The 69,618-nt window shown below is 37.9% G+C and overlaps 8 protein-coding genes and 1 long non-coding RNA gene across 18 annotated transcripts; 4 read left to right on the forward strand and 5 right to left on the reverse strand.

The window, feature by feature from the left end:
• The first annotated feature begins 5,817 nt into the window (after positions 1–5,817).
• LOC126596930 (uncharacterized) lies at positions 5,818–9,732 on the forward strand. Its single transcript, XM_050263639.1, has 9 exons — positions 5,818–6,244; positions 6,710–6,894; positions 7,432–7,610; positions 7,770–8,054; positions 8,150–8,208; positions 8,319–8,355; positions 8,468–8,539; positions 8,643–8,970; positions 9,114–9,732. Exons 1-9 carry the CDS (start codon positions 6,100–6,102, stop codon positions 9,549–9,551), a joined length of 1,728 nt encoding a protein of 575 aa, XP_050119596.1. The 5' UTR covers positions 5,818–6,099; the 3' UTR covers positions 9,552–9,732.
• A 473-nt stretch (positions 9,733–10,205) lies between these two features.
• LOC126596732 (putative fasciclin-like arabinogalactan protein 20) lies at positions 10,206–11,237 on the reverse strand. Its single transcript, XM_050263405.1, has one exon. The coding sequence runs from the start codon at positions 11,235–11,237 to the stop codon at positions 10,206–10,208; it is 1,032 nt and encodes a 343-aa protein (XP_050119362.1).
• A 4,834-nt stretch (positions 11,238–16,071) lies between these two features.
• Positions 16,072–18,517, forward strand: LOC126594754 (uncharacterized). 3 transcript variants are annotated; one of them, XM_050261011.1, is made up of 7 exons: positions 16,072–16,360; positions 16,711–17,021; positions 17,226–17,365; positions 17,448–17,592; positions 17,700–17,780; positions 17,899–17,988; positions 18,108–18,517. In XM_050261011.1, the coding sequence occupies exons 2-7, from the start codon at positions 16,764–16,766 to the stop codon at positions 18,207–18,209; spliced, it is 816 nt and encodes a 271-aa protein (XP_050116968.1). In that variant the 5' UTR covers positions 16,072–16,360; positions 16,711–16,763; the 3' UTR covers positions 18,210–18,517. The 3 variants fall into 3 exon arrangements, with proteins under 3 accessions (XP_050116968.1, XP_050116969.1, XP_050116970.1); XM_050261012.1 differs by having other exon boundaries at positions 16,072–16,320; XM_050261013.1 differs by lacking the exon at positions 16,072–16,360 and having other exon boundaries at positions 16,486–17,021.
• LOC126594753 (uncharacterized) lies at positions 18,468–19,781 on the reverse strand. The gene is made up of 2 exons (XM_050261010.1): positions 19,589–19,781; positions 18,468–19,410 (listed from the first exon to the last, which is right to left on the reverse strand). The coding sequence occupies exon 2, from the start codon at positions 19,408–19,410 to the stop codon at positions 18,526–18,528; it is 885 nt and encodes a 294-aa protein (XP_050116967.1). The 5' UTR covers positions 19,589–19,781; the 3' UTR covers positions 18,468–18,525.
• A 1,172-nt stretch (positions 19,782–20,953) lies between these two features.
• LOC126596880 (sulfhydryl oxidase 2-like) lies at positions 20,954–25,440 on the reverse strand. Of its 5 annotated transcripts, none has more exons than XM_050263561.1 (12): positions 24,935–25,440; positions 24,697–24,721; positions 24,520–24,612; positions 23,838–24,019; positions 23,365–23,434; positions 23,194–23,262; positions 23,029–23,102; positions 22,792–22,945; positions 22,641–22,681; positions 21,926–22,072; positions 21,375–21,851; positions 20,954–21,279 (listed from the first exon to the last, which is right to left on the reverse strand). In XM_050263561.1, the coding sequence occupies exons 1-11, from the start codon at positions 25,159–25,161 to the stop codon at positions 21,386–21,388; spliced, it is 1,548 nt and encodes a 515-aa protein (XP_050119518.1). In that variant the 5' UTR covers positions 25,162–25,440; the 3' UTR covers positions 20,954–21,279; positions 21,375–21,385. The 5 variants fall into 5 exon arrangements, with proteins under 5 accessions (XP_050119518.1, XP_050119520.1, XP_050119521.1 ...); XM_050263563.1 differs by having other exon boundaries at positions 21,417–21,851; positions 24,935–25,439; XM_050263564.1 differs by having other exon boundaries at positions 21,417–21,851; positions 22,792–22,942; positions 24,935–25,438.
• An 871-nt stretch (positions 25,441–26,311) lies between these two features.
• LOC126597525 (uncharacterized) lies at positions 26,312–29,407 on the forward strand. Its single transcript, XM_050264322.1, has 11 exons — positions 26,312–26,474; positions 26,708–26,786; positions 26,883–26,953; positions 27,055–27,104; positions 27,345–27,418; positions 27,505–27,567; positions 27,943–28,030; positions 28,601–28,663; positions 28,736–28,815; positions 28,929–29,000; positions 29,100–29,407. Exons 2-11 carry the CDS (start codon positions 26,755–26,757, stop codon positions 29,179–29,181), a joined length of 675 nt encoding a protein of 224 aa, XP_050120279.1. The 5' UTR covers positions 26,312–26,474; positions 26,708–26,754; the 3' UTR covers positions 29,182–29,407.
• A 2,857-nt stretch (positions 29,408–32,264) lies between these two features.
• LOC126597734 (uncharacterized) lies at positions 32,265–33,149 on the reverse strand. Its single transcript, XM_050264544.1, has one exon. The coding sequence runs from the start codon at positions 33,001–33,003 to the stop codon at positions 32,434–32,436; it is 570 nt and encodes a 189-aa protein (XP_050120501.1). The 5' UTR covers positions 33,004–33,149; the 3' UTR covers positions 32,265–32,433.
• A 10,450-nt stretch (positions 33,150–43,599) lies between these two features.
• Positions 43,600–46,970, forward strand: LOC126595895 (uncharacterized). Of its 4 annotated transcripts, none has more exons than XR_007613749.1 (8): positions 43,600–43,644; positions 43,985–44,094; positions 44,251–44,387; positions 44,855–45,413; positions 45,862–45,919; positions 46,045–46,164; positions 46,412–46,473; positions 46,660–46,970. It is a non-coding gene; the product is annotated as an uncharacterized LOC126595895 (long non-coding RNA). The 4 variants fall into 4 exon arrangements; XR_007613748.1 differs by having other exon boundaries at positions 43,610–43,644; positions 43,768–44,094; XR_007613747.1 differs by lacking the exon at positions 43,600–43,644 and having other exon boundaries at positions 43,671–44,094; positions 46,412–46,483.
• A 7,311-nt stretch (positions 46,971–54,281) lies between these two features.
• On the reverse strand, positions 54,282–56,269 carry LOC126595747 (beta-amyrin 28-monooxygenase-like). Its single transcript, XM_050262050.1, has 3 exons — positions 55,297–56,269; positions 55,019–55,206; positions 54,282–54,918 (listed from the first exon to the last, which is right to left on the reverse strand). The coding sequence occupies exons 1-3, from the start codon at positions 56,222–56,224 to the stop codon at positions 54,610–54,612; spliced, it is 1,425 nt and encodes a 474-aa protein (XP_050118007.1). The 5' UTR covers positions 56,225–56,269; the 3' UTR covers positions 54,282–54,609.
• Positions 56,270–69,618: the final 13,349 nt, after the last annotated feature.

Below are 69,618 nucleotides of genomic sequence, written 5' to 3' on the forward strand. Positions count from 1 at the left end.
TTAAGAGGAGAGAGAATCATAATTCTCTAATGGATGAGATTGCCTCCTCTCTTCTCACAGTTTTTTTTCTTCTTTCTCTCTCTACAAGATGAAATCATAAGTGTTCAAACAAGAGGGAAGAAAATGGGAGGGAAAAAAAGAGAGAAAAGAATCAGGAAAACTAATGAAAAGAGCTTGAAAACTTTGAGTTTTAATGATAAGGACAAAATAAAGGGTAAAGTGAATAGTACCAGGATTGACTTTTTAGTGTAAAAGTGTGGTTTTTCGTTAAAGTGAACAGTACCGGGTGCTTTTCGTTAAAGTTCCCAAAAGAATCTTTGTCCTGCTCCAATGAAGTATGGAGTATTACTATTAGGCCTCGTTTGACAGCTCAGACTGTACTGACTATTTTTATTGGTTAAGATAAATAGCTACCGGATAGTACTGACTAAATTAATCGAGCGTTTGGTGCAATATTGGACTAATGATCGTATTATTTATACTGTGTTTGGTATTGAACCAGATAAGAAAATGGAAGGAAAAAAATTGACAAATCTTTGTTTCTTTGTTTGTTAAGATCCGAAACGGAGCGCCAAAGAGTATGCGGTGGAGGAAGCTGAGAGAGATGCAGCGGCGGAGAAGAGGGAGGGAGATCATGCAGTAGCCATAATAAGATGCAGGGAGAGAACCGAAGAGTTTGCAGTGGAGGAAGCAGAGAGAGATGCAGCTGCAGAGAAGAGGGAGGGAGATCTTGCGGTAGCCAGAAGAAGATGCAAGGAGAGAAGAGTCTTGTTTTGGGTGGTTGGATGGAACCTGGTGGTGGTGGTGGTTCATGGTGGCCGGCAGAGGAATTGGATTTTGGGATTTGCGGGATTCTTCGGTTTCTTGGAAGTTGCTTGGAAATTTGGAGAGTTTTGATTGGGAAAATGGAGGGAGTGTGGTTGGTTTTGTAAACAGAGAAAGCGGCTGGGAAGAAGAAGAGAGGGAGGGAAACAAAGAAGAAGAACATAGGGAGGGGAACAACAGAGGGAGGGAGAGAGCGCCGACTAAATTGTCCCGTGCTTTTAGAGAGTATAAGGAAGCGGGCATCCACCGAATAAAATAGGTGGGCCGGATTATTTAATACAAACGGATACTAAACACCGTACTTCATATTATTAGTATTATCCTGTGCTTTATACGGTATGTCAAACGATGCCTTAGTATGTGCCTAGTTAGTTATTAAAAGATTCTCATTAATCATTAGTGAGCCATTATTACTTTTTGGTATGAATTATGATAATGGAGTAGAGTGGATTGATTACTAATTTGCTAGGCGGATGGTAAAAAGAAATAATAATTACACATTTTTATCCTTCTCTCGTACGCACTTCTTTATTTAAAGTCATTGAACAAATGAAACAAAAACGATCAGCAAAATTACGTAAAGATGTAGGGCAGAAAAAAGTGTGGGATTCTCATCTCACCAGAAAGTAAATGGCCAACAATGTAAGAAAATCCACCCAAGCCTTCCACTAACAAAACTAAAGCCAACAGCTGACCACATAAAATAAAACCATTGATAGGTTCACATTCTCGGAGTTGTCCTTTCCATCCCACAAACACCAAGATGCACATTATGCTAGTGTCGGTGACTGATTCTAGCAAACCATCTTTACTTGTTTAGCCTTCTTTTAGTGCTCAAAACAAATGTCAGAATCTCGATTCTCATGTCACTGATCAATTGAGCGTTTGATTTTTTTTTATTATAGATGTATATGAGACTTACATTTATTAATGGTTAAAATTATTTTTTCATTTTACGGTGTGAATGTCATACATCAACATTTACAAATGATTCACACTCAGACTGGCCCTAGCATTGTCCAATGCTACTATTACACCAATGGACAATAGTGCCCATAATCAAACGGCAGATACGATAACATTAGAAGTCTACACATATTTCGTGTCACAAGTGTATACAAAAACATAAGAAATGTTAGGTGTCGCTTGGGTTAGATCTAAAGACAAATTATAAAGAACCACCTCCACCACCTTGGAGCTTGACCTAAAGGCATCCAATCAGTGATCACATGCATGCACACCTTTTCAACTTCCCCTGGTCCCCCGTGTCATCTCTTTTTTCCACAGCTAGCTTGCAGATACAATAATGTGTAGAGATCATTTTATATATACTAGCATATGGGCACACACAAAGTGTGCGAGAATTTTTTATTTTTTTTTTGTTTTTGAAATAGAAGGAGAGAGGAAGAGAATGAGAGAATGTGGGAGTGAAAAGTTTTTTTATTATTTTTATTTTTATTTAATTAGAGATATGTTATGATTACATGTAGGTGAGGCTTTGAAAAAAAACAGCAAAATTTGATTGTGTGAAATTACATTTATGCCCCATATTTTTTTATTCATGTTCTGTTTTAATTAGAGGGCTAAACTAGTAATTTCATAAGGTTTTGATTGACAATGAGTTTTATTAATTAGTAGAGATATATGAATGGGTATAATGTTAGCGTCTCGAGCTAATAATTTAAGAAAATTGACAATTCATTAAATATGTTATTTCGTGAGAATTTATAACCTAGCGCCATACCTGTCAGTCATTACGTCCCTTTGTAGGCCTTTGTTCCCTCGTCTAGCTGCCACGTCGCTCAGAGTTGATGTTTGAATAGGTCTGCTCTTAATATTCGTGGAACCTTGTCTCTTAAAGATGTCATTGACCAGCTTGCCATCTAGTGCTCAGGAAGCACTAGATGAGGAATTGTTTGGCGTTGATAAGACCCAACGTTAATAGGTACTCATATCATTAATTTGTTCGATGTATTTGAATACTTAAATATTCTTCGATTTGACTGATTATTTTTGTAAGAATAATATGCATGGTGTGAGTGTGAGTGGGAGAGTGATATATATAGTCACTTTCCAGAATTGAAGATAGAATTTGACCCCGGCGTTACGTACCAGTTATGCCATTTTTCTCATATACGACATTGGAGTACGTTTATAGATGAAAGAGTGTTTCATATGTCTTTTATTAGGGTCATAATCCGATTGCCTTGAGAAATAATTAACATGATTGGGACTATGATGAGACTAAAACTGTATGAAGTTGAATGATAAAGTAATTTAGACGTGCATCGGCGTATGTGTTAGTTAGCAATGTCCCCATCTCCCTCTCCTTGATTTAGACCTCAAACAACTCAATGTAAAACGGCTAAGCCAAGTTAAGTTAACCTACATTATCCTAACCAACTACAAAGAATAACAAATCTTCGTTTTGCTTTGATTCGAACTTTAGACAATTTCTAATATTGAAATAATATTACTAAATTAAAAGTTAGAAGTTGAACTAGGTCATCGTTTATGAATGCAAGGTCAATCACACCTTTAAATTTTGATATCAAATCTCAAAATTTAATCTCATATATTGAGCAAAACAGTGAACGTTATCGCTCCTTAAAGTGGAGAACAAAAACACACTCATATCCTTGCTCATTGAGTAACTGAAAACAAATGTGACTGTTCAAAATAGAAAAACAGGGATGACGCAAGGATTGAAGATCCACAATGTTATTTTATATGGTCTAATTTATTTATAAATTTAAGAAGCGTTAACCCATTATGCAATTTTTTTAATTAAAAATCCCCATTAGCAATATGTTTAGCGCAATAAACACACTGCTTTAATTAAAAATCCCCATTAGCAATGATGTTTGTTTGGGGCCGCCTAATTCCGTCCCTTAAGCTTAGCTTAGTCCTCCTAATCCACAAGCATACACGCTGATTTTAAAAGTTGTTCACGTTACTCATATTTCATGCCCCAGTAAGAGATTTTAAGTTGTATTTTGACGAACTGGATATCTAAGTTATAGTAATAGTTAATTATTGCATGATTTTTTTTTTCTCAAAAAATTATTGCATGATTTAACTCAAGTTTTTTACAATTTACAATTTAATATGTGTGTAAAGACTTATTATTTTTGTATTTACTTTTTATAAGTTACTTTGCGTATATGTCAAATTGTAATTTGCAAAATAAATAGCCCCAACCCAAAAAAAAAGGCAATATTCATTTTACGTACAAAATCTTTGGCGTTGAGAAGATGCGTTTTTTATCTGCCATGAATTAGCATATTAGAAAAGTTGTCGCTGTCTTTGACTGATATCATCCATCCCTCTCTAGTCTCTAGTGATAAATATAACACAAGACTATGACGTTATATGATCAAAATAACAAAAAAAAAAAAAAAGGGTTAGCAAATGAAAATTGAGAGATAAGCATGGAAAGCAACATTGTCAATTGTCAAGGGCATATTTGTTGATTTATCATCTTAACTTGTATAAAACTGTCAATTTCTTATCTGGACTTTAATTTTAGCTGATTACCTATTTGAATTTTTATAATTAGCTAATTTTCCCCTTGAACTTTAATTTTAGCCGATTAACCCTCTGAACTTTTATAAATAGCCAATTTCCCCATGCCTTAGATTTTAAAAGTTCACATCCAATTTCCCATCCATCTTGATCACGGAAACAACATATGACAACTATATGAGAGCAAAAAGGATGAAAAATTGGATGGATGAAAAATTGAATTAAAGTTTTTAAAATCTATTGCCAAAGGGAGAATTGGCTATTTATAAAAGTTCAATGGGGTAATTGGCTAAAATAAAAGTTCAAGGGAAAAATTGGCTAATTAAAAAAGTTTAAGGAGGTAATCGGTTAAAATTAAAATTCAGGAAGAAAATTAACAGCTGCATATAAGTTCGGGGGCAAAATAAGAAAAATACCTCATTGTCAAAATATGCTGGTTCTGTCACTCTAGAGATACTTCCGTTTTGTTCTCATCCTCCGATTGAATGAGAGAGTTCCGCTTTCCTCATGCTTGGTAATGAGAGACTTTTCAATGTATGGACACACGGTTTCAATAATAATATAATTAATTGAAAATTAAAAAAAATTTCTAATTTATTGTACTATGACATTTGATGTATCCGTAACTCAAAACACTAAAAAATTTCTTTTTGATAACATTATATTATTATTATTATTATTATTATAACTAATTAATTAGGGACTGCCTTTTATATCAGTACCCCACAAGAACGGAAGAACCTGGAGAAGAATGTACGCATTTATTTCGTTTACAATGGCAACTTAGTTTAAATAAAAATTAAAATATTTCTGAGCTGCCCCTACAAATGTAAGACAAGAACTTGTATAAGAATGCCGTCTACTTTTTTCTTTCAATTTTTTAAGTGATCCTCTTCATCAAGTATTTGGTAGGCATGTAGTCACGCAGAACAAAATTGCTCACTTGTTAGTTTATGCTCATAACGTAAGTGGCATTTTACCATAGTAGTGGAGAAGAGTTTTGTTCTTGCACCACACTGTGAATTCGAACTTCGTCGACTTTCTAATCTAACAAATCTATACAAAAAAATTCATGCTCATAATGTTATAATTTGAATAAAACAATCACACTAACCACCACAAAATGGCCTAGTAGTTGGGACAAAGTTTAGGTCTGCATTTCACACGGTACATTTTGAGTTCAATTTCTGATGCTGGTGAACCATATTATAATTATTAAAAGAAGCTGAAATGCTCTTGTGAGTCTTTTCGGTTTTCAAAAAAATAGACTACTCGTAAATTACTATGCTGACTTAGTGTTAGTGTTTCAAGTACACGTCATAAAAGTAAACAGAATAAAATGAAGAAAAAAAAAAGGAAAAAATGAAAGGAAAAAAAAGAAGCAGAAAGGACAAAATTAGAAAAGTGGCATAAATAAATTAATAAATAAGTAGGAAAGCAAAGAGGTATGGGTTTATGGCTGTTGGGTTTGCTTGCTTAATGCAGTCACACCCGCCTTTTTCGGTTTTTTTCTCTTCTCTAATCATCGGCCTTCACTTGCCCCACCTCCCCATGTGACTTTGGTTCTTATAAATCTCCCTCGCCACCAACAAATGTAATCATATTACAACACTGACACACTGTTAGTTAATAACACCTTTTCGAGATTTGGGTTTTCTTCCAAAACCAAATCTTGGAAATGGGTTCGATTCGTATCCGGATTTCTGTCTGAGATTTTTGGTGAACGGAGAGTGTCAAAAGACTCTGCCAATGGAGCGCTTGCCGGTTTCCTCCACCGCCTCTCTCCGCTTCTTCTTCTTCTTCTTCTTCTTCTTTCTGGGTTCTACTAGCTGCGTGTCGGGTCTGACTCGGAATGGACTCGGACCCACCGGAGACCTTCTCAAGTTTAGTCTAGGTACGTTTCTGAATTCGGTTTTTGAAACGGGTTGGATCTCGCATGCTTTTCCGGTTGCGGGGAGGATTTAGTGGTAGAAGAATTGGAAAGTTGGATTTTCTGGAGCCATTGTTGTTTTTGGTTTCGAGACAAATGTGAGAATACATAACCTTCGGGCGCAATTCATTTCACTTTTGGTCAGCAACCAAACAAGGCAGATGCTTTTTCTGTGATAAACCAGTAGCCTTGGAGTAGCTTGAACTCAAATGCTTATTTTCCTCTGGTTTTTCTGTTTGCTAAAGTTCTGAGTGCTTTTTTTTTCAGACCCAAGCTCGAATTCCCCTTCTGTAGTTTGTGTAGATTAGATTAGAATATCGTTCGAATAAAAATGTTTTGAGTCTTTTTTAAGTCTAAATGGTTGAATCTCAGCTGCTCAAAATCTTGCAACTTTCTAACATTGTAATTTTTTGACCTGTGTATTTGCAGTGGATGAAAGTCCGGGGTCGTGGAAAAATGGGATCTCGGAGACTGCTCGATCTCCAGGGCCTTCAAGCGATGCACCGCAAGGTACGCTTGTTTTGGCGGCTAAAAGGACCAACAGGCCGGATATTCTCAGAAGGTTTAAGCATTATCGGGGAGGTTGGGACATCGTGGATCGGCATTACTGGGCTGTAAGTCTTGATTCCTTGTTGCATTGTTTTGGTGGACCTCCAGTATTGGTTTAAAGATGCAGAATTTGGTTGTTATGTCACGAATTTTTTGTTCTTTCTTTTACCTTATTAATATGCTATTTTAGGGAATAAAAAAAAGGATAAATTTAGTCACCGCCCATGGTGGTAATGTTTACCACCCTATTCATCACCGTTGGATGACTTTATATTTTGAGATTTGTGTCTATACATTGTACAGATCTCGAAATTAAACTCATCTAACGGTGATAAATGAGAGTGGTGAGCATTACACCACTTGAGGGTGGTGTGAAATAATCCCGAAAAAGTGATGCTTGTTACAATGCGAAGGTTTTAACTGATAAAGAAATAGTGAAATCCATCTTTTGATGTCCCTTCTCGTTCCATTGTTTTAAGTTGTGGTTACTTACAAAGATAAACCACTGCTTTGTGAATAGGAATTTTGAAGGATTATGTTGTTACTTGTACGTTTAAGTTTACCATCATTTCCGTTGTAAAGTGGTCGCTATGTTTCTGCAGTCTGTTGGATTTACAGGTGCTGTTGGTTTCATTATTGCCGTCCTGTGGTTTGTTGCTTTTGGCATGATACTGGTGGTTCATCATTGCTGTGGATGGAAGATAAACATTAAAGATGAAGGATCACACCGCTTGCAGAGGATATGCTTGATTATGCTACTGGTCTTCACATGTGCTTCAGCGTAATGATCTGAACTTCGTATTTTTGGCTTAAGATTGTATAATGAGGATTTTTATGTAGTGTAGGAAAGTTTTCATACTATGGTTAGGCAGCACCTGATAGTATTGGCCATCTATGTCTCTTGTGCCCCAGCTCTAACACGATAAACTATATCACGCAGGACTGGATGTATTCTTCTTTCTGTTGGGCAAGATGAATTTCATGACGAAGTGATGCATACTTTAAATTATGTTGTTAACCAGTCAGACTACACTGTGCAGACCCTGAGAAATGTCACAGGGTATCTGACCCTTGCAAAGGCTATTAACGTGGCCCAGGTATTCTTACCTTCTGATGTCATGGATGATATTGACAAGCTGAATGTGGATCTGAACACTGCAGCGAACACACTAACGGAGAAGACAAGTGAAAATTCTGTTAAAGTAAAAAGAGTCTTCAATATTGTGTATGTGTCCATAAACTTCGGTTCTACAATTTAATTAATGGGTTATACTGACTCCCCATGTTTTTAGTGGACTAATTTTTAGTTGATTGTTACAGGCGTTCATCTTTAATCACCGTAGCAGCAGTGATGCTTCTCTTAGCTGTGATTGGTCTTTGTACGTAACAACCTAAACAACCTGATGAATGAAATCTATTATGTATTCCTCTTGTTTATTGGTATTTTTACCTACTTTCAATTTCAACTAATTGATGTATCTTGTTGCAGTTCTGTCCCTCCTTAGGCACCAACATGCGATCCACATGTAAGTTGCCCTTTTACTTGGCCGTTTTGCCGTGCTTGTACTAATTCTACGACTCTTCACATTCTGGGGTGTTTTCATGTTTCTGTCTGACAAAGCCATGATGTTGTTGCAGATTTATTGTTAGTGGATGGCTACTTGTGGCAATTACGTTCATTCTTTCCGGAGGTTTTGTTATCCTCAACAAGTAAGAATATGTAATCTTTGATGGAAATGTTTCTGTTTTGGTATATATTTGCTTGTCTAGTGAATCAGTAATTCAACACATTTCTATGGTGATTGTGTTTCAGTGCTGTTTCTGACACCTGTGTAGCCATGGAAGAATGGGTAGAACATCCTCACGCCGAAACAGCACTTAGCAACATCCTTCCATGTGTTGACCAGAGAACCACGGACAAGACCCTTAGTCAGAGTAAGCAGATTATCATTGACATTGTAAATGTTGTCAACCAGTTCATCTATACCTATGCCAATACGTACCCTTCCCCTGCGAGTCCATACCCATACTATTACAATCAGTCGGGGCCTCTGATGCCACCTCTCTGTTACCCGTACGATTCTCAGCTGAGAGACCGACAGTGTGGGGATCAAGAGGTGTCTATTTCAAATGCTTCTTTGGTAAGAATTGTCGACTTTGACTATTAATTTGGTGTCTTTGTATATTCTACTGGAAGCTGCTTGATTTGTCGAATTAATAGATTAGAGAAACAATTGACGATGGCTTGCTTAGTCCCATCTATTTGGTTGTGTGAATTCTTCAGGTTTGGCAGAACTATATATGTGAAGTCTCAGCATCCGGTATGTGCACAACTGTCGGAAGGGTGAACCCGGACATCTACAATCAGCTTGTTGCAGCTGTTAACGAGTGCTATGCACTTCAGCACTACACCCCGCCATTACTGAACCTCCAGGATTGTAATTTTGTTCGAGACACATTTCGAACAATCACATCAAGTTACTGTCCTCCACTGGACCATTACCTGAAAATTGTGAATGCAGGATTGGCCCTGATTTCAGTTGGAGTCTTGCTGTGCCTTGTTCTCTGGATACTTTTTGCAAACCGCCCCAGAACGGAGGAAGAGTTTGCAAAACTATCCTTACCAATAAAAGGCAGGAGCAAAAGTAGCAGTTCCGGCAATAATACCAATAATAGTAGCAGCAGCAATGCATTGTCATCAGACACATCAAATGAAGTCTAGTAGTACTAGGTCTCAAAGAGTAGAAATTGGTTGTAGAATTAAGGTTTGTTATCGTCATTATTTTTCCGAATGAAATATCAAAAAGAAAAACCGAGTGGAGCGAAGTTCCATTCTGATAAGAATTCTGGTCCTGTGTCTGGTTTCTTGTGTATAGTAAAAGCAATTTAGATATCGTTGATCATCTCTGTCTTGCCTTTTGATTCCGAGTATGCGTTCATCTCAGTTTTGAAAATTTACAGGTACCAAATTATCGTCGACAAAATTAAACAGTTGAAATCAGAGGTACTGCAGAACTTGGTATTGTTTCAGAACGAATAGATCATCGTTCAGTCAACGAAAAGATCACATTTTCAATTGAAATTATCAAAGTGAAGCTTGAGCATTTTACTAATCTACTGAATTTGCCTCAAATTTGCTCACAAAATAAATCATGTAAAAATACGAAGACTTTGAATTTTTCACTGAATTGATCTTTCATATGCTAATTTTTCCCCCTTTGAATCACATCAGATGCAAAAGAACCAGTGAAAATTACAAGAAAAGTCACCAACTTTCCATCTAATTACAAGAAAAGCTAACGACCCAAAAATTTCTTCGGTAAAAAATTGAACTTGTTTGCAAGAAATTTCCAACAATTAGCAGAAGAAGCTGTTCTCAAAATTCAGTATTATCAAACGGCACCTCATCGTCGGTTCTTCCACTTTCCGGCGAAGACTCATCGGCATCTTCCGGCATCTCTGGCATCACAAGAGTCTCGCGGAGGCCGTGAACGACGAATGTGTCACCGTAATACATGTTGGCGAAGAAGACCGGAACTCCATTCAGTAGCAAAACGTCGCCTTTCCTCGAGATTGTGATGGCGAAACCCTGCATATACGTCGGAAGCACAACGCCGTCGTTAAAACCCACCAAATCGCTCCACATCAGCCGGCACGGAACGACGTGTCGGAGAAATATCGAGGATTCTTGCATTGGGTTGTCCATCGCTTGGTCGAGAGGAGCGAACACGGTCATCGGATTCGCGTTCTTGAAGCCAAGAAGTTGCATATCGAGGAACGACGCCATGACATTGTAGCCATGGGACCTCAGCATCTCACTCGCTTCTTCGAACCAGGAAGCTCCGGGAAACCCAGCCGTGGCTGTGCCGTTGGCGGAGGCCGGTGGGGATGAAGACCCACAAACCGGATCTGGAAGGGGGATCCGAGTCGGTGTCGGGAGATGAAAATTGAGGTCGAAGAAGTTATCGATTCCGAAAATGATGAGGAACCCGTCGTCGTAGATAGGCGACCCGGAAGTGATCTTGACGTTGTTGAGCGAAATTGGAACGCCAGAGGGGGGCGTGGTGACGGAGAGAGAGTGACCGGAGAGTAAAGTCGGGATCTTGGTGCCGGGGGGGAGGGATTTGAGGTTTTGGAGGGGCAGGGGAAGAGGGCAGAAGTGGTACTGGAGCAGAGAGAGGGCAGGTTGACCTGATTTGGTGAAGGCGGAGTCCGGCGGAGCGAAGATGGTAAGCGAGGGGGACTGAAGGATGAGGGACTCGGAGACGAGCTCAAGAGTCATCGCCATGGAAACGTAGCCGGAATCAGAGAGGATTTCGGCGGCATCTTGGACGGCATGGGCGGGGAGGGCGGATGAGAAAGAGAGGAGTGAGAGGAGGATGATGAAAACGAGAAGCGGCTCCGCCATTGATGGGTGGTTGAGTGGAGGAGCTTCAAGAATCAAAAGGAGGAAGTTTGGTTTCTTGGAGTGGGATTTCGTTGGACTGCAGTTGCAAAGTGCGAGTGAGAGTGAAAGTGGCATTCGATGTAAATTTAGAGACGGTTGGTTCTTGAATTTGGCGGTAAAAAGTGGACGCGTGGCGTGAGCGGGTTTGTTGATTCTCTGGTGTTCGTTACGAGGAGTTTGTCAGGCGGTTTGTGTTCAACTTAATACCCCTTTCGCATGAGCATCTCTTTCGGGTTGAAGTGGTTGGCAATATCAGGCAAAGTCTCCGACTCAGACTAGTGAGCTCGGTGAAGTAGGTAGGAAAGCGCAGGTCAGCGCTGTGGAGATAGAAAAGCTGACGGATGTGGTTCGATAGTGTCGAGAAGGTTGAGGGCCACCGGTGACCGTGCTTTCGTCGTTGCGCTCCCCCTTTATTATTAGTCCTCTTACCATACACCACTACCACCAACCATTAGTACAACTTCGAAGAATAACTTTTTTACTGTATACAACTATGGATGTTGTTCATATGCGACTCTCGCTAGTTGTGAAGTTACTGGGTTCCATATCTCACCATTGAAACGATTTAAGTTGCTTCATAAGTTTAGTCCAAACTAAACTGGAGTTAAAACTCTGGTAGTGAGGTCAAATCTATGTCTCGAGAAAATACTTTCTTTTAGCAGGGTCGAGGGGGTCTCGCAACCCTCGAAAAAGACTCTCTTATTGGCGAGAGGATTCGTTCCTTATTCATGCAGCTTACAAGCCTCAAGCTCCGCCCCCCTTAACCAGACCCGCCTAGTTTGAAAGGCTCAGCAAGAGGAAGTCTCTAGTCCAGTCTAGCGGTCATGTTTGAATTCAAACTAGTTGGGGATTCGCACATGACTCCAGGGGCGGAGCCACCAAGAGACTAGGGTAGTCCCCGGTCCATCCTGACTTCATCTGAGGTGTGAACCTCATGGAAGAAGATGCAGCAAACGACGTCGTTAAGCTGTTTTGATTTTAAATCTTTTTTGCTGTCTAATGAAACGATAAGTTTGGCAGGGGAGTTTTAAAAGAGATGTGCAATTTTAAATAGAAAAAGCAACCCCACTTCTGGTTCGATTCTCTCACCTAACAGTAATATACACCCTATAATTTTCTAAAGCAACCCACCTTCTTTATTTGCAGACATCTCCCCCTTTTTCTTCTTTTTCTACTTCTTTGTATTTTCTTTAGCCTTCCACAACCTACCTCTTACTTGGTTGTTTGGATTTTTACATTTTTTTCTTCTTAGTATTGAATTTAAGATAATTTTTTCAGTTTTGTGAGGATTACACAAATTGCATATGTCAACATGTTATGAATTCAACTTTTTACACACAGTCATATATATATATATATATATTTGTGAAAGGCCCCTCCTCATTCAGAATTCTGGCTCCGCCACTGCATGACTCTACACAATTTCATGATGCAAAAGTCCGACTAAGCCCTAAATGAGTAAGACAACCAAGAAATAAACCTAGTTGATCAAAAAGAATTTCCGCTTTTGACGCTATCACTTCTAGCAAAGCTGTGAGTTCATGAGTAAGTGAATGAACGAACCATGTTCCTAAAAGGAGTCCCCCCCCCCCCCCAAAGCCCCTAGGTTGGGCGCTAGTGCTTTACTAATACAATAGTAAGGCCCTTTTCGCTGAGGGAAGCTGCACCCTTCTCGAGCCTACTTAAATAGCTTATGCTTACAAAGGCCTAACCAGAGCACCAATTGAACCAGTCCTAGCCAACATCCTTGTTATTTTGAGGAGGCATTCATGTTTATATTACAACTCTAATCTGTATGTCGTTCGTCTGTAGCATGTAGTCGAACCTACTTTAAAGAAATTTTTTACCCAAAAAAAAAAACCAAATTAATACGGACCGTTGAATTTTATGACAATTGGAAATCCAACGACCAGATTCTACCAGGTGTTCCACAACATGCACCATCGTCCCGACATTGCTTTTTTGTCTCTTGACGTGCCACCCATGCTTGTGTAACACATAAAAATAGGAACGTGTCTGACGTCACCATGACATTTAGATAAAACTCAGACAAGAGGGTGGGTAAGATTTGCCTGATGGCCCGGGTTTGTCCGGCAGGCTTGGGCCCACTCAATTCCCCGTCTTTGGGTCATGGGCTGGAGCATTTTTCTTGAGTTTTTGGGTAATAATTGCCTATTTGCTCGACTTTCAGGTATGAGCTGGACATGCTCGTATGAGAATGTCTAATCATCAAACCGATAAAGGATTCAATGATCGCCATTTAATAATTGAAGGAAGTATGATGCATTGCATGAGAAAGTCGATCGTCAGCCCACCTACTCAACTCTCCATTCCATCTCCATCATGCAACATGCACCAATTAAACGTATGCGTCTTATTGACCAAAAAAAAAAAAAAACGTATGCGTCTTAATTAGTCCACGTACATTAGTTATTTAATTTATTTACGCAAATAACTTAGAAACTAATTGCTTCGACAAGTCAAATAATAATATTTGATGCTCTTTCAGTCGACGTCCTGCAAAATCCTATAAATGTTTGTTGATCAACCACACCTTACCTTCTTAAAGTACACCTAGAAAAAAAGATAAGACCAAATTATTAGTCTAATGTTTTAATTTAAATATGGTTTAGGTCACGAAAAAGGAAATGAAAATTGGTTTTGGTGATGCGACAGTTCAGGACTCGGATGTGGCTGGCCCTCGTCCAGACTCCAGCTTATGGGCAAAACCCTAATGTTAAGTTAATGGTCAATAATTAATTAAAATATTAATAAGTCGTGATAAAGCATCTAATTAGAGCAACTCCAGCGGATGCTGGTTACTCGGGCGACAGGGGAGGAGAAAGGGCCTGAGGGCCGGTGGGAGCAGCTCCAGCGGGGAAGGGCCCGAGTGAGGGTGGGAGGCCGAGCGAAGGGGGGGTGGGGAGTCGACGGGCCTGTGGCCCGAGTGCTTTGCAATTTTTTATATTTTTTGTGTCAGAGAGAGAGAGAGAGAGAGAGAGAGAGATAGAGAGAGAGAGAGGTTTTTTATTATTTAAACAAACAAAAAAAACTATTATTTTGATTGCTTATTGACAGGGGGAGGGTTCCAAGGGTGGAGATGTAAATGGCAATTACTGTTCATTAATGGTAGTTACTATTCATTTAAGGCAGTTACTGTTTAAAAGAGTGGATTAAATAGTGGATTGCCAGGGGGAAGGGCTCCATGGGTGGAATTGCTCTTATGCATGAATATCTGTAACTAATCACTTTGAGTTTGAGGTTTGCATGTTTAGGTTTCTCCTGGCTACCTCCATGCACGGAAAAAGGAAATATATGGTCCTAATAACTAGGGAAGTCAGAAATTATTCGGGGATGAGCAAATTTAAAAGAGTGTAAAGTTTGAAAATATGATAGCCACCAAATTGTTTTATGGTAATATCCATAGTTTATCACTATTCACTACAAACAAGTTAGAATTGTTGCCGACGAGGTTTTATATTATGAAAATATCACATAATAAGGTCATTATAAATCAAAGCAAATACATATCTCAATGTAAATAACCATAATATCACTAAACCATTGATCTCTCATTTTGTTACACAATTGTGTTTTCACAATCTTAATAGCAAAAAAAGCCCTCTCCACCAAAGCGCTTGCTATCGGTAACACCAAAACCAATGTAAGAAGTTTATACACTAACTTGTAACATCTAATCTGTGGGACTGTTACCAACTAAATTATGATTAATCAAAGAGATTAGGAATTAATTTGATCATTGTCAACCAAACACAACAATTAGGGGAGAGATTTTTCAGTGTGACCGGTATACGGGATGGTACACCACGTGTCACTACACGAATGGTGGGATATGTGTGCTAAAAAGTTAATAACTTAAAAAATAAAATTTCCCACCACTCTTATTAAAACACGTGATGTACCACTTATATTCATGTCACAACAAAAAATTTCTCCAATTAGAGGAAATCACTAGAGCTGCTCCCAAGGCGTCGACCAAACACGTGTCAAACATATAGAGCTTCGTATAGAGCCAATGTTGCCTTCATAAGTCAAAATGTCATGGAACTCGGAGATCAACGTCAAGCTTACCTAAAAATAATCTTTGACTGGTTGCCTACATGATCTCCTCTCCTCCACTCATTCTACTTTAAGATTTGAATTGCGAGATTGGATATCATACTTAAATATATATATTTATGTGAATATATATATTTAATGCAATCATAAATATTATCATCGAGATGATGATTGAGTTAAAATACATGCAAGTATTGTAGTCAAATCATTAAATTGCATATATTCATCTTAGACTAAATATTGCGACAAATTTACGTTTTATCAATATGATATTCTGAATTAGTCCAATTTACGGGAATGTTCAAACTTATTGCAAAAAGAGCACATTGCATTGATCAACTGATCTCCGACATATGCCTTTGGACAAAAAAACCTTAGTTAAGCAATTTCGACGCAACTTTTCTTTCTTCCACATATTCATGTTTAGTTATGTTCTTCGGCTTTCATTTGATTTACTCAATACAAACTTCATAGTTATTAGACGTATGCAGATGAAAAAATGGTGTACACAAATGAAAATTTCCTTGAAAGTTAAGTTGATGAAAACCTAAAACGGCAATAACGGTTAAAGTAAAGGAATCGTGGAAGTCGCAGAAGCTTGGCCTTCCCGTTAGAATCTCTCTCTCTCCTCTCTCTCTCTCCCTCTCTCTCTCTCTCTCTCTCTCTCTAAGCTTACTCGTTATCCATATATAAATACAACACATCAACATGAACATCTTGCACAATAAGTAAGAGAGAGAGAGAGAGAGAGAGAGAGAGAGTTGTATTAACGCCACTAACTTAGAACACACATGTTAATTAATCTTGGATTAAGATGCAATACCATTTGTGTTTTGTGAATTGAGCTCCCACAAACAAGTCACCCAATCTCTTTGCTTCCAGAGTACCCTAACTTCTTCGTGTACGTCTCAGATTCTTCCTTCCCTGTTTTCTTGATGCCTTTGAGGCCTTAGTTTTCATAAAGGTATCAACTTTCTGGCATCTCACTTTGTTCTCTTTTCCGGGTACTTTCTTCTTCCTTTTCTTTTTTGTTCTTTTCGTTAATCATTGAGATTTCTCTACCTTTACTTAATTTTGTTGTTTCATAAAGGGGCACCTCTGTTTTGGTTCAATTTTTAGCTGGTTCGTGTCGTTTCGAGCTTCACTGTTTTACCTGTATCCATATGTCATACGTACCGATAGCCGCGTTACAATTGTTAGATAGAGTGCCCACCAAATATGTTCAAACAATTTAAATCCGTGCACGTTCCTTCGTTGAATTCTGCTTCTTGTTGTAGTGAATTATGTATTCTATATTTTTCAATATAGCTCAATTTGTCATGTAGTAACCAAAATGGATTTGTATATTTTCTAGGGGGTTTCCTTGAAACATTGTGAATTCCTCTGTTTGTTGTGGAGATTTTAAGGATGGGGGATCACTTTGTATTGTTGGTGGATCGATTGATCACTGAAACCACGCTAGAAGCTGCGATCGAGAGCAGAAACAGATCGATGCAAGCCACATCCTCAGCGCTCGAAGATGGGAAAATCGATGTCTCTTGTCAGAAAATCGATTTTAAAGATGTCTCCTCCCCTCGTGGGAAGCTAGCAGAATGCAGGATATGCCAGGATGAAGATCAGGATTCAAACATGGAGACGCCGTGCTCTTGTTGTGGCAGCTTAATGGTCAGTTAATCTCATTGCCAATCCCCTACTTCTTAAACTTCAATTTTGTTGTGTGACATCCTTGTCGTCCTTTCGAGGATTAATGGATTCTAACCAGAACAACTCAAAAGCTAAAGATGTATCGTTCATTCCTCGTCCCACGTTTGAATTTCGTGCGTGTTTCCGTGGTCGAAATTGAATTTAACTGGTGTCCTAATCTTGCAGTATGCCCACAGAAGATGTGTACAGAGGTGGTGTAATGAAAAAGGTGACACAGTTTGTGAGATATGCCATCAGCAATTCAAGCCTGGTTACACAGCTCCTCCTCCGCTGTTTCAATTGGGGCGTATACCTATGAACTTCAGGTAAATTATTTTACCAATCTCCAAGCGATGAGGCTTTTCGTAAGTAACTCTCTTTCTGAATAAATTTTTGTTTCAAAAACAGGGGAAACTGGGAGATTTCAAGAAGGGACAGTCCGCGAATCATAGCAATGGTTGCAACTGATCGCGATTATCTTAACCCTGGCTATGATGATTACTCAGCTTCTACTGCAAGAAATGTGTTCCGCTGTCGTTGGCTCGCTTTCATTGTAATCTCTCTTCCTCGAGCAAATAATAAGCTGATGAATTCTGCATTTTCTTATCCTGGTGATCATATCTGAACATGTTTTGGCTTTGTTTCATGGTGTGCAAGCAGTTCATGGTTCTGCTTATTCTCCGGCATACGCTTCCTCTCATCATCAGCAGAAACAAAGAGTACTCTCTCCCACTTGTTATGGTAAAAACATTTATGAATTAGCTTCAACCCTGCGTCATGAATTTCAAGATCAATGAGGTGAAAGGTACAACATCTGTAAATCTGACCTTCGATTAATTTCTCGCTTGTGTTTGTGCAGTTGTTATTGTTACGAACTGTTGGGATTGTACTGCCGATCTATGTAATGTTGATGGCAGTAACTGCTCTTCAGCGTCGGCGAAGCCTCCAAGTACGTATTTGCATTTTCTCTTCCTAGTATTTGTGCATGCATGTTAACGCTAACCAATTAGTATGTTAACAATGCACTAACTATTTCATATGTTAATATGGCGGGTGAAATTCGCTTAGGATCTTTCGAGTTCATCAGCAACCTCCTCAGATGAAGAAACAGAGCCAACAATCCTGCAGCTTGAGCCGGAGCCCCAGCCCCATATCATTCGTGTTCGCTAAATTCAGTCTAACGCCAGCAAATCGAAGTGATAAATTCGAAAATACGAATCTGGTATTGGCTTTGTGATCATAAGGAGAAAGGAAGTTTCACAGGAGGCATCAATCAAGGCCGAAATAAAACGGATCGAAATCCGCCTGCAAGGCTGACAAATCAATACTACTGTATATAAACAGAAATTATACTGAGAAAATACTAGTCAAGCAACCAAAGCTGACAAATCATATGTAAGTTGGAACGTAAATACTACCAACATTCGGTTTGATAGAGCAAAAGAAACTGAATAATATATCATCTTTTTACATTCAAACTCGGTATTTATTTTGGAGGTGGATATTCCAATTCGTACACATCTCTGTGAGAAATCATGTCAAAGTCTTCATCTTCCCCTACCACATCGTAGTCTTCGTCTACCACTTCGTTGGAAACAATCACATCAAAGTCTTCCTCTTCCACTTCCTCTTCTTCTTTCTTTTCCTCTTCCATCGCAATCTCTGGATCCGTTTTCCGGAAGAGATACTGCATCATTCCATCCAAGGAGAGTCTATGGTTCACTTTCCTGGGGCCCTTATCTGTATTTATAAAACACGAAGCTTCCTCATATGAAACAAAAGCATCCAAGCAAGCGTAGCGAACCTGAGTAGGATCAAGGTACGTTTTGTCCCAGTCACTGTTTCTCACACTATTAGGCTTCTCAGGCTTCCTAACCTCGATGAATTGGCTAATGTCGATCGGATATGCCATGTCCAATTTAAAGTGCTCATTCAGTTTCTCCTTAATGTGCGTCATTCTCTCGCTAACAAAAATACAACTCTTGTTGGCAAGATAGTTAATGATCGATTGCGGAACCGCGTTACAATCCTTAAACTGAAAGATAAGACATCTATAATCATTCCCACCACCCTCCTCGAGGGAAAAATATTTTGTTCCTGGAGAGCGTTGGACCGTGCAGAATTGCAAAGTGGAAGGGCGAGTATGATCTCCTGTCAACGATTTGGAACGCCATTCTATGTCGAGTCCTATGATGTTGATATTGTCGTCACGGCTTCGCATGCATCCTACCCAAGAATCCACGACTTCGGGTGTTCTGGTGACCAAGGTTTTGATGGTGGTGCTGCCAAAAACCACGTCGTAAAGCTGGTGGGTATATCTGTACTTCACTGACCTAATGGAAGATTTGGCATCTGCAGCGGGAGAGGCCATCTATATGGAATGAAAGAGATCATGTCAAGATACAAACTCAGGAAATATCTTCGTAACGAATGCCTCCCAAATCAAAATACAAAAACTCTAAAAATATGAAGGAACCATCTGAATTCTGCATGGGAAAAAACCCTAATACCAAAGAGCATCAACAAATTAGAGAGAGAAAGAGGAGTACCTGGCTGAGGAGAGAGAGAGAGAGACGCTGTTAAATCAATCTCACAGAGATTCCAAAATCTCACAAAATTGTCTGCTTTCTCAAAAGCCAAAGGAAGGAGAGACTCAGAGGCTATGTTGCAACTTGCATCCTTAGCCGTAATGATGATATGATCTGTGATTAGCTTAATCACAATTAAGGATTAATTAGATGTAATGAGTTTTTTAATTGTTTTTTTAGTAAGTTGTTTGAGTTTCCAGCTGGCAAATGTTGTGTGGGTGGGTTGTATATGAGGAAGAGGATCCTCTCCGGATCCACTTTGTGGGGGTCTTAGGAATCCTCATATCTTAGTCGTTCATCGTATATCGTACGACCAGTTTTCGCCAAGTACTATTTGTGTTTAATTTTAAATAAAAAAAATCAAATTAATTCTAATTGCACGATGCACGATGAATGACTAAGATGTGAGGATCCCTATAATCCCCACAATTTAGATCCGGATGGAATCCAAATCCGTATATGAACACACTTTGGGTGTGAAGCTTGTAACTGTCATTTAAATTAAAAATAATATTACAAAAATACTGGAGCTCAGCTTCGTCTTCTCTCTTCCTTCTTCCCTCCTCCATAGCTACCTTGAGCTACTAGCAGTCTAGCAGGTTGATTAAGGTCCTGAAATTTGGATCTTATCGAATAACATATTATGTGAAACAAAACTGGGCACGTGAGTGGGCTCAATTTTGCGTGAAACCAAAATGGGCCCATGATTGGGCTCTATATCACTTGAGCTCCAATGTTGGTTCTTGACAAGTTTCATCGTCTAATCAACCACGACTTTTTTTATTTCATAGAAGTCATTCTTCTCTGACATAGCAACAACGTGGCAAATTTTAACATTTTCATTCAAAGTGTTTTTAACATGTCAATATACTCTTAAGGAGTCTTAATTTGGTATGGTGCATTTGCTCGTAATCCGTGATAAAATTTTAGGTTTAAGAATCACTTATCGTCATGTGGTATTATTAATCAGCATATTACAATACGAGTTTACTTGGTGGATACGTTATAGCACGAAGAAATTGGTAATCCCACGTGCAGTGCCAACAATTTCTATTCTTTCAACGGTACTTAGATTGATGAATTGATCGTGATTTGAACAATGAAGAGAAACCCATTGAAATGGGGAAGAGCTTCATCTGCTTGCCATGGAGGGAGGGGTTGGGTCCATTTGCAAAGTAGGGTTCATCCTCCTTTCTGCAAGTGGCTCGGGTACATCCTGAATTTGGCACCGGAGGAAGCAATCTTTCGTCATTCCGATGTTCAAACCCAGAAGTTTTGCAACAAATCATCGACGAAACAGCATTCATACAATTTCACTCTTAATCATGAAGAAATTCTTGCGTATACTGGATATAACAGAATTAAAGAGCAATAACAAGAGTCTATCAAGACGATCGTTTTCGCAATCTTTGTCTAGATCCACGCCGAAAACAGATAGAAACACAGCCACATAGATCTAGAACAATCTCTTCCAAAATTAAGACGGGATGAATCTGTACAGCCATCATTATGTGTGGAAAATGAAAAGCTCAAATAGGGTACAGAAGAGGACCTCAAGCAGGCCAATCTCGAACAAGGTTGTATCGTGTTTCCTACAGAGACTGATTTTCCACCCTCTGTTGCAACAAAATTAGCTCCAGCTTCTCCTCGGCCTGAAATTCGGTGGAAGAAAAATGAATAAGAAACTTTTAAAACCTCCTAACAATCTCTCACTCTCTCCTCCTCTTTTTATGAAAGAGTTCATCACCCTCCTAATAATCAAATGTTCTTTAAAGAGTGGTGGAAATACTTCCGACTCTTCTGCTGTGAACGCCAGTAGCAAGCGAGTGCTCCGAATGCACAACTAGCAACAGCAATAGCCAACGCAGCCCCAAGAGGCACCACAAGCGCATTTGTTGAGGGCACCAAGTCTTCAAGAGCCCCACTAGTCTCATCATTCCCAACAATACCCTTATCTTTGTAAAGAGAAACAAGGGTTTTCCCGTAATAACTGGTCAAAATTTTGAACACCTCATCCTTGTGCCAATCAATTTCGTTGTTTTTCTGGCTCGAGGAAAGGTAACAAGAAGGACAAAGCTGCCTTGGAGGCCAAATCATCTTTGGGAATTTCGGATCAGCAGTTCCTAAAGAGGATTCCTCTTTAATTAATCTCTCATTGACTTTATTGTGAGCACTCCACAGCCAAAGCACAAAGTCACGGGATTTGTTGAAAGGACTAGAAACACTGAAAGGAAAGTCATCGAGTTAGATAAAACAGCATTAAAATTGTAAAAATGGATTAGTTCCAGTTGACTTCACCTTGAACACATATCATAAAAATGTTGGCGACATTCCTCACAAACGAAGAAATTGTGCACAAAATCACATATAGTGGTGAACGCAAAGTTGCTTTCTCCATCCTCAATTCTCACTGAAAGTGAATGCAGAAGAACCCATAACCCACAGCTGTCAAAGATAAAGAGGGTAAAAGGAAATCTAGTTAAATGCATGTTACTGCTGGAATTTTGAATAATTGCATTTATAATCCACATGTTATTTGGAACAACACTAACATAAGAAACATATAGTGCTAGACGAGGTGTCTCCTAGACACAGAGATCTCTAATAGTCCAATCTAAGCTTGTTGTGATCAGTGTTTCTAAAAGCACAATCCACTAGAGACCCATCAAATAACAGTCTAACAGATATTATTGCTAATATCCTTTACAGAACTATAACATTTGATGTTTTTTTGTCATTCCTTCATGGTATACACAAAACAGAATGGTCTCTGGACAACAAGTTCACATGCATTTTACTGGATCGTATTCATGGTCTCACCACCGTACAGTATTTTCCCAAGAAACCAGATGCACAAGTGACCATAGGATTGAACTTGGAGCAAGGATGGTGCTCCTTGTCAACTATCAACATTAAAAAAAAATCCAAAGTATCTAGAAGCATATGTAAAAGCATCACAGAGAAAATTACTTAACAGGAACATATATTTGGTAATATTGGAAACAAACATTACCTAAAGCCCCTGGTATCATTTTTGCTGCCACGGCAAAACATCTGTGAAGAATACCGAAGAAAAGCATAGGAAATAAGTCGTCTATTTCATAAATTTAAGAACTTTTTTTTTTTTGTTTTTCCTGCCAAATACAGCCTTTTTGAATACCTACCCAATATCCACGAGGAACATCTTTACCACAAATCTGAAATTTCTGCAAGGCCGCCTGTACATCTTGGTCTCCCTGCCTGTCAGCTGCCAAGATATCTAGCGGGTACAAATCATCAAAATTCACAAGCACCTCCGCACTTCCCTTTCGGCACCTACTACAAGTATCTAGGGTGAAACAATGAAATAAAATACTGGGAAATGTGTAAAGAGGAATGAAAAAAGGATTGATCTTTCTTACCTCCTGGAGGGATGATGAGCAACCAAAAGTTGAAGAAATTTTACTAGCGAAGCCCGTGTTTTTGATTTGATCATCTGGAAGATACAGAGATATAGTAAAACATCTGTAATTAAATGTACAAATGACCCAAGAAACAACAAAGAGAGGGAAAAAAAGGTGGTCTACCTTGTGCTCTAAGATGATTTCAAAAGCAGTTGATGTTGCTTCCTCAACATCATACACAGCCCGAGCAATCTTTCACAAGTCATGCGTTGCAAAAGTTAGTAACTTGAATAAAGTAATCTACTTCAACTGTAATAGTCCGAAGACAACTTTAAAGCCATGTTATTTAATGACCTGTTCGGGGTCAGACGCATTTGACGAAATATGCTCATTTTCAAATTTCTGATCATCCAAGCTGAAAGAGCTGGAACCACAAAGTGTGTAAGGAAAAAGATATAAAATGCAAAGGGGAAAATTCAACGATGTCTCTGACCCTAATGAAGTGAAATTGTTCCAAATATTCAGTATCATATCCTACTGCAGTCATATTGGTACTAACTGCTGAAGTTTCCATTGTGAGCTAAATTGCTAGGAATTGCATGGGAAAATTCAATGAAAAATCCATGCATTTTGGGGGTTGTAAACATGTAAAGCATAAGAGCTTTCCTATGATTATAACTGCCTATTGAAAAACATATTTATAAAACCCAAAAAATATATACCATAAATGTTCATAAGGTTGCTACCAATCAGGATGCTTTCTTTGAGTTAAATATTCAATACTAAAACTTTCAATTAAGTAAACAATGAATGTAAGGACCTCATACCTGCCCAATTGCTTGTTGATCCAACTAAGCAACCGATCAGCTGTACGTCCATTGTCAATTAAACGTATATCACTTTTTGCTTGATTAGGTTCCCAACTAGCAGATACAAATTTAGATGGAGGTCCCCAAAGCAGCATAGGATAATGACCGACAGAAAAGTTATCGCAGAGTTTGGTATTTACCTGTGCTTTCAAACAAGTTAAAGGGTAGGGTCTAATGACCGAGCTATGCTTGGTGATAAATTCATAATCAAACATAAACAAAGCAATATGTGAATTCAAAGGAGATGAAAACAGAACAATATCAAACTCAGCATAACGACAAGAACATAGACTAGAAAATTAAACATGAATGAAGCTCTAGTCATGCTATGTAAATCGTATATAAGATGAACTCTCTCCCTCTCTCTTAATGGTGTATTCACATTACTAGACTCTATTTATTTTCTCCCCTTAACAAAATGAAACACATTTACCACTCATCTAGCAACACCAATGACAATTGTCTTAATTTCCTGGAAGCAAGCTGCATAATGTGCAAATGTATAGACATTATAATTCTCAGAAAATAGGCCATCTTTTACAGCGATAAACTCTAAGTTTAAGAAATCAAATTACCATTTCACTCGGGCAGTATAAAGTTCGAAAAGGGTAAGTAAATAGACACACAAAGATGTATATACCTTCGATGCACAGTCCACCCTGGTCATCAATACCATCCCTGGATGCACAGCATCAGGTCCATTGAAAAGCCTAGCAACCTTTTCGTAATGGGGCTGCAAAATTGAAGTTTAAACAATAAGTTTAGACAACATTAACTATAAAAACAGCTAAAAACACAAACTGGGATTATATCACACCTTGTAATTTCTGCAAGCCGGACACCTGTAATATCAATAACGACAAAAAGATTAAAATCTTCAGAACCAATTAAAAAAAAAACGAAAATTTAGAGATAAAAACAAATGGGTAGCCTCCAAAAGATCTATTATCCAGTGAGTAACACTGAAAGATCAATACTTTCAGCAAAAAGAATACGGGGTTCAATTTATTTCCCTTATAAAATCAAAGGTTCCTATAGAATTTAGAAAAGCTGACCAGTGAGCGAAGAATTCGACTACGGCAAAGGAGGCAGGGGTGTCGCTGAGGACTGCATCGAAGCTGCTGGCGTTCAAATCGACGGCAAAGTCTCGAACATCAGCGTTGTCGTCGTTGACAGCGCGGAGGATCGAGCGCGATCCCGCCGCAGAAGAAGCCGACGCGGGCGAGAGTGCGGAGGTGAACGAAAAGAGGCTCAGAATCAGAAGGCGAAGTGCAGGAGACATGAAATTGGATCAAATTGTTTGCGGCGGAAAACGAAGCAATCGAAATAGGACCGTTGCAAAAGAGTCGTGGGTTTTGTTGGGGAGGGCGGAGGAGATCTGCGAGCGCGAGTGGAAATTTGCAGAGGAGGAGGAAGGTGTGGTGGGAAGTGGGAAGTGGAAATTGGAAAATGAGTGCGTTTTACGTATTAGTTTTTGCAACGCTGCCGATCTCAGCGAACGCACGCCGCGCAGGGGGCACGAGGGTTTCACTCAATTTTTAAGCTTTTGGACCATGCTGTTTATTAAGTTGTTTTTTTTTCTTTCTTTTATTTAAGTTCGTTATAAAAAATAAATAAAAAGTTTCGAATGACAGTCGAGCATGAGATTTCTTATTTACGGTGAAAAAAATAAAATCATATTATAATTTTAGAGGCTAAAAATGGCTAATTATAGAAGTTATAAATACGAAAATGATGAATGAGAATGAAATCAACTGCTTTCTTAATCAATTAAGTTGGGATTTTCACGTATTTAATTGCTAAGGACAGCTATTTTTGTCCATTGACCAATAACATCTTTTTCTGTTAAATTTCCATCTTAATGAAAAATTATATAAACTATCACATTATTTTTATTTTTTTCAAGTACAAACTCTGACATTTCTAACGGAGTAGGTGTAAGTTAGTTGGAGTTGGAATCCAATAAGAGTCATTTGAAAGCTTTGCTATTTAATTAAGTTGACTAAAATGGTCAGAAAGTGAATCTTAATTATTAAATTGATAAAAATTAAATATCGACAAATATAACAATGACATACTAAAAAAAGATTAATGCGACAATTTTTCATACATGGGATGAAGAAATAAATTGATATCAAACTTGTCACTATCAAATTTAAACTTAAACATTTCACTTACGAGTGTTCTCAAAATAAAATTAAAAATGAAGGGCTATGCCTATTGTAACAAATAGGCTTTCACTCTTGAGGCCCAAAAAAAAAAAGAAACATCAACAGTCAAATGCTGAAAGTCCAGTGGGCCGGATGGATGGGCCGGCTCCCAATCATTTCAGTCGACCGGCTGATCCTTATCCACTAGTCAACTGTCCGAAATGATAGACACGTGGCGCCCGTCCAATAACACACGCTAAAACGGGGGGCTTGACTTTGAAGAGTTATACACGAAGCACCAACCGAAAAGCAATTCAAAATTTGGAATATTCGAATTTTGGGGGCTGTCCGAAACTTTCCGGATCCCGTTCTTACCGAACCCTAACGCCCAAATCGGAACTCTCGTCGTCTTCGGCTTTTCCAATTCGTTCTAATTTCCTCTGAGGTACTCCCGCCTCGCCATTTTCTCCTCTTAATCCAATTTTTTGCTAATTTTTCGGTATTTAAAATTTAAATTTAATCCAATTCTCAGTAAATGCTTGTAGTTCATGCGCTTAATTATGTTTTTATGATTATTTTTAAAATTTTATATTTTGATTTGTATCTGTGGAGTGTGTGCTGCGAATTGTACAAATGTGATTGCAATTTGAAATTATCTTAATTTTTTTAATTTTACAGGATCTCCTTTTTCTGTAATAATTGAGTGCTTTCGACATTCGCTGAGCATGAAGTTCTTGGAATACACCCCGCTGGAGCGGTAAATTTGCAATAGCTGCCACTTAATTTAGTCCATACATTCCGACTCTGTGCGTTTCTGTGAATATAGTAAAGTTCTGGGGATTTACTTTTGCAGATTAAATGATTTCTTTAGTCATTTGAATCTCGGAGAGCGAACCATTAAGGGTTGTCTTGAAGCTTACTCTTGTAAGTACAATTATTTATTTTATTCTTTTGAATTTTTCCCCTTGAAAATGTGTGTGATTTGTTGCAGAAAGACTTATTTTCTGTTATGTTTTAATTACTAGGCAAACACACCGGATCCGATAAGAAATTGTCTCTCAGTTTGGAGAATGAGGTAAAATATTACAATTTTTATAACTCTTTGTTGATTTACTCATCTGTATATGTATCAGATGTATCGATCTGATTATGTATGTAAGCGATCCTTGTTTTCTGCATATCGGCTTCCAAAATCTGAAAGTGTTCCTACGTATTCTTACTTTTCATTCTTTATTTCATTTATTGCCATTCCCATATTTTCTTGCGGTGTAAGTGACAGATTGATCTCTATATTATTTTTCTGTCGAAATTTCAGATTCTTGATTATCTTGGGAAATCGTCTGACAGTGATTCTTCCTCGCCTGCTGAATTCCTGCTGACTAGATCCAGGTGACCTATGTTAATTAGATAGATGTGGAAAGTTGCAGGTTGTTTCTGATCGGTGTTTAATTTGTTATACTTTATGTGCATTCCAGCCGGAAGACATTGATTTACCTGGTTTTGACACTCTATCACTTGTATCCGGACTATGACTTCAGGTATCCCTGTATCTTTGGGCTTTATTAAACATATTGTATTTCATGGAGGCTTGAATAAGAGATTATGGGTAATGCCACGGTCAGCTTATTGGGCGACGTGGCAACCCGCTTTATAATCATCTTCTGTTTGTATTGGGAGTGTTGTCAAGAGGTTTGACAGACAGTTCGAACTGTCGCTCTGCATGGAGCTGAGAGTTCAAGTCTCTCCATTTCCCAAGTGAAAAAAGTTGAACATTTGTGTTGTGGATTTTGTTTTTATTTTGCACTTTCCAACTATGAAGTGCATTGTACTCTGATGCATTGACGTGGAGTGCCTTTTTAATAGTGTCTTTGTAGTTTGTATTGGTGTATTGCCTACATCTTTGTGGTTTCCAGTGCAGTAAATGCTCATCAGTTCTTCACAGAGGAAAGCTGGGACAGTTTTAAGCAGATTTTTGATACCTACATGTTTGAAGCATCAAAGGTATAGCTGTGGTGACAAGCGCACTTGCTTTGTTGTATGAGTATATTACTTTTGTGCAGCTACAGTTACATTAACTTTGCAATCCTCCTGTTGAACAATTTAGAGAGACACTAATAGAACCCCCCCCCCCCCCTTCTCCTCCTTTTCACACAGGCACACAGAGGCACATAGCACTGATAAAAAGGATAAAAATATTTCCTTGCATGCAATACAGGTTTTCAATTGTTTATTTTGTGTGCTCTTAGCTATTCTGAACGATAAAAGACAATGTTACCGTCTTTGTTAAAATTTTCTTTTCAATATTTTTCCTTTGGCGTAAGGTAACATTTCATTTTCATTGGTTCATGTTAGATAATAACTTGTTGGTACTCTTTGATTCCTTGCCTTCTCTTCAAATGGACATGAAAATATTCTTAATAGGTGGTATTTCGTTGTTCACTGTGACTGGATGCTGAGTCTAGCGCATTGTCATTTGTCATGTCATTAAGTTTTTATAGAATATTGACTGCTTTATTATGTTGAAGGCATTGTTGACCTGTTTCTCTGGTTTCTTGGGACAATTCAATTCAGGAATGGACAGAGACAAATGAGGGCAGTTCCTTGCTGGAAGCCCTTTACAAGGCTTTGGATGAGGTAAGCATATGGTCAAGGGAAGTGAATGTAAGTAATTCAAGGAGGCAATTTTCTGATACCTTGCAAATGCAGGTTGTTAGACTAGCGGAATGTGAAGTTTACAGTTACATTCCAGACTCTGATGCCGATCCGTTTCTTGAGAGAGGATCTATGTGAGTTTTCTTTCTGGTTACTTGATACATTTACACATGCACCAAATGTGATGTTTATGTACCATCATCACTATACACCTTTCAACATCATTGGGCTCTTTTGTTTCCTGCAGATGGTCGTTCAATTTTTTTTTCTACAATAGGAAACTTAAGCGTGTCGTGAGCTTCCGTGTCTGCTGTTTAAGGTGGGTTACAATCATCTCAAACTTCTTAAAAAGTTAACAAACGCTTCCACAAAGAACCAACGGCTAAAGGGTTTTCTGTTTACTCGCATTTTTTCGCAGTAACTTGGTGGCTGATGGATATCTGATGGACGAGTTGCGGTATGATGGAGATGGAGAAATTTTCGACAACATGGACATTTGAGCGCAATATTCTGTATTGCTGTAATTTCTGTGCAGTTAATATGTCAAATATACTTGTCAACCATCTGTCGTTCTGTAGCTTTAAGACTGACTGTCCACCCATACTCCCGGAGGCCTGAGTGGTTGGTTTAGTAATTCGTCACCAAAATTGGATGCTGTTTGTTATGTACGTAAGGCCGATGCTTATGTATATTCGTGTCAAATTCAATAAATTGAGGCTTGTGAAACTCTCGTGGAAGATGTCGGTTACCCACCGTTTTAAAGTTAAGAGTAAATTGTACTAATGCTCCTTCAATTTTAATCAAATTGGAGCAATGGTTCTTCAATTAAAAATTTATTATCTTTGGTCTCTTATCTCATCAAAATATGTATCTATGATCATTTTGGTCAATTTTGTTAAAATTTTGTCAAAATAAGTTATGTTGGAAGGAACATTGCTACAATTGGGGTCTCTTAACTCATCAAAATGTGTAGCTGTGGTCATTTTTGTCAACTTCGTCAGAATTTTGTCAAAATGAGTTATGTTAGAAGGATTATTGCTACAATTGGATTAAAGTTGAGAGATCTTTGCTCTAATTTGATTAAAATTGAGGGACTATTTATCTAGTTGGATTAAAGTTATGGAACAAATGGTAATGGATTTTAGTTGAGGTGCACATTTTGATGAGTTGAGGGACCAATGTTAATGAATTTTTAGTTGAGGGACCATTCCTTCAATTGAGTTAGAATTAAAGAACCATTGCTACAATTTATTCTAAATTATTCTTTTGAACTATCAAGTTAGAAAGTAATTGCTATTTTTAAGTTTAAGGGGAATATTTTTGTTCAAGTGATAGTGTTCCTCAAACGCTCTATTTATTACTGTTATATGATTTTAAATTTTGAAATCTGATAATGGTAGACACTAATTTTAAAATTTGAGCTCATCGAATGGTTATAAATAGGGTGTTGACCATTATTGCTGGGAACCAAATCCCCTCCTGAGCATTGGGTGGGGATCCTCCTGACCGGGTCATATGGATCATTGAAATTTGATTCAACGGTTACAATAATTATAACTTTTAGAGGGTCCTTTTGTTTGTAGCCGTTGTATCAAATTTCAATGGTCCAGATGACCCGGTCAGGAGGATCCCCACCCTATGCTCAGGAGGGGATCTGGTTCCTTATTGCTACTATGTATTTACCAAAAATAATAACAAACGTTAAAGGACGCCACTTAATTTTCTGTAATTTTAGACAACTATGCTTACAAAATTGGCATGGGCAGTGTTATTCATACTTTTTTTTTTACCTTCCCACCCTTTTGTTATTATTGTTATTTGATATTTTTTAATTCATTCAATTTAATGGTAAAAATTGAAAAGGGGTGTGGAAGGTATCAATGTATGTTGACCCATCTATAACAAAGTATGTTGTTTGTACTATACCTGACCAATCTTGAAACTACCAAGTACCGGTCAACTTTATACCTTCAAGGGCCTACTAAAGAGTTCATGTTGAGGCATCATTGCCGAAGCACAAAATTTTCCCTCCACCCAGAATGTCAATCATAATTCGACACGTGTCAACGTCAAAATAAAACTTTTAGAGTCCCACATTGACGCGGACAAAAGCCAAAGACTCTCCTCAACTATAAAAGAAGACTATTCTCCTACAATTAAGGGGAAATGTCATTATTGTACTTAAACTAGTTATTATAACTCACTAATGGTGATCATGCTTAAACTTATGTATTTGTGTAAACCCTTCACTATTAATGAGAAATCCTCTACTATGTGGACGTAGCCAAACTTAGGGTGAACCACGTATATCTTGTGTTTGCTTCCTTATCTCTATCTTTTTACATATTAGCCTCACTAGGTGACCGGAGCAACCAAGTGAAAATCACAAACTTGATATTTTACGTTGTTCCAAAGTCTCCCTGATTTGTGCATCAACTTATGTATTAGTTTGTATATTTAAATAGCAACATTTTTGTTAATTAACACATAATTTTCTTTTTCTTTCTTTACAATCACTTGTTCTTTCTCTTTCTTCATAATTACAAGATTATCTACACTAAGGAGTCTTAGCCTCACAATGGGATAACAATAATGTGGTTCAAATTCACATTTGCCGAGAATCAAACCTAATACCTGTCACTTATAAGTGAAGAAGAATATCACTAGACCGTAGTACTAAGTGGTAAGATTTCTTATTCTTTGAATTCCTCTGTTCATTCGAGCAATATTTTAATATAATATGAATTACAAAATGGTGGTTAAAATTTTTTTTTTAACAAGTGATATTATCTAAATTAAGAGGGTGGAGGAATGAACTAAGTCTCACAATAGGCAAACCATAATAATGTGGTTCAAATTCACATTTGACGAGAATCGAACATAAGACATCTTACTTACAACTGAAGATTAATACTACTAAACCGTAATATTAAGTGACTGATGGTTCAATTTGGGTGCAGAAGAAAACATATTGTCTTACATAACTTAAGAATATTTTTGCTCACATCCTATTTATCATCGTTTGATGAGTTTAAATTTCGAAATCTATGTAGTAGATAGATTACAAATCTCAATAATAAACTCAACCAATGGTAATAAATATGGTGGAGTTTAGAGATTTGTGTAGTGGATAAATCATCAATCTCAAAATTTAAACTCATCTAATAAAAATAAATTAGGTGTTAAACACTTGAATGTGATGAGCGAAAGTGCATCTTACCTAACTTGATTATGCTCAAATGTGAAATAAATTTATATTTAATTACTCTGCTATATTTAATATGATCTGAATTTAATTTTTTTTTTTTTTGACAAAGTAAAAGACTTGGTGCTCTACCAACCGTGTTCCTTGCTTTACCATTCACATTGCAGTTATGTGCCAAGTCACAAATTAATACAAATCTATCTTTGTCCTTCTCTTTGAAAAAATAATCACTTGAGTCTTGAGAGCTATCACATGGAAATGGATAATCTCCGAATCCCTTCTATCAAATCCACTAATTCGAGTTTTTAAAATTTGATCCAACAGTTAAAGTTATTATAATTTTTAAAGATGACATTTATTTTTAGTCGTTGGATCAAATTTCTAGAACCCGAATTTGTGAATTTAGTGAAAGGGATCCGCGTACCACATTAGAGCTACCATACAAGTTAATAAGATATTAATCTCCGTATTAATCTAGTATTAACGATCTAAACATCATAAACTGAAACCCAGAAAAATGAAAATCCAAACGAAAAATGATGATTAATTATCTAGAACAAATCTGCTCTTCTTTGATGGTTTCCAACACCGGCTTCCTTGACCTACACGCAGCTAATCTGTACTGAAACTCCGCCACTTGCAACCCCTCTACTCCGTCCAAGCTCAACCGCAATGGACCTTGATGATCACCTTCATGATCTTGATCGCCAAGATTTTCTTTCCCACTTTCCACCGCGCCCACTTCTCCTCCTCCACTGCCGCTCTCCGGCAAGATCCTAACCTGTCCGCCTGATATACGCTTGGCGGCGGAGTTGGCCGCCATGAAGAACACCGCCATGTCAGCCGCCGTGACTATGGAACTGAGCCTCCTCATTGGAAACATGATGTACACGTTCCCAAACTCCAACTCCTCGTCGGCGCTGAGGGCGGAGAACCTCCTGCCGATGTGGAGAGACCTCGAGTTGGCCAAGAAGGTGTTGGGACACTCCAGCATGAGCTCCGCCGCCTTAACCATCTCCCGGAACTGCCGAACGTCGCCGTTGGGGAAGATCACCCTCGCTGATTTGGAGCTCTTGATCATAGGCGTGGCCAAAGTGCATGAGATGTAGTTTCCCATTTGAGAGTCTAGAGAGAGAAAGTAAGAGAGAGAGAGAGAGAGAGAGAGAGAGAGAGAGAGAGAGAGAGAGAGAACCCGAACGTAGACTTTGTTGAATTGGAGTTTGGTTAGACGGTTGGTTTGTGAGAAAAGGTTGTGCAGGGTTTTTATACAGGGGAGAGAGAGTCAATCAAAGTCGGAATATTTCTAATATTATAAAGACAAACACTCGTTTTTATATAAAATAATAATATAAAAAAATGATATCATGTGTGTTAAAAAATTAGGCTTGTGGAAGTGGCGTGTGGTGCTTACTTGTTTGGTACTTTACCAAAAATACTTGATTACAAATTTGCTCCTTGATTTTTAGTGGTTGCTTCACTTTGCTCCTCGAATAATTTCTTTTGTCCAAATTTAGTTTTTAAACTTGCCAAATGTTTTAAACACGTACAATATGGTGATGTCAATTGTAAAGGGTGTCGAGAGTTGATCATCCCACATCGGTGAGAGAAAAGTTTAGTTAAGCGCTTATATGATCTTGAGCTACTTTCCATATTACCAATTGGTTTTATGATGAAATCTCAATTTTACAGAAGGGAAAAAACAGCAATAGAGAGATTGGTAGCGTTGTGTGTGTCAAAGTTTTTGTATATTCTGTAAAAAAAATAAACGACTAATTACAGACTTAAGCAATCATGTATAAGTAGATGTGGAGCATTTTGGTCATAGTCGATGAGTTATTAAAATGCCCTTCCAAATGCGGTCACATTTCACTCTGTCAAAGTTGATAACGAAACTTATTTTCTGTTCTCATTGGGCACACTTTCAAAGTTAAAAAACGAAATTGGAACGAAAAAAAAGTCGAGGGACTAAAGTGAAAAAAGAAAGAAAATTAAAAGTTGGGAAAAGGAGGCGAAGGAGCATGTGTTTCAAACCTTCGTTGTCTTTCCGGTTTCCGTCTCCTCTTTGTCATGTGAATTTTCGCTGTGAATTGCGCGTGGGACCCAATTCTGACTTCCGACTTCCAGCTATGGTGGTGATTCACCGGACTCGCTCCGCCCGACTGTTTACTAGAAGCTTTAGGGAAAATTCGAAGTCAACTGGAGTTGTTCAACGCGGACCAAGGACCGAGTTTATCACCCTGATCATTGGAAACGACAGAGTCTAATGCGTCGTCCATTTGTCGGAAGAGGATTCTTTCCAGATTCACTTTGTGGGATCTCCACATCTTAGCCGTTCATCGTACATCGTGCGATCAGTTTTCGGCAGATATTATTTGTGTTTAATTTTAAATAAAAAAATCAAATAATTTTTTATCGCACGATGCACGATGAATAACTAAGATGTGAGGATCCCTAGGATTCTCACAATTTGGATCCGGATTGGATCCAAATCCCATTGGTTCACTCTTTTGTCATTTGGAGATTTATTTACTCGTTTTTCATTTTTTATGTGATGAAATTGCCTTTTAATTTCTTCCAAAATACATTGTTTAAGTTACTTCTTGATGATGGATTTCATCCATGGATGAAAAAAAGTTTAAATTTTCCTTTTTTAATCCTAAGGGTGGTTGTTTCGAGCAAGGAAATGATTTCTGCACATTTTGTGTGTTATTTTTTTACACACTCGTGTTTAATTATGCATATTATTTTCATTTGATTTATTTAATCAGACGACTATAAAAAAAGATGAGTGAATAAGAAGCTAAATCAAGCAGTGTGAAAATAAGACCATTTCGAGTATATAATTAAAGGAGGGAAGCATCAAATCAGACACATGACCTCGATTGCAGGGCTAAGTATTTTTAATTATGTAATAGATTTGTAACTTAAATGATTAAGATCATTTATCTTTCTACCGAGCTCGTGGGTCAAATTCCCCCTTTCCCACTATAACTTGTGTTAAAACATCAAATACCATATTATTAGTATATGCATAAAGTTGGAATGGCCGGGGGCGTTCACATTGTTGACAATATTATTTGTCGGTGGGTTTCACACACACACCACGCCCAACACGGTTGAGAAGGTGTTTTCGTCATGAATCAAATGGGATCATACAGTATGCGGGTAATACGGATAAGCAAGGTGTCATTTCTTAATCAACGTCCGACACCCTATCCTAATCCCATCCCTAATAATAATCAATCCAATCGATCCCCCACCAATTTTCTGTCTCTATTTACTAACTTTTATAGTGGATTTTCAACTGAAAATTTTAGTGAGTTAACTATGTTTAACCAACCAATCAATCACGACAAGTGGTCTAATGACATAGTGTGAACAACAATTATTTAAAAGATAAAACGGAAGGTCCTGAGTTTGAGATTTTGTAAGTTGTGAATCTGTTTGATCATGGTCATGAGTATGATGCAATTCCTAACTAGTCTCATTGAGATTCGAAAAATATGGACAACCATCGTTCTTCACTAGTTGTCATCCTAACAAAAACCCCAACCAATCATGTGTACGGTACGCTAGCTACTAGTACTTACTACTTAGTATTAATTTGGTAGCAAGTCCTCGTCAAATTTACGTTTGAACTTTAATATGTATTTATAATATTGCGGTTTGCATATGTTATTTTGTATTTAATTGATTAATATATAAAATAACAGATAATTATACTAAATTTAATTACTTTTAGTGCGTACGACTTGAAAACTGTCTCTCTTATTTGGCTTAAAGAAGTGACTTTTGGATGGAGATTTAAAACGTTAATATGGTAATATGATTTGAGATATATAAAATGAATTAGATTGACCCGAATATGAATTAGAACGGACCAACAACGTTGTATTATGGGCATGACTAGGAGTCGAACCGTGGAAATTTCTCAAAATTACAAGATTGTGTTGAACCATCAATAGAGTTTGTAATTAGTTTACTCATGATCAAGGGAAACAATCAAACAAGAGAGGGTGATGTTGACTAAGGTCTTCAAATTAAGGTCATCTTCAACCGACCTAGTCAAAGGGTTATAGGGCTAAAAATAGTTTGGAATGTCACAAAAACCGTTTCCAATTGAGGGCTAGGCCAATGGGCTTATGGGCCTCACCAGGCCAAAACCACCAAATCAGGCCAGCAAGCTAGTCATTTCTAGTCAACCATCCAGCTCAACCCTCTTTGAATGCCAACCGTTGGAATTTGAAATATTTTTTTTGGACGAATTAAAAAAAAATCTAATTTTTTTCCTATAAATACCTAAGTCATTCCTATGCCATTTCTCACATACTTTTCACTTTAGGGTTACTCATTTTCGCGACACGTGTTACTCGAAATTCTATTTGAAAAATTATTGAGATTACATAAAGATAAGAAATTTGGAGAGTTACTCACGTTAGCGACACATGTCACTCGAAATCCTATCTAAAAAATTATTGAGATTATATAAAGATAAAAAATCCGGATGCTTATTCATTTTGCGACAAGTGTCACTCAAAATATGTCCAAAAACCTTATTTTTATGTGGTAGTTTAAGTTAATTAACCATATTAATTCAATTAAAATAATAAATTATGTTTGATTTATGGCTCTTTGGCCTTTTCGGTTGGAGATTATTTTTTTGTCAAATAACTATGTTTGACCTATGGCTCTTTAGCCCCCTTGGTTGGAGATGATATAAAACATGATAGGATACTGTTCATTAAAATATAATTTATTTCAGGACTATAAGGTTAAAGGAGCCCTTTGACTCTCCTTTGATTGGAGATGGCCTAAATGGTCTAATTTCAGATTTCTTGCCAGCCCGCAATGCCTTGGATATGATCTTTAAGCATGCCCTTGGATATGATCTTTAAGCATGCTCAGATGGATGGAAGAAATCCCAGAACAAAAACTCATTGGGCTTCGAACAAATCGTATAGCCTTCCTTCCAGCACTGAATCGATTCTTCCTCACTCAGATCAATCAGTTAATTAGCATGTTTGTTTTTAATATAATATCAGTTACCGTACTAAGGTGTAGGAGTGGCTTGAAATTACTAAACAATGTCATAGACTGCATCATAATCAATGAAAGCGTTGGGGTACTTAATCTATTTGTACCATGTTTCTAATATTGATGAAACATATATGCATTAGTAGGCTTTGCCTCTAAATATAGCACTACTCTTTATAATTGTAAGTTTTAATCCACAATTCCGAATATTCAAACTACCATGCCAAGAAAAAATATTTGGGTTTTTCTAAAAAAAATCATATTTGGTCCACTTGAGGTAACATTGCAGCCCAACTTCGTAGACGGGGCTATTTTATCAAAGGTGGCTAGTTTCTCGTGATACGACCCGGGCCATCGTTTTATTTGAGTGTTTATCATTAATAGCAAAAACTTAATATCCAATTTCATAAATATTAATTTTATTTAAAAAAAAACTTTCAAATATAGCAGAAAACTCAAATGGATAGACCTAGATACCCTCAAAATCCAAAACCTAACACTTAAATAGATCTCATCGGCATTGTTGTTCAAAGTGCGAGGCCACCAGAGAAGGATTTTAAGGGTAAGGACGCTGCAGCCAGTAAAACATCCTCTACAGTCAAACCTAATGCCGTGAGTTCCACAGAGAACTAGTTGAGTAAGTTGATTGTTTGAGAAGAATCACTCTCCAATTCAACAAAAGCGAAACACATTCTCCTTGCAAGACTAATACCTTTAAGTGCCGCCAACATTTCAATCCGGGTAACAGACCTAATTCCTACATTGTTCCATGCACCAGCAACAGCAAATTAAAGCAACTTGCCAATCCCTAATAATTACACCCACTCCTCCCAGACTACTCTCTAACCTTGTAGCTCCATCCACGTTCACCTTAACCCAATTCTCTCCAGGAGTCTTCTACCGATGTTGCAAATTTGCCGTGGCGACGACGAGCGAGAGACAGCTGCCATAAATTATTGTAACCATGCAATAGCCCACTAAACAACATCAAATGGGTGACCAATCCTACCTTTCCACACTCTAGAATTTCATGCAAACTGAATTAAAATTCTTTGGTTTATATTTATTTGGTTTTAGTTTTGAGGGTTTAATCTCTTCAAACAAAATTTGAGGGTTTAATTCATTGAATTTAGTTTATGTTTATTTGGTTTTAATTTTGAGGGTATTTAAGTCTATTTAAGTAAATTTTCTGTTATTTTTGAAAGGTTTTATAAAATGTGACATTTATGAAATTTGATGTTAAATTTTAGCTATTATCGATAAAAACTCGTTTTATCTTAAGCTTCAATTGTTCGGGCAGACGAAATGACGTGTTTCGAATCGTTTTTTTTTTTTTTAAGGAAAACTAATGAAAATAGCTTGAAAACTTTGAGTTTTAACGATAAGAATAAAATAAAGGGTAAATTAAATAGTATCAGGATTGACTTTTTAGTGTAAAAATATAGTTTTTCGTTAAGCCTCGGTGTTAATAAATTGCTTGTTCTCAAGCCCTCTGTCTGATGTGGGACAATTGTGATTCCAACACTTCCCCTGCATGTTAGGTGGAGCCATGTCTGGGCTCACCCATTTGCGCACTCTATCTGATGTGGGACAATTGGGATTCCAACACTTCCCCCCGCACGTGCGACCCCTACATGCTAGGTGGAGCCATGTCTAGGCTTACCCATTTGCGCACTCGGTCTGATATGGGACAATTGGGATTCCAACACTTCCCCCGCACGTGTGACCCCTACTTGCTAGGTGGAGCCATGTCTGGGCTCACCCATTTGCGCAGGGCCAAGGGAGTCCACCCCTACATGCTAGGTGGAGCCATGTCTGGGCTCACCCATTTGCGCACTCTATCTGATGTGGGACAATTGGGATTCCAACACTTCCCTCCGCACGTGCGACCCCTACATGCTAGGTGGAGCCATGTCTGGGCTCACCCATTTGCGCACTCGGTCTGGTATGGGACAATTGGGATTCCAACACTTCCCTCGCACGTGTGACCCCTACTTGCTAGGTGGAACCATGTCTGGGCTCACCCATTTGAGTAGGGCTAAGGGAGTCCACCCATTCATGTGGCACATGCTCATCCTTGGGTCTGATACCATGTTAAATTTCAGGTAGACGAGTCAAAGACCCCACTCCAATAACACCGATACTATTTCCACTTGATCACCTGCTCAATTAGTCAGGTGTGAAATTTTATTACAAAAAATCAAAAATGGATGAGAATGAGGGATCTTCATCCCAAGGCGGTGGCGGCTGGCCTTCAACAGCCACAAGATCGCCATGATACACTTGTTTTGGAATTGCCATGGTCTAGGGTCGGACACGGTAGTTCGGGCCCTTAATGGGCAAATAAGGGAGCACAGACCCTCTATGATCTTTCTATATGAAACAAAGATGAAAGATCATAGAATTGCAAGGGTGATAAGGCGTATGGGATATTTTAATGGTTTCGATGTGGCTCGGTTGGTACTGCTGGAGGTTTGAGTCTTTGGTGGGATGATTTGATCCAGGTAGATGTGATGGATTCCTCTAAACATTACATTGATGCCCGGTGCAGTATTGCAGAATCGCAGACTATGTTCCGGTTCACAGGGGTTTACGGCACATTGTATCGAGCGGAGAATGAGGAGTTCTGGAGGGGTATGATTCAAAATTTTAGCCCGGATCGAATTCAGTGGATTTGTGGATGAGACTTTAACGAAGTTTTATGGGATCATGAGAAAGCGGGAGGTGCTGCTTTTTGTTACAACAGTCCAAGATACCTAGAGGAATTCATGAATAAGGTGGAAATTATGGATCTCGGTTTCAATGGGCAAAATTACACCTGGAGGGGGATTCGCAATGGTCAGTTGGTGGAGGCTCGCCTTGACAGGAGTTTGGTGAATGCGAGCTGGCTGTCTTCTTGGCCAAATTCTATGGTCACTAATGGTACCTGTAGGGGATCCGATCATAGTCCAGTGTTGGTGAAGTTTGGGTTTCAACCTGAAAAGCGAAAAATATTGTTTCGTTTTGAAGCTTTTTGGACAAAGGAAGAGGAGTGCAGAGATATTATGCGTGGAGCGTGGAATGTTGATAGAGATGGGAATCCCCTTGAGCGATGGAATTCCAAGATTAACTTTTGCCGTGCAGCTCTGATTAACTAGAGTAGTGGAAAGTTCAAAAATCGCGGTAGGCAGATAAAGAAAATGGCGGACCAGCTGGGTGTTCTGAAACAAGATTGGAGAGGGCATTCTAAAGAAATTGAGGCTCTAGAAGTTGAACTAGACCAACTATGCAAACAGGAGGAGTGTTACTGGCAGCAGCGATCTCGTGTTCAATGGTTGAAGGAAGGGGACGCCAACATGAAGTTTTTTCACCAATCCACCATGCATAGAAGAAGAAGAAATAGTGTGGTTTCCTTAAAGAATAACAATGGAAACTGGGAGGTGAATCCAACACAGGTGAGGAGGCTTGTCGATAAGCACTTCGTGAATCTATTCACTTCGTCGGGACATCGAGAGTGGGGAGATCTGCTTAGCTGCGTCAATCATATGGTTTCAGATGAAATGAATGAAGCCCTCTCGAGTTGGGTCTCGACGGATGAGGTGAAGATTGCAGCTATGCAAATTGGGGGTTTGAAGGCCCCTGGACCAGACGGATTCCCTGGAATATTCTACCAGGCCCATTGGGATATTCTTACGGCGGATGTCAACGAGATTATTGGAGCGATGATGCATGGGCATGTGGACCCAAGGCGTATCAATGCTACTCATTTAGTGCTAATTCTGAAAGTTCAAAACCCGGTTTCTATTTTGCAGTTCAGGCCCATAAGCTTGTGTAACTATTCTTATAAGGTTCTTTCCAAGGTTTTGGCCAATCGTCTCAAGCAATTTATGCCGGCTTTAATTTCTCTAACCCAAAATGCCTTTGTAGCTGGCAGATTGATTCAAGACAATATTGGCATTGCACACGAGTTGTTCCATTTCCTAAAATCTAGGAAAGCGAGACACAAGTTTGAGTTGTGCGTCAAGTTGGATATGCACAAAGCCTACGATAGGGTTAAGTGGGACTTCTTATTAGCAGTGATGGAAAAAATGGGGTTTGATAGTACATAGAGGACCTTAATCTTGGCCTGTATCTCGACGGTGAATTTCGCTATTCTCCTCAATGGTCATCCTAGACAGAAATTCGTTCTTTCCCGTGGGCTTCGACAGGGAGACCCGCTATCTCCTTATCTTTTCCTTTTGGTTAGTGAGGTTCTCTCGATTCTTATTCAAAAAGGTTGTGAGAGGAAATAGATTAATGGAATTCAAATGAGCTCATCGGGTCCGACAATTTCCCATATTCTCTTTGCTGATGACACTCTTATTTTCCTCAAGGCGGAAGAGGACAATTGTAGACAATTAATTATGCTGATTGATGATTACTGCTTGGCTTCAGGACAACAAGTTAATAAGGAAAAGTCGAGTGTCTACTTTGGTGCAAATGTTCCTGTTACTTTTGCCCAAAGGTTGACGGTTATCCTCGGTATGGTGAGAGTTGGAGAGCCGGGCTTATACCTTGGTGTTCCGGCTATCTGGGGGTGGTCAAAGAAATGTGGGCTCGCCTATGTCAAAGGAAAGTTGTTGGGCAAGCTTCAAGGATGGAAGAAAGCAAGTCTTTCACAAGCGGGGAGAGAAGTTCTCATTAAGGCGGTGGCACAAGCCATTCCAGCTTACCCAATGAATCTGTTTAAATTTCCCACGACTCTGTGCAACGAAATGGATGCCATGATCACCAATTTTTGGTGGGGACAAACCGAGGGTGCGAATAAGATCCACTGGTTATCACGAGAGAAGTTGGGTCGACCAAAAGAGGTGGGGGGTTTGGGACTAAGGAACTTTGAATCGTTCAACGAAGCCCTGTTAGCGAAGCAATGTTGGCACCTGTTAATGGAGCCGATGTCTTTATGGGCGAAGGTGCTTAAAGCCCGCTACTTTCCGAATTGCTCTTCCCTGGATGCTAAGCGGGGAGGAAGAGCTTCTTGGGTGTGGTCGAGTCTTCTTGTGGGAAGAAATATTCTCAAGGAGGGTGCTCACTGGCAAATTATGAACGGCAATCATGTTCGAGTCTGGATCGATAGATGGTTTCCGACTATCCCAGTAGGCAAACCATCCCCATTGGGCTCGGTGCAGGTGTCAAGAAACTTAATGGTTAGCTCTTTAATTTGCCCGGTCACGAAGGAGTGGGATATTGATTTTCTAAAACCTTTCTTGGAGTTGGAGGAGTTTGATGCGATCTTGGAGACACATCTTGGAGAACCAACGTTAAGGGATAGGCTCGTGTGGCCTTTTGAGAAGAGAGGTATGTATTCGGTCAAATCTGGCTATCATTGGGCGCATCAAAGTCTCCTGCCCCAAAGGAGCCTTAACTCTTAATCTTCTGCTTCTGTTCCCGGGGCTCTGTGGAAGTGTATCTGGCAGCTGGAGGCTCCCCAAAAAAATCGATGTTTCATGTGGAAAACCCTGCACGCGGCGATTGCAACTATGGCTAATCTATATCAACACCGCTCCTCCACAACTTCTCTATGCCCCATCTGCCAAATGAGGAATGAGACCATCACTCACCTATTCCTTGAATGCCCGTGGGTGGAAGTGGTTTGGTTTGGGGGTTCTTTGAATTTACGAATAAACCAAACTGAGATAACAACTTGGGCCTGTTGGCTGCTTCAAATGTTTGATTTAGCGAATGGTGCGAAGGAGGCAAGAAATCACTTGTTTTCTTATATTGCATTTACATCCTGGCATATTTGGAAAGCAAGGTGTAACTTTCAGTTCAACAAACAACACATCTACCCTCCTCAAGTTATAGCTGCTATCTGTTTTTCGGTTTCTGCCTTCAGGGAAGCAAAATCAAACCTGCCCCGTCCCCTTGTGGTTTGTCCGCAGGTTTTTGGTGGAGTGGTCAGTTGGTCTCCACCGAGTTCTGGATTCGTAAAGGTGAACGTTGATGGCAGTTGGGTTGCATCGGACGGAACGGGCTTTACGGGAGTTGTGGCCAGGGATGCGGATGGAAAGTTCTTGGCGGCTTGCAGGTATAAAGTGAAAGCCACAAGCGTGGCAATGGTGGAAGCAATGGCCATTATGCACGGATGCAACCTGGGGATCAGTAGAGGGTGGCGTTTGATTGTGGTTGAGTCTGATTCTTCTGATTCTATTTCCTGCTTAAAGAATTCAACAAGGAATGGCAGTTGGGAAGCCTTTCCTTTTATTGCGAAATGCAACAATTTGGGGGGGGGGGGGGGGGACCTTTCAAGAGTGCCCTGGTCTTGGGTTCCAAGATCAGCCAATTCGGCAGCGGATCTTTTGGCTTCGCGGCGTTGTAAGGAAGTATGTGATCTTATTTGGGTCCACAGACCCCATCTTCCCTTGTTCATGTGTTATGTAATGATGGTCTTCCTTGTCCTCATTAGCTTTTTGTGGTAGTGTGAGGAGGGACGCTTTAGCACTTGGTGCGGCTTCCGGATTTCTTGTAACCTCCTTATACTACTTTTTCTAGTCTGTGCTGTTGGCTGTTTGCCTTTGTGTGGGCCTTCCTGTAACCTCTGGCATCTTTGCCCGGATATTGATATATCCGGATATTGATATATCTTGCTTCCAAAAAAAAAAAAAAAAAAACCTCGATGTTATTTTATATAAATTGCTTGTTCTCGTTCCCTCTGTTCGATGTGGGACAATTGGGATTCTAACACTCCTCGATTTCATTCCTTCTGGTAATTTTTCCATTTACCCATTTCGTTTTAGTCTCTGTGAATACCATTTGAAGCTGCCCCATGATTGTAAACCTGATTTGTGCGTTCCTCATATGTGGGTTTTCGTTGATATGCTCGTTTCAGCTTCGAAGTTCCATTTTTGGGCTACATTGGTTCATATATGCTTAAAATTTGAGAAACAGTTGATGGAATCGAAATCTCCCACTATATAGAAGTGTTGTTTTCTGTAATGATAATGCCTACAATGGTTCTCGAATCACTGTCACTGCTAATTCCTTTGTTATTATGTTGTATTTGTATCTCATTTAGTTCAAGTGTCCAACGTTGTGTCTTATACCAGAGCAAAGAAAACTTCCGGCCCAACGTGCGAAATACAAATATTTGAGAGGAAAGATACTGGATGTGTTGCCAGATTATAGAAAAGAAGCAGAGGATCATCTCTCAAAAGCTGTAAGAAACAATGCATTGTGGCTTCCTGTAGTTGAGCATGTTTGTAATGTTTTCAGTTCAGTTCCTGATTGCATTTTTGTGGTTTTATTCCAGTGACCTCTCGATTCATTGTACTGTAAACTTTATGATTGATACGTATATTGTGTTTGGATGCAGGGTCCAAACAAGCAGATACTGTCAACTTTCGATGCTTGAAAGAAAAATGTGTTAGATTAAATATAGCGGAAACTAAAGAACTCAACATATCCAATCAACCACTAACCTTGAGAAGACATTGCAGCAGAAAAATAAAGGTTCTTCTCCTCTCAACACTATCTGTATGCACTGTCAATCAATGGGGCTTGATATTTTCTGTTTGCGTGTATTGTGTGAGAGTAGGGACTAGGGACCCTTTACTTATAACTTAAACAGTGGTCTTTGATAAGGATACTTCCCATCATGTAATCCTTATCAAAGTCATCAGTTTGATAACCCTTATCACTAATATCCAAAGCATCCATATCATATTGGTTAATACCAATTGCATCGGGACTTCTTTAGATTATATTTCAGTCTTTATACATTCCTTAATAACCAACAAGTATTGTCATACACAAACTCTTATGATCTCAATCCCTCATGCACGTGCTAAACAAGTGTGTAGCTCTCATTAGACTTACAAAATGGCTCAAGGCAACTTTTTATCTCTCAACTTGTTTTGCCAGTTGTTTTTCATGATGTGTGCGTCATTATGCTTACATAATTTTCATCATTTTACAAGGTACCGACAATGAGGCAGAACTTGTTGATGAAAGCATTCAACATGCCAAGGAAGCCATAACTCTTGATGTCAAGGATGGGAATTCATGGTGTAAGATCTAAAAAAGTTCTATATTCTTCGGTTTTGAGTAAGATTTATACTTGATAAGTTGTATAGCATGTAACACTTAGTTCGGTTTGCCATTTACCTTGGATGTTTGCTAGCGTGCTTATGGTTGGCTTAGTTTGACTGCTTGATGATACGTTTGTGACTGGAGATGCATGTCTTGCAAGTTTCTTTGTGACTGGAGCTTGGAACCATTCGAAACTTCTGCAATCTTTGAAGGCATACCAAAATGCTATGAGTGCGTAAAGTAATCAGTTTCCTGCTGATGGATCTTCTGTGGTTATGGGTGTCTCAACGATCATGTTTAGGGGAGCTATTCATTTGTATATATGTTGTATTTCTTGTAAGTATGGATCTTCTGCGGTTAGAAGATGCTCTAATGTTTTATGTTGCGTATCAGGAAAAGGATGAAAGAATGCAGTCCAATCCAGACCTATATTTTAACTGTGCTACTGTAAGCTCAGTTTTCCTTGTGTTTTGTCTGAAATTACTCACAAGTTTCTCAATTTCTCAATGATGATTTGTCAGTCTTTGTCTTCTATAAGTCAGCGTTTATATAGGTTAAAGATGGAGTTGTGCTAATACAAGTGGAGAGAATAGGAAACAGCAATGATAAATTGTTTTCTATTTCTGTTTTTGTTAAGTTTGTATAAAGTAACTTAAGTTGCATGAATCTTAGAAAGACATGCTGCCACCTGATTGGGTCCTTAGTACTGCTCAATATCTCATGTTTTGCACAATTATAAGATTGGGTTATTTGGGTGCCTTCAATGTTGAGATTAAGTTGGAAACTGGGGACTAAGCACACTTAAATAATCTGTTAAGGATATTCTACGGCAAACAGTTTTTAGATCAGCATGATATATGTCGGTTCTTGACCTTATATAATTTCTGTTTTACAGGGGCATGCTAGATCTAAACGACTTTTGTCATTAGGATCATCTCTGGCTGCTGTAAACTGTACGCTTCATTACTCTTTCATGTATTTTGGTTTATTGTGATTTGTAATTTTCAGCGAGCCTGGCTCATTGCCCTTTCTTTCCCACGGGAATATACTGATTTTCTTTGTTTGCATCTTCGATTAGTGAACTCCTCATATCGAAGAGCTACTGTAGTTATTCTATCAGAGGGTCTGAACTGAACAAATCAGTAGCACTAGTGGGAAAAGTGCTATTCTTTATTAAGCATGACAATGTTGCTCCACTGTAAGTCCTCTGGAAGCACCTTTCTTTTACATCTTCTATCGCTAATATGCTTCGTCGTGTCAGTTTATGGCATTCAATATGATTCCGCAAGACTTAGCAGCGTAAGAATAAAATGAGAAATAGAAACCACATACTTTCTTACATCCCAAATACGGATTGGTTTGACCTTCATTTGTATTGAGCAAATATGTTATCGTCTCTCACCAATTCAAATGATTAAGGGTCAAACTGTACCTTGTTCTCACAGAACAAAGAAGGAGATCAGCTAACAATACTGGAACCTTTTCGTCGGCATTTCAACTTTTCTTGGTAAGAAAAGGTACTCGCTTCACATAATTTAGACGTTCTTTATTTTCGTTAGTTATAATAAAAGAGTTGTTAATTAGAATACTTCAGATAGTCTTATTCTTGGAATGTAACAATTATTTACTCTATATATCAATGAATATAACGATTTTTATTAATTTTGTTTTCCGGTTCCCATGTTATCGGCAGTTGTACGAGTTCAAATCATTACATGTGGATTTCATAGAACAGTTGCTTGTGAACGGAAAGGCCCTTGCTCCTCACCAAAGCCGTCCGTACCTCAATTTATGCACAGCACAAACCATGATTGTATATACTGGTTACGAGTGAAATATTTGCAAGTAATGTACTTTTGCTCAGGTTTTGTTTGTCTGCCCTTGAGTTTTTATGTTGTATTCTTTGTGAATAGAATAGGGAATGAAGAAGGAAAAGGTGAAATGCCATCAGTGCAGAGAACAGAAAAATACTACATTTTAATGGATTTTTCTTTTGGCCCTCTATTTGGATGGAGACTTTTTTTTGTGGTCAAAGGTAGAGAATAATATTACTCTAATATTTATATGGGTACATTATTTGCTTGCTATAATTTTGTATGGGTACATCATTTGCTTGCTATAATATTTATATGAGTACATTATTTGGATGGCGGCTTTTTTATATGGGTACATTATTTGCTTGCTATAATTAGTGAAGAACAATATTACTCTAATATTTATTTTTAAGTATTTATTATATTTAAAAAATATTATTTGAATGTGTTTAAACTTCATAATTTGTGGGACATTAAATGCATAAATGCAAGAGCTAAATCTCTTAAATGATGTTAAGGACCTCGATCAAAATATTTAAACAAACAAAGTTTCAGTCTAACAATTAGGTTGATTAAGGACCGGAACTAAAATGACCTTATTTATTAAAACGAAATCCAAACAGACGAATTACACTTTACAAAACCCCAGAAAGAACCATCACATATAAAAAAGACGTCACTTATGCAAATAAAGGATGAGTAATGGTTTTTTACTGTTGCAATTACAAAATAGTACCTAAATGAAAAATCATAAACGGTTTTTAACTCAAAAGGTAAAGTCCTCCACATAAGCCCAAACAAAAGAGGCTCAAAAGTGGCTAGTAGAGAAAACCTTAAGGGGCTGTTTGGTGGACTGGTTGGGATAGGTTGTGACCAATTAAAAGGGATTGGAGTTTAGTATGTTGTTTGTTGTGTCAAAATGTGAGGTGAACCGCATAAATTATGAATCCACAATAAAGTAAATTATTTAAACTATCCATATAAACGAGTTACAAGTCCTGCCTAATCAATTCCTGCCAATCCAATTCTATCTTAAGGTCCAATCTTATCCAGCCACCAAACGGGTAATAGAAGCTTGGGTAATAGATGACCAGTTGCATCTACCCAGGAACCAGAAGTGACCGACAACCCACATTGCCAATTCCGCACCAAAAGATAACACTTGTCCATCTCTACACCTTCAAAAGCCCAAAGTAATAAACAAAGGTAAACCACAAACAAACACCATCACAACTTGTTCATATAAAAAATTCGCCTTTTTCTATTATGTGTTTGTATAATTTTAAGCATAGAAACAATTAACTAGCATTGTAGAGGTCTCAAGTTGGATCCAACTTAAAGCCATTACAATGACGATAAACGAATTTTATTAAAAATATCTCTCTTATTGTCACACAAAAAGTTAAGAATTAGAAGTTAAAAAGGTTGTTTAGCCCTTTCATCTCCTTTCTACTTTCTATGTTCACCTGGCATTTAAATTTTTGCTCTTCGATGAGATCTCACATGCAATTGGGTTAAGAAAAATGGATTGAGATCCACTTCGGATTTCTGTGTCCGGAGCTAGTAAACTGAGAGATCATCACCATTCAGTTTGAATTCTAGGCCCCCATTGTCCCATTACATTTGCCCACTTCACTAAAAAAAAAAAAAACAACAAAAACCTGAACGGCCAGATCTCTTTCTCTCTCTTGAACGATCCGATTCTCTCAATCCGCGAACTCCAAATACAGATATCCAAAGTGGATCTCATTCCAAAAAAATAAAATCTTTTTTTTCATTTCAATAATGTTACATAGCTTATTTCAGAAAAAAAGGGAAAGAAAACTAATTCATAATGGAAACTATATTCATGAAGGTATGTAATGCACTTTGCTGGTATAAATTAATTTGGATACATGTTGCCACCGTATAATTATGGGCAAAACCATCTCTAGCACTTACTGATTTAAAATTCTGTACTTCTCACGTTTAAGGTGCTCGTAGATCAAACGATTTCTTCACGAGTAATTTTTTCTTCCACGCTTGGCAACAATACATTATAAATATAATATATCGAGTAAATTGTAGCTATGGTCCCTTAACTTTAACTCAATTGGAGCAATAATCCCTCGACTAAAAATTCATTACCATTGGTTCCTCAACTCATCAAAACGTGTAACTATGATCCCTCAACTAAAAATCTATTACCATTGATTCCTCAACTTTAATTCAACTGGAGAAATTGTCCCTTAACTTTAACCCAATTGTAGCAATGGTCATTCCAATATAACTCGTTTTAAAAAAATTTGACGTAGTTGATGAAAATGACCATAATTACACACTTTGATGAGTTGAGGGACCCTAATTATATAAATGGTTATTCCAACATAACTTATTTTGACAAAATTTTAACGAAATTGATGAAAATGACTATAGCCACACATTTTGATAAGTTGAGAGACTAATGGTAATGAATTTTTAGTTGATAGACCATTGCTCCAATTTGATTAAAGTTGAGGGACCATTGCTATAATTTACTCTAATATATCTGAAGCTAGCTATAACACCACAATGGAGTAGGATTCTCTCCCCTCTTTTTTTCCCTCCCCTTCCCTCCCCTCCTATTTGAACGGCCACGGTTAAGCCACGTCAACATCTTATATTAATTTTTTTTATAGAAAGAGAAAGACAAAATAGAGAATGTGAGAGGAGGGGATGAAAGAGGATGGAAAGAGGAGGAGAGAGAATCTTAGTCATAAGACATAACTTTTGTTGTGCTTTTGGACGTGTGGAACTGAGATTAAGATAACAATCACACCGCAAGACCAACTACAGTAAAGTAGAATAAAATAAACAAGAAATGAAGACATCGACTGGTTCAACAAAATCTTGCTTACGTTCTCAAAGAAATATTGCTCTTTAATATGAAAATAAAAGTAGTACATGAGATGCCTGAGTTAAATCAACATAACCCTAACCTATAATTCTTGTACAACATAAAAGTAGTACATGTACACGAGATGCATTTTCCACAACCATTGAGATTGAAGAAGGAGAAGAAGAATTAATTATTCCATGGTATAAATTGATGACAACCTAGCTTAACTTATCCGGCAGGCAGCAGCAATACTTAAACATATGTCCAACAAAAAACAAATACAGATAATAACAAAATATGACTAATTCACACAATAAAATATGATTAGAATAATAAGTTTGGTCTAGTTTGAAACGGTCTCAGTTGAAACGGACTCGGTCGAAGACTGCAAAGGAGGAGTGGTTGATTACTCAAGTCTTGGTTTTATTGCCTGTGATATCAGGGAGTTGATGGCTGAGTTTGTTGAGTCTTCAATTTCGTATATTCTTTGTTATTGTTCATTGCCTAGCCAAGTTAAGTTTATTTCGTAATGATTCTTGTTTTTAGTTTGAGGAATCTCCAAATGCTCTCAGGTGGTGCTCAATCAAGACTAACAACCTAATGGATTCATTCAATAAAATTATCGCACTTCTTTCCAAAAAATTATTCTAATCGTATTCGTCATATTATGAAGTTATCTTTTTTCGTGGTTGGTAGTGAATGTTAATATTTTTTATCCATATTGAAGGAAAATATAATATTATTACAATATGGTGGAAGTGATGTTAATATTTTATATTAATATTCAAGTGTAAATAAAGTTTGATAAGCTCGATTGCCAATTATTTCTCTTGCAGCTTCTGTACAGTATGGCGTCGTTCATTTAGAAACAAATCCAATTGTTTTTATAACTCAAACTAATAAAAGAAATTATTAAAATTATGGTTTAGTAGTATTTCTTGAAAAAGTTTCAAGTTTGACTCAAATAAATAATGTGTAACTTTGATACTTAGTTATGATCGGCTTTTTCTATTGTTTAAGCTCCTAATTGCCATCCCCTTATATTTATAGTAGAATATTGTTGTATTGAAAAAGAACCATTGAAATATAATACAATGGTTTCATAATTTATTCTTTTAATTTCCAACCTATGGTAGCTTTTGTTTGTTGAATATGATATATAATTTATTCCTTCGATTTTCAACCTTTGATCGTTCTTGTATTTTTTTTGGGGGATGATCTCATTCTTTTATTTGTAAATAAAGTATTTTCACCATAAAAACTTCATAATTGGAATCAATATTCTCTTAGTTTCTATTTGAGGATCATCGATCTCTACAAAAAAAAATCATCTGAATCAAATACCGTTTAAACATTCAAATGCATCATAAGAAATCAACCGTGTAGGTAACAAGTAACATATTCATAATGAGTTGTTGATTTGTTTGATATATTTGGATTACTAAAGAATCTCTTATTCGAATGATTTTTTTACGGATCTAAAATCAGTTTGAAGTTTTTATAGATGGTGTTAGTTTATAGTTTTGGTTTGGTTAAGTAACAAGTCTATTGGTGTATGACCGAAATTCTAAAATTTTGGTTTGCTTGTTTTGGCTAGTTTTATTGGTGTTTGCCCTTTTGTCTCCCCTTAAAATGATTCAAAACTAGTGAAATTCTATTAAATGTATGTGTTTTTGTCTCTATATGTACACTGTGCGAGGGATTGAAGCTCAACTAGTAATTAAGTGATTACAAAAAGTTAGATAAAGCGGATTAGAAAGGCAATTCATTGGCATTACAAAAGCATGTGGCGCTTAAAAGGATTGAAATTACTAATTGGGATGAGTCATTTACAAATTCTCCACATATGCCTTTGTATGATTTTGTAGTGCATTTCCAGTCTTCTTTGTACTCAATTTCTTCATCTTCCTCTTGTAACCTAAATCCCTTGAAATTTGGAAGTCTCTCACCTCTTCTTTCTTTATTTCTTCTTTTTTTTTTCTTTTTTTTTTTTCTGAAGCAATCGAGGATCATGTTTTTATTTTTATTTTTAACGACTGATATTATCTACACTAAGGGGGTTGACTTAGCCTTACAATGAGCTAGTAATAATATGATTCAAATTCGACTTTGGTGATAATCGAACCTAAGACCTCTTACTTATAAATGAAGAGGATTACCATTAGACCGTAATACTAAGTGGCAATCAAGAAACGTGTTTTAATTTGTTATGTTATTTGGATATTGATTTGGCATGACACATGTTATCATGATGTGAGATTAGTATTTCATCCTGTAAATGTGATTTATGGCAAATAAGCGTAAGAAAAAGAAAATAGGACATGGTTGATATTTTAAAGAATAGCTATGGAGAGGATTAATATAAATATTTGCCTTGCATTGGCATTTAAAGAAAATAAAATAGTAAGGGGTGGATTGCCTTTGTGGTTTGGATTTGTTTTCTAACCCACTGCGTAATCGGTTCAAACTTCAAACCTTCCTTCATCCCTATTAACGTAGAATATTGCTCTCCATCCCTATTAGCATACAATATTCCTTGATTAAAAAAAAAACGAAAGTTAGAGATTTGAGATCGAATGAATTGCAAGCATAAACAACCATGAGAGCAGGTTTAATTACAATATTGTTTCGGTACAAAAGAGGGAGAGAGGGCGCTGAACTACAAGCATTTCAAATCGTCTTGACGACGTCGTGCTCTTGTGATTATTTATCAACGCATCTCATCAAATCCTGGATAGTTGGAAGATTGGAAGGAACTAGTGCGTAAACGTCGTAGTGCCACAGATGCACTAACATTACTAAAGCTGATGATATTTGGATACACAAAATTAACACACTTGTTAACTCACTTTCTAATATGAGGTCTGCTTCTATTAGGTAGTGCGTCTACAATTGCATCTAATTTTGTGCGTCTACAATAGTTTTACTGTTGGGGAAAAAATGTGAATGCCTTCTTCTGGAACTGGATTCAGAGCACCTGCAATCTTGCTGATTGGATTTATTACTTCCCACTTGTATTTTATGACAATGTGATGGAGGCAAACACATAAGTCGGAGTTTAGTATATGTTGAGTCCAATTTTATTCTCTATGATCCATCACTCCAATCACTTGCCAATAAGGACAAAGTCTTATAAAGTGGAGGAACATTTTAGTACGTAGTGATCAATGTAAGACAATGTAGAATGATATATCTACTAAAAAATTTCCAACAGTATGGTTACAAACTGAATTGGGAGCATACGTAAATTTGATACCTCGTTATGATCGGCTCTTTCTATTGTTTAAGCTCCTAATTGCCATCCCCTTATGTTTATAGTAGAATATTGTTGTATTAAAAATGAACCGTTGAAATATAATAAAATAGTTTCATAATTTATTCTTTTAATTTCCAAGCTATGGTAGTTGTTGTTTGTGAAATGTTGATATATAATTTATTCCTTCAATTTTCAACCTTTGCTAGTTCTTGTATTTCATATTTGGAGATGAGCTCATTTTTTTTTTCATTTGCAAATAATGTATTTTCATCATAAAAACTTTATAATTGGAATCATTATTTTCTTGGTTTCTATTTGAGGATTTTCTCTACAAAAAAAATCATCCGAATCGGATACCGTTTAATCATACAAATGTATCAAAATAAATCAACTGTGTATGTACCAAGTAACATATTCATCATGATGAGTCATTGATTTGTTTGATATTTGGATGACTAAAGGATTTCTGATTCAAATGATTTTTTACGGATTTAGTATGACTGAAAATCTAAAATTTTGGTTTGCTTGTTTTTGGGCTAGGTTTTTTGGTATTTGAGCTTTTGCCTTTCCTTAAAATGATTCAAAACTAGTGGAGTTCTATGAAATATATGTGTTTTTGTCTGTATAGGTTGTGCAATAAATTGAAGCTAAGCTAGTAATTAAACTAGTAATTTGATTACAGAATGTTAGATAAAGCGGATTAGAAGTGCAATTCATTAACATTACAAAAGCATGTGGTGCTTAAAAGAATTTGCAAAGTACTAATTGGAATGAGTCATTTACAAATCCTCCATATATGCCTTTACATGATTTTGTAGTGCATTTTCAGTCTTCTTTTATTCAATTTCTTCATCTTCTTCTTGTAACCTAAATCCCTTGAAATTTATAACTCTCTTACCTTTTTTTTTTTTTTTTTTTTTTTTTTTTGCGAAGCAATGGAGAATATGTTTTAATTTGTTATGTTATTTGGATATTGATTTGGCACGACACATGTTATCATGATGTGAGATTTACTTTTTCATCCTCCGTAAATGTGATTTATGACAAATAAGCGTAAGAAAAAAGAAAATAGGACATGGTTGATATTTTAAAATCGGATGGCAAGTCTTTATTATCATAATATTAGCATAGAATAGCTATGGAAAGGATTAATATAAAATACTTTCCTTGCATTGGACTTTAAAAGAAATGAAATTATAAGTGGTGGATTGTCTTGTGATTAGGGCTTGTTTTTTAATTTACTATGCCTTGAGTTCAAACTTCAAACCCTCCTTCATACCTATTAGCGTACAATACTGCTCTCCATCCCTATTAGCGTACAATATTTATTGATTAAAAAAAAAACGAAAGTTAGAGATCTGAGATCGAATGAATTGTAAGCATAAACAAACATGAAAGCATGTTTTATTATAATATTGTTTCAGTACAAAAGCGGTAGAGAGGGCCCTGAACTACAAGCATTTCAACTGTCTGGACGAGTTTGTGTTCTTGTGATAATTTATTAACGCATCTCATCAATCCAGGAAGGTTGGAAGATCGGAACGAAGTAAACTTCGTAGTGCCACTGATGCACTAACATTAGACGAAGGATGGTGATAATTGGACATATATTACTAACACACTGATCGACTCACTTTCTAATTCAGGTGAGATCCACTACAATGACAGGTTCCACTCTATTAGGAAGTGCGTCTAATTTTGTGCGTCCAAATAGTTTTACTGTTGGGGCAAATATGGTTGGATGCGAATGTGAATGCCTTCTTCTGGAACCGGATTCAAACCACCTGCAATCTTGCTGTTTGGATTTATTACTTCCCACTTGTATTTTGTGACAATGTGATGGAGGGAGCACATAAGTTGGAGTCTAGCATATTCTTTTCCCGGGCAAATTCGAGGGCCGCTGCCAAATGGGATGTTAGAGTAAGTCGGAGGAGTTTTTCCGTTCTCAAACCTAGTCGGATCAAACTCTTCCGGATCCGGAAAGTATTCAGGGATTTTATTCGTGCTGCTTGCCGACCAAAACACCTAAAAAAGGGTAATCAACACAAACTAATTAAGACACACAAATTAAATGGTGAAGTAACTAGACTGTAATTATATTACTAATTAACTGATTGTTAATTACCTTCCACCCTTTTGGAATTGTGTAACCTTCATACGTGAATTCAGTAGCAACCTCCCTAAATGTTCCTTGGAGAGGTGGTACCAGCCTCATAACTTCAAGTGCCACACCCCAGGAATATTTCATCTTGTGTATATCTTCCCAGATCAGTGCCTCGCCCGACTTTTTTGAACTTGCGATCTCCAATTGTTCTAGAACAAGAACAAAAATTTTCATCATGCAATTAATATATATACCAATTTCCAATTTAAAGAAGATCTCTATCAATTTTAATTAATTACCTGTACGAACTTTGTCGCATATTTCAGGTCTTTCTCCAAGATATTTGAAGAGGAAACCTGTAACCATGGAAGGTGAGTGAAACGCAGCCACCATCGAACCCATAAATTTATCAGCAACTTCATTCTCCGTTGAGAACCTTCCTGTGGAGTCTGGGTTAAATAGCATGAAAGACAAGATGTCGTGCATTTGGACTCCACTGGCAGCAGCCGCTTTCTTCTCCTCAATCAACAATAAAACCTCCTTCCTCAATGCCTTCGCCGCCTTCATTGCTCGATGAAACGTGGTTCCGGGAATGTTGATGTGAATAGTATGCAGACCTGAAGTGAGAACATCCATCAACTGGGCATACTTTTCCGTGCGCTCATTGTCATGCAGTCCAGTGAAGAAGCGAGCGGACAAACTCGTGACAAGTAGCTGAGCAAGTTTATATACCTCAACCGTGGTTTTGCCTTCCCAGTGAAGCTTCAAATGTTCTTGAACCAAAGAGTCCATAGTTTCTATGTACTTCACCAGAGCCTCGGGCTTCAAAAAGCCTGGGGCACGGTAGATTTGGATTACGTCTGCTTGCGGTACGATGGCTGTGGCAGCGGCTTTTAGGTAGGAAGAGCGGAAGAGCTTCTGCATCGATAATGGTCGCCATGCAAGAAAAAGCTTTTCCTCGTTGGTGGCGATGAACTTGTGACCGGCAGCGCCGCATAAAACAACCATCCGCTCGCCGAATATGCTGGTTTTGAAGAGCTTTGTGGAGTGTTTTTTCATTCTTTCGCCCACAAAGTGTTGTTGCTGCTCTTTCATGAAGGCGATCGTTTCGCCAATGATTGGCCATCCGAAACTTCCCGGTGGAAGGTTGGTTTTGGAAGATTTGAATGCATAAATGATGAGAGCAAGAGCACTCAGTAATAACAACAATAATAATTGAGTCTCCATTCGAAGAGTAAGAATGTTGTTAGTTAAGAGATTGATTCTTATAGATTGTTGGTTGCTAAGTGCTAAGCTACCCTTTATATATATAGGCGCTGTATTAACCCTTCCGTATGCACCAATTAATAATTAGTAATTCTAAAAAAAATACAAAAATGTTGTCTAGAAAGCAGGCACCGCTGCAACAGAAAGAAAAGAAGGATCATCCAAATCCCGACGGACCGGTTATACACTTATTATAATAGATGTATATAGATATATCTTATAATAAGTATAAGGGTTCATTCAGGAATTAATTTTTTTTTATTTGTACGACCTTTCTAATAAATATATAACTCACATATATTGATGAGCCCTACATAGTACAAATATCTCTACTATATTAATAGAACTCTCATTATCAACCAAATTTCTATGAAATTACTACTCTAACCCTCTAATTAAAATTAAATAGAAATAAAAAATATGGGCAATTTAGTAATTTCAAAACTACAAATTTTACTTATTTGTTTGGGAACCTCACAACCAGGTAATAATTATGTAGGCTCTTCCTTTCCTCCAACGGTCCAACCCTAATAGCCCTCTGCTTGACCCACCACCCAACAACTTCTCCGATATCCTCTGTGTTTTCCCCCATGACCCCTCTTTCGTCGCCCCCTGCCTCTTTGACCCATGAATCCTAGATTGGAGCCCCCTCCCACCATGAATGGGCATCCAATGTTCTAAAGGTATGAGCCTCATTATTTAGTTTCTGCATCTTATGTGAGGTTGGAGGAAGAAATTTTTAAGCATTAAAACTACCTTGCAATACGTTTGAAGTGTCATTGAAATACATATATTAATCATGATTTATCACTCCTCAATTACTTATTTTATTGCATTCGATGGTTTTTACTTTGTTACATGGCTTGGTTTCATCCAAGTAGAGTTCCACATTATACAACTTTTGGGAGATGTACTGAAGTTAGTGATGATTTTAGTGTTTTCATGCTATAATATCTTTACAAATTATTATAAAATTCTGAAAGTATTGCCTGATAGGATTTTTACTACTCATGTGAACGGGCTTAAATCTCCTATTTTACTTGCAAGAATCACAAGGTTATTGTAGTATAAACGGATCTCGCAAGGTCGTCTCCACATGGATTATTAAATAATTCGAAACTAATCAGATTCCTTTTAATTATTGTAAAGTAGAAGTTTAGGTGATTGATTTTATAACCTAATTAAAATAAAAACGAAATTAATGAATTAAAATAAACAATCTGCAATATTAGAACTGGGGAAAAAGAAAACAGTTTTGGGAGAATCAAATTAAGACAGCACTAGGGTTCCACCATCACCTAGCTATCCTATGAATTTTTACCAATTACTTATGATCTACACATGCCACTTTGAAGGTTAGATTTTCCTAATTCATATTCTACTTGGAACCTCCAACATAGAACGTATATCTAATATGCAACCCGTCCGGACGTTCGAATCAAATCTGAACATGAAAGACTCATTATGCTTTATGAAAATCCTTTGAAAAACCATGCAATCCTTAAGACGTGATATTCATCCTAAGTGAAATTACAATTATTAATCACAAGAAGCCAGCGTCAATTTCAGGGAACCTTCCGACCAAAATTGCATCAAATTACTTTTCTAAAGATCCTAACGGTGATCAGGCATTAAGACAATTAGATAGTTTTTATCCCGGTGATTAACAATTCAAAGTATGCATGCAATTAATCATAAGCAATTAAATAAAAATCACATATTCATGCTAAGGCTCAAGGTTTCGCCCTAGCAAAAGAAATTAGTTCCACATATTCATAATTGAAATCATACAAAATATTATTAAGAAAATGATTGAAAACACCTTAAAGTAGAAAATCTCCAAACCCTAGCAATTCTCTCTGTCTCCAAAATTGTATAAAAGAAAGCATAGTGAAATATGGTAGACGGCCAAGCAATATATCTGCTAAGCCCCCACACAAACCCTAGGAAACTAAAATTAATTCCAATAAAATAGGAAACATAACCCTAAATTAAATGGTAAAATTCGCCTAAAATCTGAACAACCATGTTTTGGACCCATAAGCTGCTCCAAAACTGACCCAATATAGCTGGATTTAATGTTTGGAATATTCTGAACACTTCTCCAGAAGGCCACGAACCCATCCGAGGTCATCTTGGGCTCCAAAAACGTCATTTTTCAGCACTGCGCACTGCTTCTTTATTTTATCGCCAGAAAATAACCGCTTGGTGGAAAAATCCCAAATTTTGATATGATCAAGCTAAGTGACTCACAAAAGTCCTCCAATTGGAATTACTCCAAAATTCGTCCATTTGTTCCTGTTTTGCTTCAGAGGAAGTCGAAAGTCCTATATTGAAAATACAATTCAAAGTATCAAAATTCTTCCAATATATTAACCAAAATATACTAAGATTAGGGTAAAATATATAATATAAAATCTACTCATCATTGCCTAACTCATAAGTTTGGTTTTATTTCACTAATGTTAGTAATTGTTTTCATAAGTTCATGTAACTCATACCACAGTGAAAAGATTTTTTTTCTTCAGAATGACGTATACATTGCACATTGATTATAACTCATACCACAACAAAAAAAAAATTGAGTTGCACACGTATAGCGTGTGTGCCGATTGCTAGTATAAATAGATGATAAGTGTAACACTACATCAAAAAAAAAAAAAGAGTTAAGTGTGCTAGGAGAAGTGCCAAGGGCTAGGATTATCTCCCTTCCTCTTTCCATCCCCTCATCTCACATTTTCTATTTTGTCTTTCTCCTTCTATAAAAAAATTAATATAAGATGTTGACGTGACTTAATCGTGACCATTCAAATAGGAGGGGAGATAATCCTAGTCCCTGTCACAAATATCTACATTCTAACTCAAGTGTGCTATAGAGAATGCCAATTAGAAAAGGGTCCACAATACCAGACTGTCGGACCTTTCCTTGGCGCCAAGTATTTACCTGAAACACGAGTGTATGATTGTCAGAATTAGCTTGGCTCCTCAACAATTCACTATACATGGATTTACAAAATTTTATGTTTATAATTGAAATTATTCATATTATAAATTAATTTGTAAAGATTATTTTTGCAAAAAAAAAAAAAATATTGAAAATATAAAAAATGCTACTCTTACTACATTTGTACTATCTCTCTAATAAAAATGAGACTTATATATGTTGATGAACCATACTTTTATTAAAAAGATAGTATAAATATAGTATGAAAAATATGGTAAGTGTAGCTTGTACTCTTTAAATATGAGAGCGTTTTAGTTATCGAACTAAACAAAAATAGGACGAATTCAATAAACAAATCATGAATTGTCTATAAATATGTTATAATTGATTGATTAAACAACCGTACTTCAGCCACTTAGTACTACGGTCTAGTGATATTCCTTTTCACTTGTAAGTGAGAGATCTTAGGTTCGATTTTCGTCAAAAATGAATTTGAACTACATTATTACTAGCTCATTGTGAGGCTTAATCTACATTTTTTCCATTAGCATAGAAAATATTGTTTGTTAAAAAAACAACCGTAGTTGATCAATTGATATTATTGACAGACAGTACACATATTTGCAATAATTTATCAACAGACGTTGATATTAAAATTGACATGCAGTACACACATTGGCAATAATTTATAAAAAGGCCATTTGTCACTATCTTTGAGAATCGTCTAATGGAAGCACAATCTATGAAATCTAGGAAAAAGGTATATGATTGGCTTTTATTAATAGGTAATGTTGGGAAAATTAATTTTTAAATTTTTTTTTAAAATGAATCAATTTTTAAAATTAAATTTTATAAATTATATAACGTAATTATTGATAATTTAATTTTTAATTAATAACACATTATATAATTTACAAATTGAACTTCATCATCCATGCATAACGAGTCTTCTCTTAGAAGACTTCTATGCCACTACGCAGGCAGCAATGCTTAAAAATATGTCCAACAAAAATAAACAGATAATAACAAAATTGTTGTGGTCTATTTTATCTGACAGAGGGACTAGGGCCGGCGGCAGAGAGAGAGAGGAGAGAGATGTGTGTTTGTAGAATTGTAGGGGAATGTGTGTGTTGTTATCCCTCCTACATTGTGCCTTTATTTATAGTAGTAAAGGGAGAGAAGATATTCCTTCTTCTCCAAGTAATACAAGTTGTAATAGGAAAGGATAACTAGAATCAAATCTTATCTAGGATTTACACAATCATACTTAAACTAGGAATGTTTACAACACTCCCCCTTGAGTGGGTAAATACTCAAGGTAGATTCAGCATCATGCAGAAGTTGAGGAAGTCGACTCGTCGGCATTGATTCCAAGGAACAACGCTTATTCTCAATAAGGTAGGAACTTGCATAAGTAGTAAGTCTCACTAAAAAAAACCCTAAGGCTATGGCAAAAACCCAAGTAGGGACAAAATCCATAGTCTAAGGAAAAATGCGTGAGAAATGCAAAGTCAAAAGAAACGTCTACAGGACGTCATCAGGGATATGACCAGCCCAAGGTGGGTGCCTCGTTAAAACCTAGTTAGGTAGCAAAAACCTAGTGGGAAAAATGCTCCTAATCGTAGGGAAAAAGAGTACATTAAGATCAAGCAAGTATCTAGAAGATACTCCCCCTGAGTTTGACATAATTCCAAAGAGAAATAGCAAAGTTACAACTCAGAAAGTTTACGCATACCAATTCCATGAACAAGCTTCTGAAACGTCGCCTTCGGTAGTGATTTGGTGAAGAGGTCGGCCAGATTGTCTTGTGATCGGATTTGCGTGACTTCAATCTTCTGATGCTCTTGTTGTTGATGTGTAAAGAAGAACTTCGGCGCAATATGCTTGGTGTTGTCTCCTTTGATGTAACCCTTCTTGAGCTGTTCGATGCAAGCTGCGTTGTCTTCAAAAATCGTCGTCGGGGCATTAACGGCGGGATGAAGATCACAGGAGCTTCGAATATGGCCCACTACTGCTCTCAACCAAAAGCATTCCCGAGTTGCTTCATGTAAGGCGAGAATTTCAGCATGGTTAGACGAAGTGGCAACTAAGGTCTGTTTAGTTGACCTCCAAGATATTGCGGTGCCTCCGACGGTAAAGACATAACCCGTTTGAGAACGCGCCTTGTGCGGATCAGATAAGTATCCAGCGTCGGCATAACCAACAAGGCGAGAATCAACCAGTTGAGCATAGGGTGCGGCATCACTCGAGGATTCGTAGGGATAGAATAAGCTCAAATTCGTAGTACCCTTAAGGTAACGGAAGATGTCTTTCACGCCAGTCCAATGTCTGCGTGTTGGTGCATTGCTGTATCTTGCCAAAAGATTAACAGCGAAGGAGATGTCGGGTCTAGTGCATTGAGCTAAGTACAATAAAGCGCCTATCGCACTTAGATAAGGAACTTCAGGCTCCAAAATCTCTTCATCATCCTCCTTCGGACGGAAGGGATCTCGCTTTGCATCTAGCGTACGAACGACCATAGGAGTACTCGAAGGCTTTGCTTTATCCTCATTAAAACGACGCAACACCTTCTGGGTGTAGTTCGATTGATGTACTAGGATTCCATCCGAACAATGCTCTATCTCGAGGCCGAGACAATATCGAGTCTTACCTAGATCTTTCATCTCAAATTCCGACTTCAGGTGCGAAGCAGTTCTCGCGAGCTCTTCAGGAGTTCCGATGAGATTCATGTCATCGACATATACTGCAACAATCGCAAATCCGGAATGTGACTTCTTAATGAACACACAAGGGCATAGTTCGTTATTCACATATCCCTGACTAGTCAAATACTCACTTAAACGGTTATACCACATTCTTCCGGATTGTTTCAAACCGTATAGTGAACGCCTCAGCCGAATTGAGAGCGTGTTCCGGGGTTTGGAAATATTTGAACCAGTCAATGTAAGTCCTTCGGGAACTTTCATATAAATTTCCGTATCAAGATCCCCATAGAGATACGCGGTTACTACGTCCATCAGCTGCATATCCAGTTTTTCGTTCTTTTCCTACTACAGGTCCAAACACCTTACGTTTCGCAAGTGAATCAAGTTCGACTTGGATTGCTTGTTTCCAGTTTGACCAATCAGCTCTACGTCGACATTCATCAACGGAATGCGGTTCAATGTCATCGCTCAACATGATCTCAGTAGCTACTGCAAATGCTAATGCATCGTCGACAATCATCTCATTTCTACGCCACACATCATCTAAGCTAGCATAATAGACCGAAATCTCACGATTCTCGGGAGGAGGATTCGTCTCTTCAAGGACGCTTCCATAATCTAGAATTTCCTCATGAGTTGGGTAAAATGAGTAAGCGATAGTCGGATTCACGGTAGGCTCTTCAGGACTTTGTGCCGTGGTTTTCCTCTTCCGGGGGTGTGAATCCTTTGAACCAAGGGGTCTGCCACGCTTTTGTGTAGGGGCAGATGATTGACTAGCCGCTAATGTACGTGGATCACTAGAATTGGCGTCCCGGGCTTCCAGGAGGGTAGTCCGTCGTACATTTGGTACATCCATCTTTGCAGGCGTATTCGCAGCTGGAATATGTGATCTTGTCACGCGCGCTAGATCGGTGAAAGCATCTGGCATGCTCTGAGCTATGCTCTGGAGATCTAATATGCGCTGCACTTCAGCTTCAGACTGAGCGGTGCGGGGATCTAAATGAGACAAAGTGGGAGTCGTCCACGATAATTCGCGTCGTTCATTAGGAACGTTGACGTTCTTATCTCCCCCTAACGACGGGAAGACTGTCTCATAGAAGTGACAATCCGCGAAATGAGCGGTAAACAGATCGCCTGTCAAAGGTTCTAAGTAACGAATAATAGAAGGAGAATCATATCCGACATAGATTCCCATCCTTCGCTGAGGCCCCATTTTTGTACGTAAGGGCGGCGAGATCGGCACATAGACCGCACAACCAAAAACGCGCAGATGCGATATGTCGGGTTCGCATCCGGTGACCAACTGAAGGGCACTAAATGGTTGTGTCGCAACAGGCCTCAGGCGGACCAACTTTGCTGCGTGCAATATTGCATGACCCCAAGCAGCGATCGGAAGCTTGGTACGTATGACCAACGATCGAGCAATCATTTGTAAACGCTTAATGAAAGCCTCTGCCAGGCCGTTCTGGGTGTGAACATGGGGTACAGGATGTTCAACTTCAACCCCAACCGACATGCAATAGTCATCAAAAGTTTTAGATGTGAATTCTCCAGCATTATCCAATCGAATAGATTTGATCGGATAATCAGGGTGGTGAGCCCTGAGCTTGATAACCTGAGCCAACAGTTTGGAGAATGCAGCGTTCCTTGTGGACAACAAGCACACGTGTGACCAACGTGTAGAAGCGTCAACCAAAACCATAAAATATCTAAATGGTCCGCAGGGAGGTTGAATCGGTCCACAAATGTCCCCCTGAATCCGTTGTAGAAAAATAGGAGGATTCGAACGAATCTTGTCATAAGAAGGCTTAGTAATAAGCTTTCCCATAGAACATGTTTGACATGCAATTTCATGGATCGAACCTAAGCTTCGGGTTAGTGGATGCCCGTGTGAAGTTTTGAGGATACGGCGCATCGCTATTCGTCCAGGATGTCCCAAACGATCATGCCAAAGTGTAATTTCGTGCGCGGTCCCTGTGGTAGGGCCGGCCACATAGTGGCATTCTATGGGGCGTATGGTCGTAGTATACAGACCACTCGGGTTACGCTCCATCTTCTCTAGAATACGCTTCTGGCCATATTCGTAGGAAGTTACGCACAGAAATTCAACTCCGTTTTCTACGTGGGTTTCAGCGTGGTAATTGTTATCTCTAATGTCCTTGAAACTTAGTAACGTTCTTCCGGAACGTGGAGAATAGAGTGCCTCAGCAATGGTCAAGATTGTACCATTGGACAACATTATACGTGCCTTACCGTATCCTTCGATCAGGTTGGATGGGCCTGAGAGGGTTGTCAGAGGTGCATTCTTAGGTACGAAGTTAGTGAAATAGATGCGTTCACGCAAAACAGTATGCGTGGTTGCACTATCTGCCAGACAACTAACTTTCCCACTAGTCATACCTAGAATGAAAAATTAATTTGAATCGGTCACATGCATAAAAGTTTATAAAAACAAGTATCAATTCAAAATAATTTCATTTATTCAAGGAAAAAACTTAATATCCAAAATAAATCGCCAACTAATAATCCAAAATATAAAGGAAAATTGTTCAAAATCAACCAAAAAACAAGGTGGGGTTCGGCCACAAGGTGGAATTCGGCCCCAATTGTCTTATTTTAACTGAAAAATAAGTCTATGTCTAAGATTCTAATCTTCCATAGGAGTGGTATCCTCATGAAAATCAGAAACCTCCATCTTTGTAGTCTCCGGTTCGTCCACTTGCAGGAAGTTTGATTCAAACTTCGTACGACGAGAATGATATGCATCCACAACCTTCTTGGGAGCACGGCAAATACGGGACCAATGGTCCTTGGAACCACAACGATAACACATATCGTCATTCATTGTGGCAGGTGCTTTGCCCTTATTCTTGAAGTTCGGGGCCTTGGGAGCGAGGTTTGGGCGCTTCTGGGCTTTGTTTCCTCCTTTGGATGGGCCTTGGCTCTGTTGACCTTGGTGGGATGGCTTCTGGCCGCCCTTACCACGCCTCTTTTGGCGTTTTGGGTGCTGATTAGTGCTATAATGTGCTTCAGGCACAGCAGTAGCCCCAGTAGGTCGAGCTTGATGATTCTTCATCAACAGCTGGTTCTGCTTTTCAGCAAGAAGTAAAACAGAGATCAAATCCGAGAACTTAGTGAACTTCTGAGCTCTATATTGTTGCTGCAGGACAATATTAGAAGCAGAGAAGGTCGAGTAGGTCTTCTCCAGGAGATCCTCTTCAGTCAAAGTTTCATTGCAAAACTTGAGAAGTGATCGGATTCGACAAACTTCAGAATTATATTCATTCACAGACTTAAAGTCTTGGAAGCGTAAGTGCTGCCAGTCGTGTCTTGCTTCAGGCAAGAATATGTCCTTTTGGTGATCGAAACGATCAGCCAAAGCGACCCATAATGCACGTGGATCCTCCTCAGCAAGGTACTCAGTTTGTAGAGCGTCATGGATATGTCTTCGGATGAAGATCATAGCAGTGGCTTTTTCAGCCTCGCCAACAGGTTTATCTGTTGCTTCTTCAATAGCAGGACGCAAGTTCTTTGCAGTGAGGTGGAGCTTCACATCTTGAACCCAGTTGAGGTAGTTCCTTCCAGAAACCTCCAAAGCGGTGAAGTCGAGTTTGTTCAAGTTCGACATGTTCCTATCACAAAATAGATGGACAAGATGTGGTTAGTGTAATGGAGAAAAATCAATCCATTCACATAGGAGTAGAACATACAGATTCTAATAGACATGTATTGGTTTAATTTTGCATGAAAAACTTCGGGTTTTCATGGGTGATATGTTTAAGTGAAAACTTCGGGTTTTCTAACAAGGCATGTGTATAAGAAACTTCGGGTTTCAAAGTAATTATGAACTTCAGGTTCATATATTCCTGCAGGCAAACACAAATATATATGCAAACAAATATGCAAAGAATATATGCAGAAATATTGTATAATGATAAGTGAATTAATTTATTTTTGGTCTTCGGGGCCAAATTAAAGTGTGGGTGAAAATATAAAAACCCATATTATTTTAAAAAAAATTAAATAATAAAATCTCGGGGCCTAAAAATATAGGCCGAGGACCCCCGGGTGTAGGCTGCAGGCCCACGGGGTGAGAAGGGAATGGGCTGCTTTGTGCAGCCCTAAAAAAAATTTCTCTTTTTTTTTCGGTATGGGCCGCTGCAGGCGAGCCCAGGAAAATAAAAAAAAAACAAATTGTTTTCTTTGTGGGCTGGGCCGCTGCAAGCGAGCCCAGCAAAAAAAATTGTTTTTTTCTTTTGTTACACGGGCCGAGAGACAGAGCCCGAGTAGGGTTCGGGAAAGAGACCCAAAAGAAATCCCAGCCGTGCTGGGTGTGCAATGCCGAAGAAGAAAGCCGGAAAATTTTGACGGCGTCGGGGTTGTTGGGACTTGGGGTGAGTCATGGTTGTCGTGGACAATCACGGAGATAAGAAAATCTCAACGTTTCAACAACTATAAAACCCTAAAAAAAATTGAAATCGAATTTTTCAAAAAAAATTCCGACGAGATTCCGGTGAATCTCGGTTCAATTACCGACATGGGACGACTTCAGGTCGTTTATAGCAAGAACCAATAGGTTCGTGGTTGTGGCTGTAGGCCACTCCATGATCGGGGGACACCATGAAGGGTGTCGGGATTTTGGGTTTTTGGGGCTTGGCTCCGTGGGTTTCTGGGAACAAGGAGAGCTGAATGCTCTCTGATTTGCGTGTGATACCCCATCTGCAGGATGGTGGTCACGTGTTCGAAAGAACTCATATCCCAATCGCAAAAAAAATGTTTTTTGTTTTTTTTTTTTTCAATTCAATTATATTATATGCATGTATAATTTTATTGAATCACATATTTACGTTGATGCATATGCAAATAATAGTTTCAATGCATGTACATATGTAGGATTCAATTCATGACAAATATCAAATTCACATAATTGTAGCAATTTTGATTATGAAGCATACACAATTTACGTAGAATCTAAAATACGTAAAACGTAAAGTTGGGTCATGCATCATGGTGAATGTTCATGCTATCAGGGCTTGCAAAATATCGAGTTAAAAGCCGTTGTTTGGAAAGAACCTGATTGCGTGATGATATGGATGAACTGGTTTGATGCAGAAAAAAAAATCTCCAACGTCAGATTCCTAAGCGCAGCGGTAGGAGCGTGCTGATAACGTGTTGTTCCTTGGAATCAATGCCGACGAGTCGACTTCCTCAACTTCTGCATGATGCTGAATCTACCTTGAGTATTTACCCACTCAAGGGGGAGTGTTGTAAACATTCCTAGTTTAAGTATGATTGTGTAAATCCTAGATAAGATTTGATTCTAGTTATCCTTTAATAATTTTGGCCTTCGGGTCCAAGGCAAACAAAGAAATCTGACAGAGGGACTAGGGCCGGCGGCAGAGAGAGAGAGGAGAGAGATGTGTGTTTGTAGAATTGTAGGGGAATGTGTGTGTTGTTATCCCTCCTACATTGTGCCTTTATTTATAGTAGTAAAGGGAGAGAAGATATTCCTTCTTCTCCAAGTAATACAAGTTGTAATAGGAAAGGATAACTAGAATCAAATCTTATCTAGGATTTACACAATCATACTTAAACTAGGAATGTTTACAACAAAAATATGGCTAATGCACACAATAAATACGGTTATAATAATTAGTTATAGTCTTTAAATAAGAAGTATTTTATTTAAATACCACAACTAATTCTTCTAACCATATCTTATTGTCACATCCCAACTCAGCCATAACACGATATTATCCGCTTTAGGTCAGGCCCTCACAGATTTGTTCCTGGGCAAGAGAACCTTACTACCCAAAATGCATCATGCTAGGAAGAGAGAGGCATGTACATATAAGGCTAGGGACTAATCCCCACCCCGATGATGTAGGATACTACATTATTGTGTGAATTAGTCAAATTTTGTTGTTATCTGTTTTTTGTTGGAAGTGATGTTAATATTTTTTATCCGTATTGAAGGAAAATATGATAATATTACAATATGTTTTCAATAGTAATAATAATATTATTATTATTACAATACGGTGATAACCTTTTATATCCATATTCAAGTGTAAATAAAGTTTAATAAGCTCGATTGCCAATTATATCTTTTGTAGCTTCCGGACGGTATGGCGTGATTCACTAAAAACAAATCCAATTATTTTTATAATTCAAATTAATAAAAAATGTTTATTAAAATATAATAATATTTATTTTTATTTATAATAGAGAAAATCTCAAGACCTACTCAAATAGATAACGACGATCCGTATGTATATTTAATACCTCGTTATAAACGGCACTTTCTATTATTTAAGTCCTAATTCCCGCCCCCTTGTCTTTATCGCAGAATATTGTGTATTAAAAATGGAGGCAGATTCTCTGCGCTCCCACTTTCGATGTTCTTCGTGCTCTCATATTTTGTGTGGTTATAGTTAAGTTACGTTAATATTTTATATTATTTTTTATAGGAATAATAAGACAAAAAATGAATAGTAATATAAATTGTTGACGTGGTTTAATTGTGATCACACAAAAAGAAGAGCACGGAAGAACACCGAAAATGAGAGAGCAGAGAATCTGCCTCCATTAAAAATAACAACTGAAATATAATTTTTCCCTTCACACCTAGGCAGCTGTTGTTTGTTGAATCTTGGAAAATAATACAATTGTTTCATAATTTATTCTTTTAATTTTCAACCTATGGTAGCCGTTGTTTGTTGAATATTGATATATAATTTATTCCTTCAATTTTCAACCTTCGCTAGTTCTTGTATTTCTTTTTTTTTTTTGGAGATGAGCTCATTCTTTTATTTGCAATTAAAGTATTTACACCATAAAAACTTTATAATTGGAATTGCTATCCTCTTAGTCTCTATTTGAGGTTCATCTCTGTAAAAAATCATTCAAATCGGAAATCATTTAATCATCAAAATGCATCAAAATAAATCACCCATGTAGGTAACAAGTAGCATATTTATGATGAGCCGTTGATTTGTTTGATATATTTGGATGACTAAAGGATATTTGATTCGAATGATTTTTAACGGATCTAAAATCAGTTTGAAGTTCTTATAAATGATGTTCGTTTGTAGTTTTGGCTTGGTTAAGTAACAAGTCTTTTTTTTTTCTTTTTTTTTTCAAAAAAAAAAGGGACCCGATTGTGGTTTCGCCTTAGCAATCCATCCTTAAAGGGGCCGGGAAGATTCACATAGGCATTTCAGCCTCTTCTTGACCACCATCGTGCGATTCACTAATACCATGAATCAATCTCAGGACTTGCTGTGTGGAATACGAGCCTAAAATTCATCCCCAACTACTGAGCCACCTCATGGTGGTTTGTTGGGGTATGGCTGAAATTCTAAATTTAGTTTGCTTGGTTTTGGGCTAGGTTCGTTAGGATTTGAACTTTTATTCAGCTAGTGAAGTTGTAAGATGTATAATGTGTTTTTGTCTCTATAGGTACCATTGTGAGAGGGATTGAAACTAAGCTAGCAATTAAACTAGTAATTATGTGACAACAGAATATTAGATGTACTCTAGATTAGTGGGAGAGGTGTCCCTGTCACAAATATCTAGACTCTAAAAGTTTGATTGTTGATGGCTACCTCAAGTGCGCTAGAGAATGCCAATAAGAGCATCCGCAGCAGTCCCTAATTTGCCTCGGAATTGAGTTGAACTGCCTTGTTGCCTAAAGAAAATGGATT

This window comes from Malus sylvestris, chromosome 13 (assembly GCF_916048215.2).
Source record: "Malus sylvestris chromosome 13, drMalSylv7.2, whole genome shotgun sequence".
Lineage (NCBI taxonomy): Eukaryota > Viridiplantae > Streptophyta > Magnoliopsida > Rosales > Rosaceae > Malus > Malus sylvestris.

Excerpts from the sequence above, each read along its gene's own strand:
- LOC126596930 (XM_050263639.1), top strand. The coding sequence starts at position 6,100 with ATGGAGCGCTTGCCGGTTTCCTCCACCGCCTCTCTCCGCTTCTTCTTC. Across the intron at positions 8,055-8,149 it reads AAAAGAGTCTTCAATATTGT|GCGTTCATCTTTAATCACCG; the intron begins GTATGTGTCCAT and ends TGATTGTTACAG. Across the intron at positions 8,971-9,113 it reads CTATTTCAAATGCTTCTTTG|GTTTGGCAGAACTATATATG; the intron begins GTAAGAATTGTC and ends TGAATTCTTCAG.
- LOC126596732 (XM_050263405.1), bottom strand. The coding sequence starts at position 11,237 with ATGGCGGAGCCGCTTCTCGTTTTCATCATCCTCCTCTCACTCCTCTCT.
- LOC126594754 (XM_050261011.1), top strand. The coding sequence starts at position 16,764 with ATGGGGGATCACTTTGTATTGTTGGTGGATCGATTGATCACTGAAACC. Across the intron at positions 17,022-17,225 it reads CTTGTTGTGGCAGCTTAATG|TATGCCCACAGAAGATGTGT; the intron begins GTCAGTTAATCT and ends CTAATCTTGCAG. Across the intron at positions 17,989-18,107 it reads AGCGTCGGCGAAGCCTCCAA|GATCTTTCGAGTTCATCAGC; the intron begins GTACGTATTTGC and ends AAATTCGCTTAG.
- LOC126594753 (XM_050261010.1), bottom strand. The coding sequence starts at position 19,410 with ATGGCCTCTCCCGCTGCAGATGCCAAATCTTCCATTAGGTCAGTGAAG.
- LOC126596880 (XM_050263561.1), bottom strand. The coding sequence starts at position 25,161 with ATGTCTCCTGCACTTCGCCTTCTGATTCTGAGCCTCTTTTCGTTCACC. Across the intron at positions 24,613-24,696 it reads CGGCTTGCAGAAATTACAAG|CCCCATTACGAAAAGGTTGC; the intron begins GTGTGATATAAT and ends TCAATTTTGCAG. Across the intron at positions 23,435-23,837 it reads ATCAACAAGCAATTGGGCAG|CTCTTTCAGCTTGGATGATC; the intron begins GTATGAGGTCCT and ends TTGTGGTTCCAG.
- LOC126597525 (XM_050264322.1), top strand. The coding sequence starts at position 26,755 with ATGAAGTTCTTGGAATACACCCCGCTGGAGCG. Across the intron at positions 27,419-27,504 it reads TTCCTGCTGACTAGATCCAG|CCGGAAGACATTGATTTACC; the intron begins GTGACCTATGTT and ends TGTGCATTCCAG. Across the intron at positions 29,001-29,099 it reads TTCCGTGTCTGCTGTTTAAG|TAACTTGGTGGCTGATGGAT; the intron begins GTGGGTTACAAT and ends ATTTTTTCGCAG.
- LOC126597734 (XM_050264544.1), bottom strand. The coding sequence starts at position 33,003 with ATGGGAAACTACATCTCATGCACTTTGGCCACGCCTATGATCAAGAGC.
- LOC126595747 (XM_050262050.1), bottom strand. The coding sequence starts at position 56,224 with ATGGAGACTCAATTATTATTGTTGTTATTACTGAGTGCTCTTGCTCTC. Across the intron at positions 55,207-55,296 it reads ATGCGACAAAGTTCGTACAG|AACAATTGGAGATCGCAAGT; the intron begins GTAATTAATTAA and ends TTCTTGTTCTAG. Across the intron at positions 54,919-55,018 it reads CAATTCCAAAAGGGTGGAAG|GTGTTTTGGTCGGCAAGCAG; the intron begins GTAATTAACAAT and ends ACCCTTTTTTAG.